This window comes from Neoarius graeffei, chromosome 7 (genome assembly GCF_027579695.1).
Source record: "Neoarius graeffei isolate fNeoGra1 chromosome 7, fNeoGra1.pri, whole genome shotgun sequence".
NCBI lineage: Eukaryota > Metazoa > Chordata > Actinopteri > Siluriformes > Ariidae > Neoarius > Neoarius graeffei.
In genome coordinates, this window is record NC_083575.1 from 10,956,771 (window position 1) to 11,028,859 (window position 72,089).

At 41.3% G+C, this 72,089-nt stretch overlaps 1 protein-coding gene and 2 non-coding genes across 3 annotated transcripts; all 3 read left to right on the forward strand.

Annotated features, from left to right (window-relative positions):
* The first annotated feature begins 1,351 nt into the window (after positions 1–1,351).
* Positions 1,352–1,422, forward strand: trnag-gcc (transfer RNA glycine (anticodon GCC)). The gene has a single exon. It is a non-coding gene; the product is annotated as a tRNA-Gly (tRNA).
* A 2,943-nt stretch (positions 1,423–4,365) lies between these two features.
* Positions 4,366–4,436, forward strand: trnag-gcc (transfer RNA glycine (anticodon GCC)). Its single transcript has one exon. It is a non-coding gene; the product is annotated as a tRNA-Gly (tRNA).
* Positions 4,437–6,269: 1,833 nt separating this feature from the next.
* Positions 6,270–26,376, forward strand: LOC132888552 (hyaluronan-binding protein 2-like). Its single transcript, XM_060924597.1, has 14 exons — positions 6,270–6,332; positions 6,426–6,513; positions 10,998–11,093; positions 11,990–12,097; positions 12,213–12,329; positions 15,832–15,942; positions 16,079–16,250; positions 16,354–16,445; positions 19,905–19,999; positions 20,297–20,856; positions 23,150–23,292; positions 23,479–23,613; positions 23,741–23,886; positions 26,089–26,376. Exons 1-14 carry the CDS (start codon positions 6,270–6,272, stop codon positions 26,254–26,256), a joined length of 2,094 nt encoding a protein of 697 aa, XP_060780580.1. The 3' UTR covers positions 26,257–26,376.
* Positions 26,377–72,089: the final 45,713 nt, after the last annotated feature.

The window sequence follows — 72,089 nt, forward strand, 5'->3', positions numbered from 1 at the left end:
GAAAAAATGCGATTGGTCGGTTGGTTCATTCCATTACATTAACCCATTGGTTCCCAAGAAATATTAGTCCACGTTTATAGCAATGATCCAGAAATTATTACTAGTGTTTCTGTACTCACGGATAATAATGAATGAACCGATCAGCCGATTTCGAATAGTTTCAATACATTTTAAATTGAGCACATTTTTCTTTATTATTGTTATACTGAAAAACTTTGACTTATAGTTTACTTTTTTTTTTTTGAGGGGGAAAAAAAACAAAGAAGAAGAAGCTGTGACGGGCTCCTATCAGGCCAAGTGCTGTCACTCGCCGGCCACTTTCAGGCATCTTTTTCGGATTAGTGAGACCAGACCCTCTGAACATGAATGGGGAGATATCAATACTGGACTCTGTGAAAACTAACGGTCGCGAAGAGCATATGATTGAAATTGCCATGAAAAGTTGATTATACTTGAGTGTTAGGTTGGTTCTCATGACTCAGAAAAAGCTTTAAAATCCACTTTTCTCGTGGATTATTTTGACACTGCGCAGGCGCAGTACTTCTATAACGGCAGGAGAGGGACAGCGGAGCACGAAGCTGCAAGATGATTGGAAAGCTGTTGGTTCAGATCGACATATGATTGGTTGTTGGCAGCGGAACAGGCGGGATATTTGCAGACCCGTACTGCCGTCAGAGACGGTTGATTAGAATGTTTGCTGCCGTTACGAACTGTCCCCATTCATTTCTATGGACGATTTCTTCAGTGACCTGTCTCCTATGAAAAAAAGTCTCTGCTCTGGGTTCCAGCAGGGCGGGCCCACATGAGTCTCAGGGCGGGCACGGCCCCCTAAGGCCCGCCCATGGCGACGGGCCTGATCCCGGGGGGAGGGAGGCGCGTGCCCTACCAGATTTATGCCTGGATTTTGAAATGTTTTCATTTTATTATTATTATTTATAATATGTACTTATGATTATTTTATGTTACGAGTCAAACGTATTCTTCTAATTATGTCATATCATACCTCAAAAAGTCACACACCTCCACACACACCCGTCCCCCTCCCCCTTTCCCAGTGGTATTGGTTTGTTCCAAAAATTGCAGGATGAAATTGCGCGTGCGTCTGGTACGCATGCGCAGAGTTTCCACTGTATTTTGGATCAGTGCAGAAGGAGATCTATGAACGTGTTCCTGAAATAATTAATAGAAAATCAGTCTGTTTTCCAAACGTGTGAAAGTGAAATGCTATTAGTGATACACACTTAATTATCAATCGTTTAATGTTATTTTATTAGAACCACTGCTAAAAAAAAAGAACTAAACACGAGCTTTCGTCCAGATATCAGGAACACTGAAGAAAGCCCTCCTTGTCGCATTGGTGGTTCAGTGGTAGAATTCTCGCCTGCCACGCGGGAGGCCCGGGTTCGATTCCCGGCCAATGCAACATGCTTTTTTTTTTTAATTCGATGAAGTGAAATTTACCATCTTTTGAGAAATTGATATTTGGTTTATTTAAAGTAAATAAATCATGAAAAAACACCCAGATACAGCTAACTGATGTGCTATTGTTCCCTATGACTTTTTAAGCTGTCATGAATAAAAAAAGAAAACATCACTGATAGAAAATAATATTCCACACTAACATGTTAGGGAACCATATTACAGTATAAGCAATTACTGACTGTTTTCCACCACAATTTTTCTCTTCATACTGTAAAATAAAGTGTTTAATGTCAGCGCGTTACACTTCCTGGTCTCCCCCAATCTACAACACAGTGGAGTAATCAGTTTCTATTGCAACATGCAACCAAAGCAGACACACAGAAGTGGATAAGTTTAAATCCCAATATTCCTCGTTCGCCTCCCTGGGCAGCCCGCTCAAGTACAGTCTGTGTGGGGGGGGAAACACTGCACAGTCAGCATGACATCATCTTTGGCTTCACATTAGAAAATATTTTTTGTTTTTTTGATGATTTATTTCATATTTTATTTGGTTTGAATGTTTAGTTTATAACTGCACACAATATATTGGGTCTCCCTTTTGGTTTAACTTTTGCAGTGTTGCTGTTCCACCTTTATTTCATGTTCATAATCGTACAGTTAAAAAGTGCTATTTCCTTGAAATTGGTGCAAATGATCAGAAACACTACTGCTTATCAGTGTGAACGGAAACCAGTAGCGAACCATTACTATTAGAGCTGGGACTTGAGCTCAGCCGAAAACTTAGACAGACACCAAAAAATCAACAGGGCAAAGGATTTTGCAAGGGATTAGTGGCAGGCTGCCAGGTCGCTCTGTTGTGTGCAGTTGCCAATGTTGATTTTAAAAGTAACTAAGAAAATTACACAGGGAAATGAATACTTAAGTCTGAGTGAAATATACTGTGGTGAGCGTGCAGCGTGGAGGAACAGTTTGGAGACAGAAATCTTAGTTATCAGTCGTTAGCCTGTGCTAGAAGGTTACTTCACTGCTGCACTGATGGCGTCAACTCATGATTAAGCTCAGGTTGGCCTTCGAGAAGGCTTAGGGTGATAAATTTGTGGTCCCTTTCACAATAAATCAAAATCTGATTGGTTAGTTCATCTGTCATTTCCTACATACACTGCCATGGCCTTCTGTCCCGGCATGAAGTCCTAACCAATGAATGAGCAGCTCGAAACTCGTCCCAGCCTAGAGACAACAAACAAAACGTCTCATTGGATAACTCTTTTTTTTTTTTAAATCACACACATATACTCAAGCACAGACTTAAGCACACAGTGAAATTCCTCCTCTGCATTTAACCCATCTGAAGCAGCGAACACACACATGCATACACAAATGAGCAATGAGCACACCCAGAGCAATGTGCAGCTATACTACAGCACCCAGGAAGCAGTTGGGGGTTAGATGCCTTGCTCAAGGGCACTTCAGCCCAACCTCAGGCCATGGCTGCCCCATGTTAACCTCTTGTTTTCAGGACAGTAACCCTTTCATTTCTGAAGCAAATTTGATAGAAAATGAGGCCGAATTAGAAGAGAAAAATTCTAATGAAATTATGAAAGAATAAAAGCAATTAAAGAATGAAATAAGTTAAATATAACATTTGAAATGCTGATATGTTTAGGCCTTCTCTGAACGCCTAGAAGGCCCAGACGGTTCCCCTCTCGCTACAATATGTGATACCTGGAAGTACAACTTCTACTCAAAAACTTGGTTTTATTTTGTGTAATATATGTGAATGTTTAAAAGAAAAAAAATTATATATATAAAATAAAAAGAGGCAGCACGGTCGTGTAGTGGTTAGCATTGTTGCCTTACAGCAAGAAGGTCCTGGGTTCGAGCCCCGGGGCCGGCGAGGGCCTTTCTGTGCGGAGTTTGCATGTTCTCCCCGTGTCCGCGTGGGTTTCCTCCGGGTGCTCCGGTTTCCCCCACAGTCCAAAGACATGCAGGTTAGGTTAACTGGTGACTCTAAATTGACCGTAGGTGTGAATGTGAGTGTGAATGGTTGTCTGTGTCTATGTGTCAGCCCTGTGATGACCTGGCGACTTGTCCAGGGTGTACCCCGCCTTTCGCCCGTAGTCAGCTGGGATAGGCTCCAGCTTGCCTGCGACCCTGTAGAAGGATAAAGCGGCTAGAGATAATGTGATGTGTGATGTGATATGTTTAGGCCTTCTCTGAACGCCTAGAAGGCCCAGACGGTTCCCCTCTCGCTACAATATGTGATACCTGGAAGTACAACTTCTACTCAAAAACTTGGTTTTATTTTGTGTAATATATGTGAATGTTTAAAAGAAAAAAAATTATATATATAAAATAAAAAGAGGCAGCACGGTCGTGTAGTGGTTAGCATTGTTGCCTTACAGCAAGAAGGTCCTGGGTTCAAGCCCAATGGCTGACAAGGGCCTTTCTGTGTGGAGTTTGCATGCTGTCTGCGTGGGTTTCCTCCGGGTACTCTGGTTTCCCCAAAGGCATGCAGGTTAGGCTAATTGGTGGCTCTGAAGTGAGTGTGAATGGTTGTCTGTGTGTCAGCCCTGCAATGACCTGGCGACTTGTCCAGGGTGTACCCCGCCTTTTGCCCGTAGTCAGCTGGCATTGGCTCCAGCTTGCCTGCAACCCTGGAGGACAGTATAAGTGGCTACAGATAATAGATGGGTAATAAAACGAACCATGATACTCAGGTATCTACAGGTCCTCCTTAATCCCAGAAAGAAACCAAGTAAACCTGAATTTACATGGTCTTACTGTATGCTCATAAAGTTACAGATACTTTTATCTTGCAGTGTTTGTCAGTCTGATATTTTCTTCTTCTTTATTAGATTTTTTTTTTTAATAATCAGATACAGAAATAAGCAGTTATTTCATTAACTAAGCTCAAGAACCTTACTGACCACTAATCTTTTTATCGCATTGGTGGTTCAGTGGTAGAATTCTCGCCTGCCACGCGGGAGGCCCGGGTTCGATTCCCGGCCAATGCAACATAGCTTTTTTTCCCTCCTCTCTTTTTCCTAATTTGAAATGTGCCATCTTTGTGAGAAATTGATGTATGGTGCATTTATTATAATTAAATAATGTAAAACCACTAGATGCGGGGAACGTCTATGTTTCTGTTCCCCAATTTCTTTAGTTTTCTCATGCTATAACAGTTCTTTATGCGTTGGTGGAAGAAGCAAATTCCCACAGCCAGGGGTTGGATTTAATAATTGAGGTCACTGTATAAAAATAAGTGAATTGAACACTTTGTGACATTTTCACTGAGCACACCAGTGAAATTGCCCTGTATCATATCAGGAAAGTTGGCAGAAAAGATTGAAATGAAAGCTCATGTAAGATTGATTCAGCAATCTGTCTTTTTTTTCTGCTCCAAGGTTATTTGACATGATAATTATGTATTATTATTATCTTTGCTTAAGATATAGATACAATATTGGACACAAAATGGCTCAACGACAACATACACTTGAACGTACAGAAGGAGACAAACCACATTCTGGGTTCAGGTTCATATTTTACCAAATACACCACTACCATCTAGTGGTCATTATAAATAAAGATGGTTGTACAGGATGCTCCCAAGGATTTGTCTCAAAGAGCTCTCAATTGCTAGAGCTCACCCTGTCCTGATCACGCCACATCTTGAAAACTTCCATTTTTGAGAAAAATAAACATATTATAGCATAATAAAGTGCATCATTGTGCTACTGATCAATGTAGTCCAGTAAGTTTTTTGTTTTCTTTTCAGGACAGCTTCAAATGTCTGAGTTCAAGAGTACCGGTATATAATTCTTCATCATCACAATGATACTGTGAATGCATTAGAGAGCAGATGGACTGAGTAGAAGTCTCATCTCATTATCTCTAGCCGCTTTATCCTGTTCTACAGGGTCGCAGGCAAGTTGGAGCCTATCCCAACTGACTACGGGCGAAAGGGGGGGTACACCCTGGACAAGTCGCCAGGTCATCACAGGGCTGACACATAGACACAGACAACCATTCACACCTACGGTTGATTTAGAGTCACCAGTTAACCTAACCTGCATGTCTTTGGACTGTGGGGGAAACTGGAGCACCCGGAGGAAACCCACGCGGACACGGGGAGAACATGCAAACTCCACACAGAAAGGCCCTCGCCGGCCATGGGGCTCAAACCCGGACCTTCTTGCTGTGAGGCGACAGCGCTAACCACTACACCACCGTGCCGCCGCAGTGCCCAAATGACACACTGACATCTGTGCAAAGGCTCAGTTTGGCAGATGTTAATATATATATATATATATATATATATATATATATATATATATATAATGAAACAAGTTGAAGTGACAAAGTCTTTTGTCATGAGGTTTGACCAGGAGAATTCATCGAGTTTACGTTGGCGTAACTGATCCGGCTTTAAGATTTGCATCCAGAGACAAACGTAAATTTACTTTTTTTTTTTTGAAAAATCAACTGAGTTAGGAATAACCCCCGCTCATGATAATTAAGATTAACCCTGGTTGCTCTTCATGATTCACTGTACAACATCTGGATTTCAAAACATTACTAAAATCCTATACGGCAGCTAATACCAATACTGATAGTTTTACATACTGCATATGCATTGTAATTTCTTGCTTTGAGCATACTTTATAATTTGCAAGTGTATTTTAGGTAAACTCAGGGAGCAAAGTGCAGACCAAAACAAACACTTCTCTGTCAGCATGGCCCACTCACAAACACACAGAGGACACTGACCTTGCCCCTTACCTTGATTCAGCTCATGGTCTACAGAGTATCGTGTTGTGGTTTTGGCACTCTGACCAGCAACCACCATGAAGCTCAAGCTGCTACTGCTGCTTCTTATCTTCCTGTGTACCTTCATCATACCTGCACTGGTGAGAGTTCAACCATCTACAGGTCTTGGCTCATTTTATACAGGATACCAAATCTATATTTATGATGACTTCAATAATTTTTTATCAAATCAGTTGTTAAAATCTGGCAAAAGGGGTAACAAGGAGAAACCAGGAGAGAGACGTGGCCATAAACATGGGAAGCGACGGGGAAGAGTAGAGGGTAGGTGGCATTTTTTTTTTTACACAATGTCCCATGATGATAAAAGGTGCATTTGAACTTATGTCCTGAAATTGCATGCAATCTCAAGAAAACACGTATGTGGTATCATGCTAGCAAAATGAACTCACGTGAAAATAAAAGAATCATGTCAAATTCCATATGAAAATGAATACACGTGCATTAAATGTAAAACAACAAATAAGTGAATTGTGTAAAAACAACGTGAAAAAATTATTGTGAACATTTACGATGTAGAAATGGATAAGTTGTGTCAAAACCGTGGGTGAAATTAAACGTGATTTAAAAAAAAAAACTGTAAAAATAAAACCACATGCATCCATTCAAAAAAAGATCCTTCATCCTTCCTTCACTCACACTGAGCAAAAATCACTGATGACATCATTAAGTCGATATATGTAGTGGATATAAAAAGTCTACACACCCCATTAAAATGACAGGCCTTTCTGATGAAAAAAAATTAGACCATGATAAATTATTTCAAAAATTTTCCCACCTTTAATGTGACCTATAACCTGTACAATTCAATTGAAAAACAAACAAATCTGTTAGGGGGAAAAAACATAAAAAATTAAAAAAGTACAATAAGCTGTTTGCATAAGTGTGCACACCCTTAAACTAATACTTTGTTGAAGCACCTTTTGATTTATTTACAGCGTTCAGTCTTTTTGGGTTCACACCCGCCATCAGTTAAAATGACTGATTAATCCCAAATAAAGTTCAGACATTTTCTCAATTGCATCCTCCAGCAAAAGCAGAGAGCTTACAAAGCATCAAAGGGATCTCAGTCAGAGGAAGGGTACAAAAAATTTCCATGGCATTAGATATACCATGGAGCACAGTGAAGACTGTCATCATGAAGTGGAGAAAACATGGGACAACAGTGACCTTACTGAGAACTGGACGTCCCTTCAAAATTGATGAAAAGACAAGACGAAAACTGGTCAGCGAGGCTGCCAAGAGGCCTACAGCAACACTGAAGGAGCTGCAGGAATTTCTGGCAAGTACTGGTTGTGTACTACATGTGACAACAATCTCCCATATTCTCCATATGTCTGGACTATGAGGTAGGGTCAAAGAAAAACATCCAGGCCCGGATAAATTTTGCAAAAAAATCCATCAGCTCTCTCAAAAGCATGTGGGAAAATGTGTTATGGTCTGATGAAACCAAGGTTGAACTTTTTGGCCACAATTCCAAAAGGTATGTTTGGCACAAACACTGTGCATCACCAAAAGAACCCCATACCCACGGTGAAGCATGGTGGTGGCAGCATCATGTTTTGGGGTTGTTTTTCTTTGGCTGGAACAGGGGCTTTAGTCAAGGTGGAGGGAATTATGAACAGTTCCAAATGCCAGTCAATTTTAGCCCAAAACCTTCAGGTGTCTGCTAGAAAGCTGAAGAGGAATTTCATCTTTCAGCACAACAACGACCCCAAAAAAGTTTTGGAACGTCCCAGCCAGAGCCCAGACCTACGGTAAATCTAATTGAAAATCTGTGGGGTGACCTGAAGAGGGCTGTGCACAAGACACGCCCTCGCAATCTGACAGATTTGGAGAACTTTTGCAAGGAAGAGTGAGCCAATATTGTCAAGTCTAGATGTGGCAGGCTGATAAACTCTGCCTGCCACAGAGACTGAATGCTGTAATTAAATAAAAGATGCTTCAACAAAGTATTAGTTTAAGGGTGTGCACACTTATGCAACCAGCTTTTTTTTTTTTTTTAATATTTTTTGTTTTCCCCCCTAACAGATTGGTTTGTTTTAAAATTGAATTGTACAGGTTATAGGCAGTGTTGGGGAGTAACGAATTACATGTAATGACGTTACGTAATTTAATTACAAAAAAAGTGTAACTGTAATTCGTTACAGTTACAACAGGAAAATATGTAATTCAGTTACAGTTACTTATGGAAATATTGAGAATTACAATTTTAGTTACATTTGAAAAACAAAAACCTTTGCGACATGAGCAAGGATATTTTTATTGCTTTGCGCATAATTTTGCCGTTTCCCGCCACGGCTCCTTGTCTGTCCTGGGTTTTCCTATCATGTTTGCCAGCAGCAGCGCCACTCTGTTTTTGTGCTTGAGCACTAGAGCAGCAAGAAGCGCGCGGTTCAGTTCAGCTCAAGCAGCAGTCATGTCAGACGCCTTCAAGCATTGGAAATTTAAGAAGCATTTCATCTACATCACTGAAAATGGCTCAAATTTAACTGTCCAATGCAAGCAGTGTTTGCCGGCCATCAAGAAGTTGTCCACGTCGAAGCAGTCTATGTCAAACCTAAGGAAACATTTAGAGGTAAGTGCAACTCACTGGTTTATTTCCGATCAGAAGGCATTCATTTTGAGGTTGTAAGCACATTAACAGCAAGGTAGGCTATGCTGACGAAATATGTTGAACTACCAGCTCTAGAACAACTGACACCCACCTACATACCATCGTTGTTATTAATCCCAGTGGGCAACATAATATAATGATGTACGATTGATTCAATGTCATATATCACAACAACGGTTAAGCACACATGTCGTTTCCCTAGTTAGCTACGTGCTAGGCTACTACCATGCACTTGAATGTGTTTATTGTTTAGCATGCTAGCTCGATTTACAGGCTAACCAACTTAACTAAAAGTCCTAAACAGCTATTCGTTGAAATCATACACGTCTATAGACAATGACAGGCTGTATCAAATTGATATTTATGACTGTTTAGCGTTTTAAAATGCATGAAAGACGTTTGTCGAGATGTCTATGACATGACCTTACCTACCTAATGACTGTATCATTGGACCTAGCTATCGTTCTATGGAAAGTGACTAGCCTACCTGTTCGAGTTTGTTCCATGCAAATGCAAATGTTCAGTGACTTTACTCTTGACACTACGTTGCAGTGTCCACAGTTGTAATGCTGGTCTAACCCAGTGACTCTCTTGATTTTTTTGAATGATATGGTGCAAACACTCCATTGTATTTTTTTGTAATCAACATTCCATTGACTTTTAAATGTTCAATGACTGACTACCCATCGTCAGTCTTAATTCTTGATGGACTGTATTGTGTCATGTTTCATTTTACAAGTAAAGAGAAAAACAAGAAAAATAAAATATGATGTAAAAGTCTCACTTTGGTTATTTATTACTAGATTAAAGTAGAACACTTCATTGTCATTGCACATGTATGAAGTAATGAAATGCAGTTTGGCATCTAATCAAGTGCAACACGTGCAGACTGCACATAATGCAGTATTTAGAGACAAAATGCCGTTATTTACAGCTAGTGTAAGTAAAGATGGTTATATGTGCAGAGCATGTATGCGCAGAGTATGTACAATGTAGTTATGGCAGTACAATGCACAGGGCAATGAAAAATAGCATGGTATAAATAAATGTGATGAATACAGATGGAATCATTATACAGGTAATCCTATACCACTGTAGATAGGGCTATACAGATGTGAATTGAAGAGGAACACTATATGGATGGTAAGGTGTGGATAGAGGGGAACGAAAGACTGGTCTTTGGGAAGAGTTCAATAAGGTGACCGCTGTGGGAAAGAAGTGGTTTCTGAACCTGCTTGTGTAGTCTGCAAACTGTGAAAACGGTAGAGCCTAGGGGAGGAACAGAAGAGTATGGCCCCTATGACAGGAGTCTGAGAATCACATGCACGGTGCAAGCATCTCTTATGGACCTCCTGTGATTGCTTGTCAGCAATTCCCTCTCAGCTTAGTACTGCTTTAAGGTTCACACTGTCGGTTTTCAAAAATTAAATGGTGAACATGGGTCAATATTCATTAAAACCTTAAAGTAATTAAAAAGTAATCCAAAAGTAACTAGTTACATTACTTTTTAAAAGTAATTGAAAAAGTTACACTACAATTAGGCGGCACGGTGGTGTAGTGGTTAGCGCTGTCGCCTCACAGCAAGAAGGTCCGGGTTCGAGCCCCGTGGCCGACGAGGGCCTTTCTGTGTGGAGTTTGCATGTTCTCCCCGTGTCCGCGTGGGTTTCCTCCGGGTGCTCCGGTTTCCCCCACAGTCCAAAGACATGCAGGTTAGGTTAACTGGTGACTCTAAATTGACCGTAGGTGTGAATGTGAGTGTGAATGGTTGTCTGTGTCTATGTGTCAGCCCTGTGATGACCTGGCGACTTGTCCAGGGTGTACCCCGCCTTTTGCCCGTAGCCAGCTGGGATAGGCTCCAGCTTGCCTGCGACCCTGTAGAACAGGATAAAGCAGCTAGAGATAATGAGATGAGATGAGACACTACAATTACATTTTAAACAAGGTAACTTGTAACTGTAACGAATTACATTTTTAAAGTAACTTACCCAACACTGGTTATAGGTCACATTAAAGGTGGGAAAAGTTTTGAAATTATTTATCGTGGTCTCATTTTTTTACATCAGAAAAACCTGTCATTTTAACGGGGTGTGTAGACTTTTTATATCCACTGTAATTCCCCTCTATGTGACAGACATACTGGCTGTCTACGATGATGAAAGCGATGGTGATGATGATGAAGACGATGATGAAAGGGGCGAATGGCTGTTTGAACTTCAACATCTCAGAGGTGTGAACCAGTTAATACTTATTATTCACTGCTGATTGTTTTCCAGGCAGTTTATTGGACATATTAGGCATAGTACCCTTCGCATATACAGTAGCTCAGCACTTGTAGGGACTGTATATCGTTCCTGACTTTCACTCTAGACTGTGTGTGTGTGTGCCATTGGGGACCATGGGACCGCTGAAGAATCACCACTGATCAGATCTCATTTGTGTGATAATGATGTGATCATAGGATTGGAGTATGTTTGATCTATATGGTGGTCCCTTTTCATTGATTGAGGTCAAGGGGAGCTGGCAAACTGTACATTGTAACTGATTGACTTGGTGAGTTCAAATGGCATGGCAGCAATGTGCAAATCATTGTTTGTGTGTGTTGCAAAATATTGGCACACCCTCAGTAATTTAAAGAGGGTAAAAAGTTGGGTTTTCTGCTTGTTGCTGCAGCATGGAGGGACACCCGACTCCCCTGAGGCATGGACACTGGGCTGATGTGTGTGAGGCTTTTATTCATTTTGTAAAAATTCTACACAGTACATGGTGCAAGGGCTAATCAAAACTGCGACGACCTTTCTAGTCGCTTTCAGAGAATCAGCACCTTCCAAAATCAACTTGAACCTCTGATGAAATCTAATCTTGTAAGGAATTCAGCTTTGGTTATTAGTCTGATATTTAGCACTTCTTCGCTCAAGCCATCGAAGTGGTTAGAGCAGGACAAACGGTGAAGTGGAATTGATCATTGGAATGTTTTCAGATGTTCTTGTTATTTCACCGGCGCGCACACACACACACCAGAAAGTCCATCATTCTTAGTACTTGTACTTAATCCGATCCTGTCCTGTGTTCAGAATTGCACAATATGTCTTTTCACACTGTGTCACTCACCTCTGGTCAACTTAGGGAATTGCAACCCAAATCCATGTCTCAACAATGGAGTGTGTGAGGACAAGAAAGGCACATTCAAGTGCAAGTGTCCCAAATCTTTCAAAGGGAGGACATGTGAGAAAAGTAAGAGCTCATCGGACATCACCACCAACCTGAAAGTTTTAAAAAAATGAATAAGTGAACAAGACAGTCTTAATTTATTTAGAAGAATTAATTTTGTTTGTTCATTTATTTACAGCTAGAAAGGTCTGCAAGAGGAAGACGTGTGGATATGGTCAGTGTGTTCTTACGTCAAGTCCTCCATACTTCGAGTGCAAGTGTATACCACCATTCAAACCCCCCGACTGCAAAAAAAGTAAGATTTTTCTTTGCACAAGACAGCATTGGTTCGAAGCTTATATCTTATGAACGGTCAAATAAAAAGAGTTACACATTAATTCAGAGCACCTTTGTCAACTTTAAATGAAAACATTCTCAATGCTACGTGGAATCTCTGAGAGCCGAAGTTTTTTAGGCGACATCGAAAACCTAATGATTCTTCAAGTAGGTTAGGAATAAAACATGATCTTGTATGTTATAAGAAATTTAATATCATGTTGTAATAGTGACAATAGAGTTGGTTGTTTTGCAGTGGTTTAGTCCTATTATCCAGTACAACAGCAGTATCGTATAGATTTTTTTTTTTTGCTGTTTTTTAATTGACGGTAGACTACCTTTCAAATTTTTCAAGTTTAGGTCATAAAAAGAAGGTGGCACGGTGGTGTAGTGGTTAGCGCTGTTGCCTCACAGCAAGAAGGGCCAGGTTCGAGCCCTGTGGCCAGCAAGGGCCTTTCTGTGTGGAGTTTGCATGTTCTCCCCGTGTCCGTGTGGGTTTCCTTCGGGTGCTCTGGTTTCCCCCAAAGACATGCAGGTTAGGTTAACTGGTGACTCTAAATTGACCGTAGGTGTGAATGGTTGTCTGTGTCTATGTGTCAGCCCTGTGATGTCCTAGTAACTTGTCCAGGGTGTACCCTGCCTTTTGCCCGTAGTCAGCTGGGGTAGGGTCCAGCTTGCCTGCGACCCTGTAGAACAGGATAAAGTGGCTAGAGATAATGAGATGAGAATATTATTAATATTATTGCACAATTGAATGTGAACCATCGAATTGTGTCGTGTGTTTTTCACATCAATAAATCACTGCATTGTTTAATGACCGTGAGACCAATAATGAAATACGCGTTGCAGTCACGAATACGTATTTATTCCTTTCTTTGACACTGCATGCCATGCACCAGAAACAACACCATGACATTTATTATGGTGGGACTCTGCTGGGTGCCTGGTGGACAGCAGTGAACCAACGTTTTCACTTTACATCATTACTATTCCGTTATGATTGAATATCATACTTGATATGTCAAACAGTTGTCTGGTTACATCTGTCACCTCTGTGTGCATTAGCACGTGTGTAGCGCCATTAGAAATAATTACCATGCACCTGTTCCTGATTAAAGTGCAATCGCATATATATAAGGAGACTCAGTAACACACAGATTTTGTGAAGTATATGCTCTGTACCCTGCGTCTGAGGTTACCAAGCCTTGTATTTTGGATCACTCTTCTGTTTTGACCCTGTTTGTGTTTTTGGATTGCAAGTATTGTATTACCTCTGATATCCTGTCTGTGCCTCACTGGACCATTGCCTGTTTATCGACTCTGCCTTTGCCTACATTTTGGATCTGTTTGCTTGCGTGTTTTCAGTAAAACTCTTTCTGCAATTACATCCGTCTATTGCCCTTACATGACCAAAACTGTTAACTGTCCAACAAGCTAGTGGACTAATAACTCTTTTAACTTGTTTTATATGAAAGAGTCATGAATATTTTCCATAAAATGTGTGAGTAAATATATTTTTAAATGGCAAATTAAAATAAACACTGGATAAACCCCATCCATTTAATGTTGATAAAAGATACAAATTTCATTGTCTGGTGGTCAAGTGTTTGAGATACGTTGCCCTTGCACTTATGATTGGGTTCCCTGTGGTGGTACACGTTCATATATATATATATATATATATATATATATATATATATATATATATATGGACGTTGTAGGGTCAAGCCATCAAAAAATGTCCAGTTTAAAGACATTTATCATTTTTGCATTTACCTTTGATGACACACAATTTGACAACTGTTTCACTTTGGATGAAATAACCAGAATGTGTACAGTCAAAGTAAAAAGTATGTGAACCCTTTGGAATTATCTGGTTTTCTACATGAATTGATAATAAAAAGTGATCTGATCTTCATCCAAGTCACAGGTACTGATATACACAATGAGCTTAAGCCAATGACACAAAAAAAATTCTACTTTTTCATGACTTTATTATACAAATGCATTCAACATTCACAGGAGTGGTGGAAAAAGTAAGTGAACCTTTGGATTTAATAACTGGTTGACCCTCCTTTGGCAGCAATGACCTCAACCAGGCGCTTCCTGTAACTGCAGATCAGACCTGCACATTGTGCAGGGGGAATTTTAGCCCATTCTCCCCTGCAGAACTGCCTTAACTCTTCCATATTCTTGGGTTGTCTTCTGTGTATGGCTGTCTTCAAGTCATTCCACAGCATCTCAATAGGATTGAGATCTGGGCTCTGACTAGGCCACTCCAAAAAGTGGATTTTGTTCTTCTGAAACCATTGTGCTGTGGATTTGCTGCAATGTTTGGGGTCATTGTCCTGTTGCATCACCCAGCCTCTTCTGAGCTTCAGTTGACGGACAGACACCTTCACATTATCCTGGAGAATTTGTTGATAAATTTGGGAATTAATTTTCCCCTCAATGATGGCAAGCTGTCCAGGCCCTGATGCAGCAAAGCAGGCCCAAATCATGATGTTCCCTCCACCACACTTTACTGTAGGGATGATGTTTTGATGTTGATATGCAGTGCCCTTTTTATGCCAAATGGAGTTCTGCTTGTTCCTCCCAAATAGTTCAATTTTGGTTTCATCACTCCACGAAACATTTTCCCAGTACCATTGTGGAGTGTCCAAGTGCTCTTTTGAAAAATTCAGGCGTGCAGCAATGTTCATTTTTGACAGCAGTGGCTTCCTTCTTGGTGTCCTGCTATGGACTCCTTTCTTGTTCAATGTTTTGCGTATTGTTGAATCACAAACAGAGATGTTAGCCAGTTCTAATGACATCTTCAAGTCTTTTGCTGTAATTCTCGGGTTCTTCTTTACCTCATTAATGATTTTGCGTTGTGCTCTTGGGATCATCTTGGCGGGGCACCCACTTCTAGGCAGAGTAGCCACAATACCTAATCATCTCCATTTATAGACAACTTGCCTGACAGTAGACTGATGAATACCTAAAATCTTTGAGAAGACTTTGTAACCCTTTCCAGCCTTATGTAAGTTAGCAATTCTTGATCTTAGGTCTTCAGATAGCTCTTTTGTGCAAGGCATGATTCCCATCTGGATATGCTTCTTGTCAAAAGTTCAAACTCAAACTTTTCAGGGGGTTTTATCAATCAACGTAATTCTAGGCCACACCTCTGAACTCATTTCATTAAATGGAACCCAGGTGTGCTAAATTCTGACTGCAATGAGCTTTTTAAAAAGTCATTAGCTTAGGGTTCACTTACTTTTTCCGACCTTCAGTTTCACAGTTTGAATGATTTATTCAATATGGTCACACATTCTTTGAAAATCTGTGTATCTTTAGTTATAGGAGACTGTCTTTGTTCATTATTGTAACTTACATGAAGATATGACTGTTTTATATGGGAATTAGACATAAATATAGAAAATTCCAAGGGGTTCACAAACTTTTTACTTTGACTGTATTTCATCTGTGCTCTTTTATACCAGTTGCCCCATGCGAATGGAACCCATGTGTAAATGGAGGGACCTGTGAGAAAGATGGTCAAGACTTTGACTGCATCTGCAATGCAGGTTTTTCTGGAAAATTCTGTCAGGTCGGTATGTATTTTCATAAAATATCGATTTTTAATTTTGCTTAAATCTTCAGCTTCTGGAAATAACTCTTGGAGGGATGGTTAATACTTCAACAACCAGTCAACTGAATTGGTAACTGTTTTTTTTTTCTTTTCTTGAGGCCCAAATGACTGCTATGAGGAAAATGGTGAGTCCTACAGAGGGCTGGTATCAGAGACCGAGGAGGGAGAAGATTGTCTTTTCTGGAATTCTCACCGCCTTCTGGGTAAAGGAATAAACCCCTTTGATACATTCAACGACCCTCAGGGTCTGGGTCCTCACAACTACTGCAGGTATTGAGCTATAAATGTCTTCGCAGGTCTTTAGTATTTGATCATGATGGGCAGATCAACAAACTGCAGTGTTTGAAGCTTATATGTATTCTTTCAATCACAGAAATCCAGATGGTGAATCAAAGCCATGGTGCTTCATACAATCAGGAAAGAAGATAAGATGGGATCACTGTGATGTGAGAAAATGTCCCACTGGTAATTGTTTCTCCATTCATCTAGTTTCATGCTACTAGATTGTATAATAGTATAGACACTTGTCTAGCAATACTAAATGAAAAATTTGAAGATGCTTCACCACTTACCCAAGGGGTTTAATCAGTTCAGCTAAGTGGGTCAAATTGGGGGGAAAAAATCCAGTTTCTTAATTGATATAGTTTGCCATCAAAGGATTCCTTTGACTTTAGAGTCTTGACCTGATAAGAACCCTTCCTTGTTAGGCCCTGAGGCAGCCACCCTTTCAGACCTTGATGCACACCAATCATATTGTCACAGAACCAAATAAATAAGGATAATATAATAAATAATGTGCTCTAACCAGACCCAGTAAATGATGCCAGTTTTCACACCCATAAATGAGATGCTATGATTGGGCATGGTGGGATATTGGGATGGTGATATATTTGGTATTGATGTCTCACAGCTTCAGGGTCCAGGGTTCTGTCCTGGGTTACTGCCTGGATTGAGTTGATGTTCACACTATGTATGTATGAGTTTCATGCAGATTCTCCTGGGTTAGATCTAACACACACTTAAGCATAATAAAACAGTGACTGAAGATGAATGAATCCATGGTAATTTGATCATGAAAATAGTTCACACTGACATAGCGAGGCTCGCCAGTTAACCCAATATTTCTAGTTTCTTAAGCATTTTGTCCTACCTGCAGGGAATCTGGTCTGATAGAGGCAATGACTGCCAGGGATTTCTTTTACGACCCAGTGTAACTGATAAAGATGAGTAGCAAAATGTTTATACCAAGTCCAGTTGCAATTATTAAAAAAAAAAATCCTCACAACATCTTTGGATTGCTAAAGCTTCTTAGCTTACTAAAAGGGTTACATTCCATTTTGATCCTTCTCTGGGAGGAATCCATTTGTTGTAGGATTTCTCATCTCATCATCTCTAGCCGCTTTATCCTGTTCTACAGGGTTGCAGGCAAGCTGGAGCCTATCCCAGCTGACTACGGGCGAAAGGCGGGGTACACCCTGGACAAGTCGCCAGGTCATCACAGGGCTGACACATAGACACAGACAACCATTCACACTCACACCTACAGTCAATTTAGAGTCACCAGTTAACCTTCCTCTGGTGTTAACTTTCTGTTACTATCTCTTATGTTAACGGGTCGGTTTTGACCCGTGTCTTAAATCAGCCATAAAATATCCTAAAAACAATTATTTATCATCCAATTTGTTTCTTACCTCTTGGTTACCTTGTTAGGATCCCTTATCCATGAAAAGATGGGTTTTAATATTTTTGTTGTGGCCCCCTGGGCCTTTCTTTTAACAGCATACCCCTCGTTTTCAATATAAAAAAGTGGTCAAATGAACCTCAAGAGAATAATGTAAACAAATAAAAGGTTGTTCTGTTACCTGACTATTACTGAGGGGTATTAGATCACATCTCTTAAATGTTAAAAAAAAAGATTTTAATTTTAATATTATCAACTATAGTAACATCTATGGTGTTTCGGGTCAATTTCGACCCATATATATTTATTTCAAGAAAAGGGCAAAAAACAAGTCTTTTTTTTTCTGTTGACTATCAGTGGCCTCATTGCTGGATCTGTACACTCCAGCAAGGAGAAGAACACCAATGTAGGCATCCAGGAATGCCCAGATTTTTATGCCATATTTCCCTGGCTTACTGGGCATGTATTGCCGGAACGGGCATTTTCCACGGAAAGGGAGAAAACGTTCATCTATCATCACCTCTGGCCCTGGGTTGAACATCAGTGGAAGGAGTTGCACCCATCTCTCTCAGACATCCCTGATGGGAGCAAGCTTGCCAGATTTTGCTCTGGTGTCTCTGTTGTCAAATCTGAGGACTCCTGATATGATTCGAAAGGTCTGAAGTGACATTGTCTCATCTCATTATCTCTAGCCACTTTATCCTGTTCTACAGGGTCGCAGGCAAGCTGGAGCCTATCCCAGCTGACTACGGGCGAAAGGCGGGGTACACCCTGGACAAGTCGCCAGGTCATCACAGGGCTGACAGACACAGACAACCATTCACACTCACATTCACACCTACGGTCAATTTAGAGTCACCAGTTAACCTAACCTGCATGTCTTTGGACGGTGGGGGAAACCGGAGCACCTGGAGGAAACCCACGTGGACACGGGGAGAACATGCAAACTCCGCACAGAAAGGCCCTCGCCGGCCACGGGCCTTGAACCTGGACCTTCTTGCTGTGAGGTGACAGCGCTAACCACCACACCACCGTGTCGCCCCAAGTGACATTGTTGCCCGGAAAATATTCCTGCCTGTCGATGCGTCCCAGAGACTTTCAGTGGCCTCATTGCTGGATCTGTACACTCCAGCAAGGAGAAGAACACCAATGTAGGCATCCAGGCATTCCTCATCAATGTCATTCCACATGTTGCCATGGACTTTTTTTCCTTCAAGGTTTGTCATAGCAATTATGACTTTTTTTAGTGACAATGGCATAAACAGATCAAAACATGACTTGATGTCACTTACTCTTGTCACAGCAAACCTTGTGATCTCAGGGGTCATTTTGATGACATTTGCATCAGCTGTCCTGCCATGTACATCAGGAGGTACTGAGCTCCAACAGATGTTGCTTACATTCAGTCCTCTTCTCATTGTTGCATGCTGTAAATTGGAGATGTGTACTCTGCAAGTCACCAACTCTAAACTCAATTGGCCTTACATGCCTGGACATATCTATCTTTGTTTGTTCTGTCAAACAGGCAAAGAGAAAAGCCCCTGACTGAAGCTCAAGTGGTTGGAGGAAGAGCTGGCTGTAGGCTGTTGGCTGATTGTGTGTTTATGATTTCAGTTTTGACATTTATTATTGTTTTATAATCTTATATTTTAACTGGGTAGAAATTGACCCTAACAGCACAAAGGTCACAATTTTCACCAGAGCATTTTATAATTTAGTAAAATTATTTTTTTGGATTTTATTTTGTTTAAATAGAAGTTCCTGACAAAGTCAAAAAGTCTTGATGCAATCAACAAATTTATGTAGTACTTTTATGCATGCTAAACCTAAAAACAGGTCAGTGCCGACCCAAACACTAGAGGAAGGTTAACCTAACCTGCATGTCTTTGGGTTGTGGGGGAAACCAGAGCACCCAGAGGAAAACCACACAGACACGGGGAGAACATGCAAACTCTGCACAGAAAGGCCCTCATCAGCCACGGGGCTCGAACACGGACCTTCTTGCTGTGAGGCAACAGTGGTAACCACTACACCACCGTGCCACCCTGTTGTAGGATTTTACTTGTTTTATTTGTTTGGGGGGGGGGGGGGGGGAATCAAGGCAATTAAGAAAACCTGTACTGATGGATTCCACCAGCGGGATGAACCACAAAATCTGGGATCTGAATCATGTGTCGTACCTGACAGTTCAAATAACTGCATAAACCTTTCTTTTTGTTGCTTTTTCATAATTTACATTTTAGATCCCACTACCACTACCTATCTGGAACCAAAGCCCACTACAGTGCTTGCCATTCTCCCACTTATAAGACCTATCCCACTGGGTCCTTCAGAAAGTTTCATTCCTGTAAGACCTACCCCACTGGGTCCTTCAGAAAGTCTCATTCCTGTAAGACCCACACCAGGAAGTGACGCTGCTGTAAGACCCACACCAGGAGGTGACGCTGCTGGAAGAACCACACCAGGAAGTGCCGCTGCTGGAAGAACCACACCAGGAAGTGCCGCTGCTGGAAGAACCACACCAGGAAGTGCCGCTGCTGGAAGAACCACACCAGGAAGTGCCGTTGCTGGAAGACCCACACCAGGAAGTGCCGCTGCTGGAAGACCCACACCAGGAAGTGCCGCTGCTGGAAGACCCACACCAGGAAGTGCCGCTGCTGGAAGACCCACACCAGGAAGTGCCGCTGCTGGAAGACCCACACCAGGAAGTGCCGCTGCTGGAAGACCCACACCAGGAAGTCCTGCTGCTGGAAGACCCACACCAGGAAGTCCCGCTGCTGGAAGACCCACACCAGGAAGTGACGCTGCTGGAAGACCCACACCAGGAAGTGACACGACTGGAACATCTTTTCCAGGAAGTGAGGATGTTGGAAGCAACACACCAGGAAGTGCCACAGCAGAAGAGCAGAACACAGGAGATGCTATACCAGGAAGCCACACCCCAGGAGTCCTTACCCCATTAATCCAAGTCTTACCCACCATTCTGCCAGCGGACAGGGAGTTTGCAACCTGTGGCGAACCACAACCAAAAAGGCCAATAAATCGTATTTATGGGGGTATAAAGGCACTTCCTGGTGGACAGCCATGGCAGGCTTCTGTTCAGGTCAAACCCAAAGGTACAATCCAGCCCTTCAGACATGTATGTGGAGGCACCCTCATTAAGTCATGCTGGGTGTTGACTGCAGGACATTGTATGTGAGTACTCTTTATTATGTGCTGCATTGACTCTTCATCAAGAGATGTTTAGTGATTGAGGGAAGTCAAAATTTAGGAAGCATTTACCAAAAAAACGCATGTCTTCCTCCTATTATGATGCTTCTTGTACAAATCATGGAAACCCTATATTTAATTGAAAATAGTACAAAGACAACATATCAAATGATGAAACTGAGAAATTGTATTGTTTATATATATATATATATATATGCTCATTTTGAATTTAGTTCCAGCAACACATTTCAGAAGAGTTGGAATGGGGCAACAAAAGACTAAAAAATTTGTGTAATGCTTAAAAAAAATGCAGTTAATAAAATGATTGGCTATAAAAAGAGCATCCCAGAGAGGTGGAGTTTCTCAGAAGTAAAGATGGGGAGGGGTTCACCACTCTGTGAAAGACTGCATGAGCAAACAGTGCAACAATTTAAGAATAACGTTCCTCAATGTCAAACTGCAAAGAATTTGGGGATCGCATCATCTATGGTCCATGAAATCATTAAAAGATTCAGAGAATCTGGAGAAATCTCTGTATGCAAGAGACAAGGCTGAAAACTGGCACTGGATGCCTGTGATCTTCAGGCCCTCAGGTAACACTGCATTAAAAGCAGACAAGGGTCTGTAGTGGAAATCATTGTATGGGCTCAGGAACACTTCAGAAAACCATTGCCTGTGAAAACAGCTCATCACTGCATCCATAAATGCAAGTTAAAACCAGATATAAACAATATCCAGAAACACTGTCACCTTTTCTGGGTCCGAGCTCTTTTACGATGGACTGAGGCGAAGTGGAAAATTGTCCTGAGGTCTGACAAATCAAAAGTAGAAATTCTTTTTAGAAATCATGGATGCCACGTCCTCCAGGCTAAAGAGGAGAGGGACCATCTGGCTTATTATCAATGCACAGTTCAAAAGCCAGCATTTGTGATGGTATGAGGGTGGATTAGTGCACATGACATGGGTAGCTTGTACATCTGGGAAGGCATTCATTAATGCTGAATGACACATTTCAGAGTGATATGCTGCCATACAGACAAAATCTTTTTTCAGGGAAGGCCTTCCTTCTCTCAGCAAGATAATGCCAAACTGCTTTTTGAACATATTAAAACTGCATGGCTTTGTAGTAAAGAGTCCAGGTGCTAAACTGGCCTGCTGCAGTCCAGACCTGTCTCTCATCTATAACATTTGGCACATTATGGAGCACAAAATATGACAAAGGAGACTCCAAACTGTTGAGCAACTAAAATTGTATATCGGGTAAGAATGGGACAACATTTCTCTTTCAAAACTACAGCAACTGATCTCCTCAGTTCTCAAATGTTTACAGTGTTGTTCAAAGTACAGGTGATGCATCCCAGTGGTAAACATGCCCCTGTTCCTAACTTTTCTGAAACATGTTGCTGAAATCAAATTCAAAATGAGCATATATTTTTTCAAAAGACAATAAAAATCTCATTTCAACATTTGATCTGTTCTCTTCGTACTATTTTCAATAAAATATAGGTTTTCTATGATTTGCAGATCATCATATTCTGTTTTTATTTATGTTTTACACAGCATCCCAAATGTATGGAATTGGGGTTGTCTACAAATCCCAAACAGCAAATATAGCGTGATAAGACATGAGACAGAAGGAGTTCCATTTGCAATGACCCTAACACAAACAGGATTCAGCAAATAGTGTGCTATAGCTGCACATTGGCCTCCAGATAGTGTAGTTTGCTCAATTCATGCATGTATGGCCTCAGCGCCCTCAATCCAAACATGTGGGTGGAGAAAGGGATTGATGGAGGACCAAAGGGTAATTTTATAAACTTGGGATTGTTTTAACAAGTTCCTAAGTATTGATTCCTTGAGAAATTGTTGTCTCTCCACATTGGAGCATGTTATAACTTTAGTCAAGCAACATTGTAAGCAGAAATGCAGATGCCATATTAACCAAAGTAGACCTACAATCATAAATAAATGGAACAGAAATAAATAGAAACATTCATACCTTTTTTGTATACTTGGTACTTTTGCACTACTCCTTCACTGCCTTATCTTTTTCTCTTTATATATTTTGCTACTGTAACAATGCAAATTTCCCTTTGTGGGATAATAAAAGGCTATCTTATGTTGTATTGAAGAATGAAGGACAATTCCACCATCTTTACTTTCTCTACTCTGCACTGATATAGCACCAGGCCATTTTAAAATAGTGCAGAAATGTACAGAAAATGTTTTCTGAGAGTGGGTGCACTGTTAAGCTTTCAAAACATGTGTGTTTTCACAGTGAGCAGAAAAATGATTTACGAGTGGTTTTGGGAAGTATTCATTTGGGGAAGAATGAGCCATTTCAGCAAACGCTGGAGGTTGCGGAGGCCATTGTCCATGAGCAGTACAGAGAGACATTCGATTCTGTCCAGAACGACATTGGTGATCACTGTTTATTTTGCACATATTGATTATTGGCTTTGAGCTGATGTTTATATGATCTGTTATATTATTCAGCGATAAACAAAACTAGATATCTGATATTCTACCATCTGTCAGTCAATCAAGCTCTTTTTCATGCTGAAATGATGATCATGTTACCATTGTGTCTTAATTTACCATCTGCAGCTCTGCTTAGGCTGAAAGATAAAAACGGTACGTGTGCAACGGAGAACCAATTTGTAAAGACAGCCTGCTTGCCCACTAAAGATTTTCCTGATGGAACCGTGTGCAGCATATCTGGATGGGGAGCTACTACTGAATGTAAGCGAGAGAATCTTCATGACTCTGAGAAGTACAGTAGGAGGATAAACACTTTTAAGAAAGGACACAAAATTGGACTGACTGTTAAAATAATTAAATCAACTGTCTCTCACTCTCTGCTTTTTAGCACAGCATGGATCTAGTCAGTTACTGGATGCTGAGGTGTTGCTGATTTCCCAGAGAACTTGCACCAGCCATAAAGTGTATGGGAACTCTGTAGATAACAACATGTTCTGTGCTGGTTACCTGGAGGGTGGAGTGGACGCGTGTCAGGTGAGAAATTGTTCCAGTCTTTCACAAGTTAGAGCACCCGTGATCGCCCATAAAGGCTTCCTCTGTGCACTACAGGAAGGTATTGACGTTTGAAAAATCTCTGACAGAAAATATTCAGATAGTGTTGACAGGAAATTATGAATAAAGGCATCCAAATAAAAAAAAAAGATGATAGAATACAGTTCTAGGACTGCTTATCACAGACATCCTCAGCCGAGTACCCATCCTTCAACCAGTGTTTCACCCCTTAGCTCTCTCCAGATGGCGGGGCAGCAGTGGGGATCAGCCATTGCTTGTCTGTGATGACTGCCATGTGAACTCATTGCGTCTTAGCCAGAGCCAACTGGACGTGCTCTCTGCAGCTTTGCTCAGAGCCTGGACAGCGGTCTTTCTAGATCTTCCCTTGATGCCCATGGCTCCAAGCATTCTCCAAAGTGACTGTGCGGGAAAACCCCTACATCCAACTTCAACAGGGAAAACTGTTGTTCTCCATCCTTGTTGGGTACAGGCATCTGCCAAGTCTTTGTACTTCAGCTTTCTTTCAAATGCTTCATCTATTTTCCCTTCCCAAGACAGTCAGTTCCACCAGTACAATCCTTCTGGGAGATTGTGACCAAAAAACTACATCTGGCCAGAGGTTAGTATGCACCACATCAGGGAAGAACAGTTTCCTTCCTAAGTCTACTCACATCTCCCTCTTGCAGTAGACTAGGGTTGCTGACTGTTGTAGCCTTCTTTGTTCCCTACTTCACAAAGGATATATAATGGGGTCCTATGGTGTGTGGGCTTCTATCTTTATGGTGTTCCTTTTCCAAGGTATCTGCCAGCACTCTTAACACCTGATCATGGCACAATTCATAGCGTCCTTGTGAAAGAGCTAACCTGCATGAAGATAGGATATGCTGGCGTGTACCTCTTTCTCCACACAGATGGCATGATGGGTCTTTCGTCAACTACCATCTTTGGAGGTTTGCAGGGGTTGGTAGCAGGTCATATACAGAGCGGAGCAGGAAACTGAGCTGTAGTGGTTCATACCGCCATAACTCTGGCCACATCAGCTTACATTCTGGCACGTTCCACTTGTTCCAATCACCTTGGACTGATCTTGCTGCCCTCACCTCTTCCTTTCTTATCTCCATCTGCACCATGGATCTGTGCGCGTGTCTGTCTGCATGGTCCCATGGTAGCTGCCGTCTCACTCTTAATCCTTCTCTGCCCACATTTATTATCCCAACAATGTCTTGATGTCTCAAAGTGCACTCAGCTTGTTCCACTGCCTGAACAGCAGACCACTTCCTTCCTATTCGGACCTGAATGCCCACCTTGCTGACCTTCTCAGAACTCAAGTCTTTCAAGGTCATAAAGAGACACTTTATATTCCTCCACAAGGGAGCTCACTGGTAACTGCAGTTTGGTTGATCTACCATATAGACCAATGCTTGTGAAGGACTTGGACGGGCCCAGGCATCTTTTCAAATGTTTGCTAATTCCCAGGTCGAGTCTATGAGGCTGATCGGTATCTCGTACACCATCAGTGGTCATACTAGCTGAGGCAGCAGACCATGCTGATACACCCAACACCTTGAACTTCCCTGGGAGTTGTGATTTATCTATCTGACGCAATCCTTCTTGAACCTGCTGGTGCAACTGGTCTTTGCTGTTCTTGTCTTGTCTTATTACTTGAAGAATAAATACATAGATACTGAAAAAGAAATATGATACACCAAAGAAATATGGAGCGATGGATTGATCAATCCTAATAAAATGAGGAAATAAATAAACACAGAAATGAATAATCATATAAATAAAACATTATTCTTTTTTAAATTAATCTGTTCATGAATTTTTTTCTTCTCTTGTCTGTCTTCTTTGTGTTTATAGTTTTAAAAGCCCTTTTCTGGTACTTTAACTTGTTCCTATAGAATGAATTATTATTATTATTATTTTTAATGTACATTTCAATTCATGGCACTCAAATACAAATTACAACCTTTTTTTTTAATAAATACTGCAACATTAATGAATCATAGACATCATAAATTAAAAAAAAATGATGTGGACCCTTAAAGATATTCAGTATGACTCAGTACATCAGTACAACACCGAAAGAAGTTGAAATAAATCAGAATGAAAACCATTTTGTGATTTTGCTCACTATTTGCCTCATCCTTTTCCACTTTGAATGTCTTCTCACTCTGATAGGGTGACTCCGGAGGGCCTTTGACCTGCGTGGAAAATCTGAAACACTATATCTATGGCATCGTCAGCTGGGGAGACAGCTGTGGATTAAAGAACAAGCCCGGGGTATATACTCGGGTCACACAATATGTGGACTGGATCAACAGGATAACAGTTAGGGCGGGTGTGTAAATTCTCTTGGTGTTAAAGTAGTGCTGAAGATGACAAAATGCTGCGGTTTCAAATCCGTAACAATAATTTGGCAAAGGTGCATCATAAATTCAGCATTTATAGGGTTTTTCATTCAAATCGAGAAACTGATTATTCCTACCAGAAATTGTTTCTCAAAGATAACAAAAGTTTCAAATAAATTTGTTCTTGACCCAATATATCTTTGTGAAAGGACTTTTTTTTTCATGGTAGTGTGACGGGATCAGTGCCATGAATTCCAACTGCTGTCCTTAACTAAAGTGACTGCATTTATGTAAGCACTAAAAATAGCTGTAATTGTGAGGGGGGGGGGACTTCAGCATTCACAACAAATACTGCTGTCAGACAGTTCAAAGCTTCCAGCAGATCCTGCACAGGTTTCACCCACTGAGGGTGATGTCTGCATTCTTTTGGGTAATCTGATGTCATTTCACAAGATGGCAGCAGAGTGCAAGTTTGGGTTTTATGTGTACTGATTACAAGAGTTTGCTCCTTTAAAGGAAGATGGCCTTTCAATTTCATAAAATTGGTGAAATTTAGTTCTCATCTCATTATCTCTAGCCGCTTTATCCTGTTCTACAGGGTCGCAGGCAAGCTGACTACAGGCGAAAGGCGGGGTACACCCTGGACAAGTCACCAGGTCATCACAGGACTGACACAGACAACCATTCACACTCACGGTCAATTTAGAGTCACCAGTTAACCTAACCTGCATGTCTTTGGACTGTGGGGGAAACCGGAGCACCCGGAGGAAACCCACGCAGACACAGGGAGAACATGCAAACTCCGCACAGAAAGGCCCTCGCCGGCCACGGGGCTCGAACCCGGACCTTCTTGCTGTGAGGCAACAGTGCTAACCACTACACCACCGTGCTGCCCTGAAATTTAGTTCCCTCTGAAATTTGCTTATTGTGATTATATGTTTATTTCTGTAATATCTCACAAAATATCAGGCCGTTCTATGGCTGGGAAGTTATTTAATTTGAGGGGATTAAAGCAAATAATGTGCATGAAATTGCGCAGTCAAACAGACAGAGGAAGTCCGTGTGTGTGCACATACGCAGGTTTACCTTTGACTGTGCACTGACAGTTCCATCATTCTGTCGCTAAATGAACAGCTGATCACACCAAGGTGCTCGCTGAGCGCTGATATTTATTAGTTTGATATTTCCTGCGTTTCCTTTCCTTCGTATATGACATAACGTCTTTTCTTCTCACTTTCCGTTACTGTAGTCGGCCTTTCACGCGTCATTCGCACACTCACGTCCTCCATTTTTATGCCTCTGCCATGTTAAGGTGCAGGAGGCATTATGTTTTCGGGTTGTCTGTCTGTCCATGCATGCGTCCGTCCCGAAACCTTGTGAACACGATATCTCAAAGGCAAATGAAAGGAATTTCACCAAACTTTCACCATTTGTGCATTTGGGGACAAAGATAAACTGATTAGATTTTGAGATCAAACGGTCTAGGGTCAAGGTCACTGTGATGTCAAATGTCTGTCCGAAAACCTTGTGGACACAATATCTCCAAGGCTAATGCAAGTAATTTCACCAGGTCAAGATTACTGTGAGGTCAAATGTCCATCCCCAAATCACAACCTAACAAGGCCTGTAGTCTACCAGGCGGAGGTATCCTTATCGACGCCGTTGGCGTCGAGTTCTATCTATTTTTCTCCTGTTTCAAATTTGTATCCCACAATGCCTTGCGTGAACGGGGAAAGCCTACCATGTCATGCATGACATAGTATCTTGAATTGGGTCATGGTGAAGCAGGAAAAAATAGTGGAGAATTTAGGGACATGTGGCTCTAAATTCATTAATTGTTCTATTTAAAAAAACTAATAAAATTGGAAGTCTGCAATTCGAATTCAGTAGCTTTCGGTCTACTAAACAAAAAATAATTGGGTGTTGGGGAAAATTGTTTTCATGACCTACACTTGAAAGGCAGCCTAGCTTTAAAACAAGTTAACTAACTCAAATGTTGTACTTATAAAAGGATTTATTCCTTACCATCAGTCTTACTTGGTTGGATATTGACTTTCCTCCCTCCACAATTATTCTCTCAGTTCCACTAACAGTTAAATTAGTGAGCTATACACTCACCAGCCACTTTAATAGGAGCGTGTTCTGTTCTTGGCTGTAGGAGTGGAACCCAGTGTGTTCTTCTGTCTGCTGTTGCATGTTGAGATACTTTTCTGCTCACCACGGTTGTAAAGAGTTGCTATGAGTTACTATATCCTTCCTAGCAGCTTGAACCAATCTGGCCATTTTCCTCTACCCTCTATTATCAACAAGACATTTATTTCCACTCACAGAACTGTCACTCACTCACTCATTGTTTTTCACACTATTCTGTGTAAACTCTAGATACCGTTGTGTGTGAAAAACCCATGAGATCAGCAGTTTCTGATATACTCAAACCAGTCCATCTGGCACCGCACCCATTCCACAGAGATCACAATTTTTAGCCGGATAAGTTTATGCGACCACGCGTCATCCGTCCACAACTTACAAAAATTGCTATTCCTCCTACAGGATTGATCGGATTTCAAATCAAACTCACAATGTTACCCAGGTGGATATACATAAAAATTGTCAAGATGGTGGCGCCACCGGTTATATTGATGATTTTATGGGTGTCTGAAATTTTTGTGACTCGTCACACCAAACATTACTCTTCGTAAACTGCTCTGAAGTCATCTCATTATCTCTAGCCGCTTTATCCTGTTCTACAGGGTCGCAGGCAAGCTGGAGCCTATCCCAGCTGACTACGGGCAAAAGGCGGGGTACACCCTGGACAAGTCGCCAGGTCATCACAGGGCTGACACATAGACACAGACAACCATTCACACTCACATTCACACCTACAGTCAATTTAGAGTCACCAGTTAACCTAACCTGCATATCTTTGGACTGTGGGGGAAACCGGAGCACCCAGAGGAAACCCACGCAGACACGGAGAGAACATGCAAACTCTGCACAAAGAGGCCCTCGTCAGCCATGGGGCTCAAACCTGGACCTTCTTGCTGTGAGGCGACAGCGCTAACCACTACACCACCGTGCTGCCCACTGTTCGGATGTTTTCACTGAAACTCATCCAGAAGACTCTAAAGACATATACCAACAAAAATTTTCACCAGGTGGCGCCACTTACCATGGATGAGGTTACAGAGGGGTTAGGTGCAATTTGACAAAAATCGCTACTCCTTTTACAGCAGTGATCAGATTTTGATCAAACTCATATGAAATATTCCCCAGGTTGGTATGTATAAAAGTTGTCAAAACAGTGGCACCACCTGTCATATTTAACATTTTATGGGTGTTTGAAAATTTTTGGGTGACTCATCACACCAAACACTACTGTTCGTAAACTGCTCAGACGTTTTCATTGAAACTCACTCAGAAGACTCTAAAGATGCATTCCAACGAGAATTGTTCACCAGGTGGCGCCATCTGCCATGGATGTGGCTACACAAGGGTCATATTCAGTTTCACAAAAATCATTACTCCTCACACAGGATTGATCAGATTTCAAACTCACACACAACAACAGTGGGTGGCATGAGCTCCAGCCTCACTGAGGTTATTTTTCCCATTCTGATGTTTGATGTGAACATTAACTGAAGCTCTTGATTTGTATGTGCAAATATGGCTGGTGAGTGTCTGCAATGAAGGCATTCTAAAACATGATTAAAATAAAATCATACTTTTCTCGTTTGCGGTAAGCCCATTCAGTATTTGTATATTTAAGGTCACGCCTTAATGTGCACCATGCTCTATAACTTGTGCGATAATGAGAATAAATGGACCATGCGGTCCTCTCCTGACCTTGTAGTGTCCCTTTGTCCTTGTCTTGCTCCCTGACAAACAATAAACCATGGCTGGCTATAATCAGTACAAGCCCGATTACATTTTTGGATTTCCAGGGAGTTTAGGAAAGACCGCTGATCCATAAACTGCCTTGAAGTACAATTTCCTGTCAAAGAAGCTGCTTAATTCCCCCCAAGTCCATGATCAGGCATCAGGTGCATGACCGTATCATTACCTTTCTGACAACCTCCCAGTGAACTGACTTTAATAAGGGAGTGCTGCTCCAATATTTTCACATTGTTATCCAATATCTTGCTCCATCATCTGCTATCAATGTCCAGTGTTACAGACATGGGGATTGTAAAACTCCAACTTGGTTTTCGTTAGAAATATCTAAGCATTTATTTCCGTGGTAAACTAACCAGAAGTTTTAGATGAGTCACGTCATTTGCAAAATTAACCGTTAACAGTTACCTGAGCATCACATTAGGCGTGACACCTGTCTGTGCCAGGCTAAAAGACTACCACTGCATTAAATATGTATAGATGGTGTGTAATAGTACAGGTCAGGGCTAAATGGGGAATGAACCTTTGGAGGCGTCCCAGAACATGACTGTTAGTGTAATAAGAGAAAAGAAGGGTGTCCCAGGGATGGGTTTTGCTATACACTCCTTCAAGAAAACAGGTTTCATTGTTTTTCTTTAAAAAAAATCTATTTGATAACTGTAATTATTATACATATGGGCCACTTTTCCCATGGAATAAAAACGCATTCTATTCCCTTCTAGCAGGTTTCTTGATGGCATGCAATATTGCTATCATATTGCTTATCCTCCATGTATTATGCCACTCTCCTCAATGGAGAATGAGCATGCAATATTGTTAGAATATTGCATGCTGTCAAGACAACACGACGTCACACATCGGAGCTCATGCAACGATCCAATGACAAAACTTTACTGCTGCTGCGCATGCGCACAATCATTTCTTTGTCGGCTGGGAAAGAAAGAAGACAAGGCTAATTCAGTGCTACTGCTAGGATTAGCTATGCTATCATTAACCACTAAAGAAATAAACTGAAAACTGAAACCGAAGACGTGCTGAACACCCGAAAGGCTACCAAAACTTCATTAGATATTCTCCACGCATATTTACAAGAGAAAAACATACCAATGGACATTGAAAAACTGGAAAAGAGACACGTCGGAGATGTAAAACTTCTGCGCTAGTGAGTGACTGTGACAGTTTGTAAACAAACATGGCCGCCAGGTTTGCTTTGTTAGAAGTGGAAGTTTTTGAGAGAATTTTGGCTGCCAGGTCGCTCCGTTGTGTGTAGCTGTCGATGTTCACTCTAAAAGTAACTAAGTAAATTACACAGGGAAAATAATAATAATAATAATAATAATAATAATAATAATAATAATAGGCTTGACTGCATTAGCATTGGCCTTCGCTAACATGACAGCACCTAGAAGGTAACTGGACTGCCACGCTAACAGCACCAAGTCACAGGTAAGCCTTCGAGAATGCTGATATGAAGAGAATGTGTATGTATTATAATAATAATAATAATAATAATAATAATATTGTCTGGCTTTTTTTTCATGGTCTATCAGATATATTCCATTCAGCTACTCATCTTTGACTCATTCAATATCATGCTAGCTGAATGGAATATATCCGATATACCACTCAACGCGGGCAGCACGGTGGTGTAGTGGTTAGCGCTGTCGCCTGACAGTAAGAAGGTCCGGGTTCGAGCCCTGTGGCCGGCAAGGGCCTTGCTGTGCGGAGTTTGCATGTTCTCCCCGTGTCCGCGTGGGTTTCCTCCAGGTGCTCTGGTTTCCCCCACAGTCCAAAGACATGCAGGTTAGGCTAACTGGCGACTCTAAATTGACCGTAGATGTGAATGGTTGTCTGTGTCTATGTGTCAGCCCTGTGATAACCTGGCGACTTGTCCAGGGTGTACCCCGCCTTTTGCCCGTAGTCAGCTGGGATAGGCTCCAGCTTGCCTGCGACCCTGTAGAACAGGATAAAGCGGCTAGAGATAATGAGATGAGATACCACTCAACGCCAGCCAATATTATTTAAATATTCTGATGCCCATATACATGAAGCCCTAATTATCAGTTAAGTTCCTGGAAAATAAAAATGCCTGGCATCAGGAGAGAGCCAGCCTACATTGCTGAACCACATAATTTGATCAAAAAGGCCAACTAGATTCATAGGGCTTGGGGCAACAATGTCAATATCTTTCATGAGACAATATGGAAAATAATTTACAAGCACTGTTTTTTTTCTCCTTCTGCCCATCCAATTATGACCGAGTTAGCTCAAAACATGCAAAATATAGGACTGACATGTCAACTAACATCCCGAGTTGTTGTCGTCATCATTGGTCCAAACAGTTTCCCAGTTTATAACTGGATAACAACATCACTGGGATAATCTTTGTGCTGCTGATCAAGACAGCACTTTCATCACTTTACACACTGTAATCTGCTATCTTTTGGTTTCCAAGTACTCAAAATGGGGGGCTAAAGATGAACGTCCATTGGGAATGGATCTATAACATGACTTACAGGTTGGTTGTAAACACAAATAATTGTATTTCTCGGTCAATTTCCTCTCATATGTATCATCGACACCAGTGTTGTAGTCAAGTCAAGTCCAAGTCATTAAAGAAAATTTCGAGTTGAGTCCAAGAACAAGACTCCATCCGCACCATTTGATGGTGGCTGTTGCTGCCTTTATGTGAAAGCGTCTCTGCTACTGTGTTGGACTAACGTTACTGTTCGACTGCCCCATTTTAGTTAACAGGCTACAGATAAAAAGCTCATTCATTGCTCAGCAAGCCCCGCCCACTATCAACAGGGCAAATAACATGAGAGAGGGTTAACACTAGCTAGTTCATCGCTCAGCAAGCCCCGCCCACTATCAACAGAGCAATGAACATAGCGTGTCACTTCCTTCTCTGGGTGGAGTCTCGCCAAATGACGATTGAAGTTCGAGGTTGTCCCCGTCGTCTCCTTGATAGTTCTACATATGGAACACACAGCAGTGCATTTTTTCCCACTGCATGAAAAGTCTGTATAAGCAAAGCGGACAATCCTAGGGGCGTTCTCTCCAGGCATTTTAGCACTGTTAATGTTAGTTTGTTCCTGAACATGATGTATGATCAGATGAATGTGCATTCTCTTGCATGAAATTAGCATAAAAATGAATGTAGATATAAATATAAATATCTTATGGCAAATTATTATGGCATGTTAAAAAAATTAAGAAAATATCAGAGTCCTCATGTCCAATTTACGAGTCCAAATACAGTTAAAGGAGAACTGAAGTAATTTTTAAACTTGCTTTATTTCTTAATTAACGTGTTATTCAATTACGTTTTCGGTTTTAGTAACCTTATATTGTGATTCATATTGGCAACTAATTGCAATTAAATATTATACTTATCGGCCTATTCGGTTTTTAGCCATGTTGAATGTACGGGTAGTTCATTTGGTCCACGGCAGGCGTCGCTTATCCATGCGATCTTCACGAGACTTGTGCAAGGCTTCGAAACGTGAAGCGTCAGTGCCACTATTTTGAAAAGTATTGCACAAAAATGAGTTTAAATGATGATTACTGCCTACTTTTTTCAAACTTTCCTGATTGCTATCAAAACAAACAAAACTTCCGGCTTGATTACATCAGCATTTGAAAGAGGGTGCGCACGTCTTTTGACAACCCTTGTGTCTGAAATCGCTCCCTACTCACTATATAGGGCACTATATAGTGAGGACGCCATTTTGTAGTGCTGTCTGAAACCTTAGTGAGGATTATTTACACCCTATATAGTGCACTCAAAGTATCCCACAATGCATCATGAAAACAGTGTACAACGATGGTCACTAACCAAAGCAATATATCCCATCATGCATTGCAGTCACACTGAAAGAAATCAAATTTAAAGTCTCAAATTTGATTTAATAAAAGGCAGCGGCAAAGAAGAAAGAAAGTATTCAGTATTGATTTTAAAAACTGAAAACTGCAGGTACTTTGTATTGATTAATGTGGGAAATGCGCTCAGTATAATATGGATTTATCACAAAAATACATGCATGTGTTTATTATTTTGAAACCCACCAGCCACCTGATCTGGCACGTTTTAATTCTGTGACAGTAATGACATAAATACCAGCGCGACGGACTAGTATCCGAAAGTGGGTTTTTTTTTTTCATTTTACCAATGAGCTCACTATATAGTCCTCTATATAGTAATTCCCTATATAGGGAATAGGGAGTAGTGAACGAGTGAGCGATTTCAGACACATGGAACGTTGGCAGATGTCGGTCGCTTTGATTTCCGCTGTACGTTTTACTTCCGTCCTACGATGTCTCGCACAGGTCTCAACGAATCTCGTTTACGGCCATTGCTTTGACATATGGACTGATATATTACAGAGCATATTTCAAACACTCATAGCTTGCTATAGCAGCGACAAAATAGCGATCGAAAATCTCATCTCATCTCATTATCTCTAGCCGCTTTATCCTTCTACAGGGTCGCAGGCAAGCTGGAGCCTATCCCAGCTGACTACGGGCGAAAGGCGGGGTACACCCTGGACAAGTCGCCAGGTCATCACAGGGCTGACACATAGACACAGACAACCATTCACACTCACATTCACACCTACGGTCAATTTAGAGTCACCAGTCAACCTAACCTGCATGTCTTTGGACTGTGGGGGAAACCGGAGCACCCGGAGGAAACCCACGCGGCCACGGGGAGAACATGCAAACTCCACACAGAAAGGCCCTCGCCGGCCCCGGGGCTCGAACCCAGGACCTTCTTGCTGTGAGGCGACAGCGCTAACCACTACACCACCGTGCCGCCCCGATCGAAAATACATTCCTATATTTCATAAAATGAGATAAATAGAACTTTGATAATAAAAAATTTTGCCTTCAGTTCTCCTTTAATGCACGAGTCCAAGTCAAGTCATGAGTCCTTAAAATTAGGGCACGAGTCGGACTCGAGTACTCCAAGCATTTTTTATTCTAAACATATTTCTATGTTATTCCTACAATGGTACAGAAATGGTACAAATATTGATGAGTGCAGCGATAAATTTTAACATGAGAGAACGTGAGGTGAATGAAGGAGTTAGATGGAAGGAGGATGCATGCACATTTGATGACTATGTTGAAACTACAAGCCTCAACATACTCTGAGAAGAGCACTAACCTCTCAGCGTATGAATATAATATTCAGGCATTGTGTATGAAACAAAACTTCGTGAAGTTATGAGTTGTGAAAGTATGAAATTCTAACATTACTTCATGAGTTACAACGTCTGTCATGACATTTGGCAGAACCAAATATTGTTTACTAAACAATACCGGCCGAGATGCATGAAACAGTAAACGACCAGCAGACAAAACAATGGTCACGGCTAACATGTTGGCTATGCGCATGGCCAGGGAACTCATTTGAGCTGAAATAAACATGACTGTGCTCCTGTTGCTCGCAGTGCTTGAACAAAAGGCAGCAGCCGTCTGGGCCACTCGAATGAAAAAAAAGAGGCAGGAGGCCACTGTACGGCCTGCTCGCATTTCACCCATTCACTTAGGTTACCGTCTTGCATACTGTACTTCCCTCTGGATGGGGAATGCTATCCGCGTATATCTCCGTGCCTAATGGCTGCCGCCTTTTCGGGAGTTTTCAAGCAGAAGGAACCAGCAGACAAGCAGAAATCGCTTAGCTAAACGCTGAGCGCAATCTTGAAATAGAAAACTGGAATGGGGGATTGCCTGGATGAGCTGAAATGTTATTTGGATGACACCCTGTGCATTAAAGCGAGGGAAAGGCTGTGTTGAGTTTCTCATTGAGAAGGCAGCAGCAGGACTCATTGCGATAAGGAAATCAGGCTAATGTTACCTGATCTGGTATAATGTGAACCAATTACCAGTCCATTGCACTTCATTACAGAACTGTAATAGGGAGTGGGGTCAGTGCTGCTACTGGAGCAGGCGAGGGAGAAATTTAGCGGTCATTGATAATATGATAAAAAGTGACAGGGAGGGAAGGCAGTCAAACAAATTATTGAAATTTACAGTGAGTAAGGGGAAACAGAATCGGCCCATTTAGGCAGCAGTGGGCCAGCACTTGTCCAAAGCAGCTCGGTCAAATACAAAGAGGCGTTTATTGGTGGGGAAATCTAAAACGATCAACGAATTGCTTGAGACGCTGAACTTTAGACGCCTGGAACGGACACTGAAATAATTTGGGGAAGCGATGTTCTTTTGTGCAAAACACAAATGATCCGGTGGTACTTTTTAGTTCTTAATGGTGTAACAAAATCCATATTGTACGGCAAATCAGACAAGAGCAGTGTAAAGTGGAACTTTCTCAGATATGTTGTCTACAAATTACTAGACTGGAATGTCTGCAGGAAAAAGTAAAAAAAATAAATAAATAAAAGTTTCTCATGTCGCATGCAGGGCTGGAAAGTACAGAGAATCAATGTACGTCATTGAAATTGAAAAGTAAAGGGGTTGGGATGTGATTCGGGTGATCGCATGACCGTTCACGTCCCACTGATATTACAGTTACAGATTTGTACAGTACAGAAAGAAGAAAAAAAAAGAAAGAAGAAACCTTTATTCGTCACATGCACACTTCAAGCACAGTGAAATCCATCCTCTGCATTTAACCCATCTGAAGCAGTGAACACACACACACACACACACACACAGCAGTGGGCAGCCACACTAGAGCACCCGGGGAGCAGTCAGGGGTTCGGTACCTTGCTCAAGGGCACTTCAGCCGAAGGCCACCCCACGTCAACCTAACTGCATGTCTTTGGACTGTGGGGGAAACCAGAGCACCCGGAGGAAACCCACACAGACACAGGGAGAACCAGAAAGGCTCTCACCGACCGCTGGGTTCGAACCCGGAACCTTCTTGCTGTGAGGCGACCGTGCTAACCACTACACCACCGTGCCACCCACATATAGAGTAAAGTTGAAAGACTTTGTAAACAATGCGTGCTTCACAATAACCTGTGTGTTTCAGATAAATCTCTTAAACGTTAAAGAACATTTTGCGTGTTCCATTTCACGATAACTATAACTACACTTACTTTCAAATATATACAGTATAAAAAAATAATGTGAGTAAATTTAACCTCTCATTCATTGTAGGTTTTGAAAAAAAATTACAATCAACCCTGTTACTCAAACTCACCCCAATAAAATATTTGAAGTATTCCAAAAATCACATGTTCAGCATCATCCAAATTTTCTGACAATCATGGGAAGAAGAAAAGTAACTTCTCAAGTTCTTCTTCTTCTGTTATATATTGATCCTGACTGATGAATTCACACTTGAAGAACAGCTCAAATTATTAAATACAAATTATAAACTGTAAATCCATACTGTCTCTACGACATTATCGCCATCATCATGTCAACCACATCAGAAATAAGGGTACAGTAAGAGTTCATTTCTGTCCCCTAAGGTCCGATCTACAATAATGTACCCTCTAGGGCTCATGATTGGACCTCAAGGCAATTATACCTTTTTTATGGCCAAAAAGGTACGTATACAGTGGTGCTTTAAAGTTTGTGAACCCTTGAGAATTTTCTATATTTCTGCATAAATATGACCTAAAACATCATCAGATTTTCACACAAGTCCTAAAAGTAGATAAAGAGAACCCAGTAAAACAAATGAGACAAAAATATTATACTTGGTCATTTATTTTCTGAGGAAAATGATCCAGTATTACATGTCTGTGAGTGGCAAAAGTATGTGAACCTCTAGGATTTGAAGGTGAAATTAGAGTCAGGTGTTTTCAATCAATGGGATGACAATCAGGTGTGAGTGGGCACCCTGTTTTATTTAAAGAACAGGGATCTATCAAAGTCTGATCTTCACAATACGTTTGTGGAAGTGTATCATGGCACAAACAAAGGAGATTTCTGAGGACCTCAGAAAAAGCATTGTTGATGCTCATCAGGCTGGAAAAGGTTACAAAACCATCTCTAAACAGTTTGGACTCCACCAATCCGCAGTCAGACAGATTGTGTACAAATGGAGGAAATTCAAGACCATTGTTACCCTTCCCAGGAGTGGTTGACCAACAAAGATCACTCCAAGAGCAAAGCGTGTAATAGTCAGCAAGGTCACAAAGGACCCCAGGGTAACTTCTAAGCAACTGAAGGCCTCTCTCACATCGGCTAATGTTCATGAATCCACCATCAGGAGAACACTGAACAACAATGGTGTGCATGGCAGGGTTGCAAGGAGAAAGCCACTGTTCTCTAAAAAGAACATTATGCTCGTCTGCAGTTTGCTAAAGATCACATGGACAAGCCAGAAGGCTATTGGAAAAATGGATGAGACCAAAATAGAACTTTTTGGTTTAAATGAGAAGCGTTATGTCTGGAGAAAGGAAAACACTGCATTCCAGCATAAGAACCTTATCCCATCTGTGAAACATGGTGGGGGTAGTATCATGGTTTGGGCCCGTTTTGCTGCATCTGGGCCAGGATGGCTTGCCAGCATTGATGGAACAATGAATTCTGAATTATACCAGCGAATTCTAAAGGAAAATGTCAGGATATCGGTCCATGAACTGAATCTTAAGAGAAGGTGGGTCATGCAGCAAGACAACGAGCCTAAGCACACGAGTTGTTCTACCAAAGAATGGTTAAAGAAGAATAAAGTTTATGTTTTGGAATGGCCAAGTCAAAGTTCTGACCTTAATCCAATCGAAATGTTGTGGAAGGACCTGAAGCAAGCAGTTCATGTAAGGAAACTCACCAACATCCCAGAGTTGAAGCTGTTCTGTATGGAGGAACGGGCTAAAATTCCTCCAAGCCGGTGTGCAGGACTGATCAACAGTTACTGCAAACGTTTAGTTGCAGTTATTACTGCACAAGGGGGTCACACCAGATACTGAAAGCAAAGGTTCACATACTTTTGCCACTCACCGATATGTAATATTGGATCATTTTCCTCAATAAATAAATGACCAAGTATAATATTTTTGTCTCATTTGTTTAACTGGGTTCTTTTTATCTACTTTTAGGACTTGTGTGAAAATCTGATGATGTTTTAGGTCATATTTATGCAGAAATATAGAAAATTCTAAAGGGTTCACAAGCTTTCAAGCACCACTGTACGGTCGAGGGTACTGATCCAGTGACAAGCCATTGTTCCTCTCAAGGTACAGTAAGGTACTTTATTTTCTGACAGTGTACAGTATTTGACAATTTTATATGTTTAAAAACTGCAGCCCTTGTGAGCAAAGAAACCTGAGATGGGTTTGCTTCAATTCAATACCTTATTTATTTATATATTTATTTATTTGTTTGTTTTTTACTGAAATAAAATTGTACATTATGACATTTCATTTATTCTTAAAAACACATGTATGCAAACTAGCGAGGGCAGCACAGTGGTGTAGTGGTTAGCGCTGTCGCCTCACAGCAAGAAGGTCCGGGTTCAAGCCCCGTGGCCGGCGAGGGCCTTTCTGTGCGGAGTTTGCATGTTCTCCCCGTGTCCGCGTGGGTTTCCTCCGGGTGCTCCGGTTTCCCCCACAGTCCAAAGACATGCAGGTTAGGTTAACTGGTGACTCTAAATTGACCGTAGGTGTGAATGTGAGTGTGAATGGCTGTCTGTGTCTATGTGTCTGCCCTGTGATGACCTGGCGACTGGTCCAGGGTGTACCCCGCCTTTCGCCCGTAGTCAGCTGGGATAGGCTCCAGCTTGCCTGTAGAACAGGATAAAGCGGCTAGAGATAATGAGATGAGATGAGACAAACTAGCGAATTGATGAACCAGATAAATGTGACCATGACGTCAAGACTCTCAGATATCCCTATCCGTGGTCCCTGCTAAGATATAGAAACATGCCCACACTCACAAACAAACACAGGCCTAAAAAATGTGTAATGTCTAACAAAACCACACTTCTGTTCCTCAGTCCTTAAAGAAAAAAAAATCAAACCAATTGCTGTCAGTCCTGCATTTTTCAATTCCTCTAGGTAATCAGATTGTGTTTACCTGGATGTGGACCATCATAAAATGTTATTAAAAACTTAAATGGAGTTTAGGCTGGGAAAAGATGGCACACGTGAAATGACGTGCAAACAGCACAGGGAGATTCCTATCGTTATTTGGACAGGCGCTGGACTGCCTGGTAAACGGAAAATTAGCATTGAGACTGTCTTGTGATGATAAGGAGCCCTGGTGGAGGGGAATGGCAAGAGGTGTGTGTGTGTGGTGTGTGTGTAAGCACTGGTAGATACAAGAGTGCTCAAGTGCTTGGTAAACTGAAGAAATGGGGTACTTACGGGAGTCTAATGTCAGGTTGATACCAAAGGCTTTAGGGGGTTTGTAAAATAAATAAATAAATAAATAAATAAATGGATAAATAAAACACAGTGACATTGTCACAAGAGGAAATATTAGTCGGTGATAGAATACTTCACATTCTCTCCTCTTTTCTTTTCAAATACCTCCATGTGTTCTGATCTTTTATCTCCTTTCTGGCTTTCGGTCATCCATTATAAACATGTCGAGTCCCACCTCTGTCAAACAGATTAATAATTCAGGAAGAAAAAAAACCATTTCCTGTTATAATTTAAACATCTGGTTCCACTAATCAGCGTGATCTAAATAGGCAATACAATGAATGCATGCTTCATTGATCAAACCTGTTACTTATCGACCTTATCGAAAGTCAATCTTAAGCCGCTATTTAAAGATGATTTTGCTTTCATCAGCTGCGTGCATGCTGCTGAAATCGTCGAGATGTGATAAGAGCTGAACGGAGAGATTATGCGCTTATTTATCTGTACGTGGACTGTGTATGGGTTGAGGCAATCGTGCCATACTGAATGGAAAGTTGGTACATTTCCCACTTTTCAGGCCAAATTGATCATCAGAAATAAAGATTTCCAGCTCAGTATGAAAAAAATATTCGGGTAAACGCTCCATGAATGCCACATTCATAACACAGAATAATGTATTCGTATGGCGTCACATTTTATATTGATGCTAATCATGTATTTATGAATTGTTATCATGATGCCTGATTGGTCTTGTGGACATTCCACAACATTAACCATTTATAATTATCTGTAAAGTGTACGTATGTAATGCTTTAAATCATCAAGCACAAAACTGTTGATAACACTATGACCGCTTCCGGATCCCAGAAAAATACAGCCTTACGTCAGGGCTAATCTTGCATGACGTCATGCATGGAACCCCAATTATCTGGGTCATTTGGGTTCATCTGACTCCTTGCTTGTTTATTCGTTGAAAATGGATAATGTTGTCGGAATCTTACAAAAATAACGATAGGAAAGTGCTGCGTTGTGTTTGGATGTTCAAATCCATATACAACAGGATGTTCAGTTTACAAATTTCCGAGAAATGAGTCCAATCTAAAGCAACAGTGGGTGAGGTTTGTGCAAACGAAGCAGGCAGATTTCGTGTCGCCGACTAATAATAAATCTGATTAATCACCACCAGAACGACCACATGGGAATTACTGGAGCAAAAAGAAACCTATTTATTTAATAAATGACATTTGATCTGACATTTGGACAGTTCGTCGATTCCTCCATTATCATCCACTTCATATTTTCTATCAGTAATCAAACTAAATAAGTGCATGTTTTAAAGATTCTATTTCCGCACATATTGAGATACATGTCAATATTTTCCCGATATTTTGCAGCGGCCAGCTTAGAAGAAAAATCCGCAAACCAATCTGTTTCATTTTCTCTCTGGCTGGTGGTGCGCTATCAGCGGTGAGCGGGACTGTTGTGAACTGAATGAACTGGCATCTGTTTCTTGTCTTGGGGGCTCAAAAAGATAACCATTTACTCCTTGATAATCATTTGCCCCTTCAACCGACATATACATTAAAGGGCTGATGACACGAACATGACTCTATGCAATTTCTTAAATAAACTATACAACATGGCAAACATGTTAGATTTCTGTTATAATTATGTGAAAAGAAGCTGTTGTTATGCGAATATCCAACTTTTAATTGCACAGCGCAAGAAAACTGGGTCCGTGGCTCGCGGCCATGCTGTGACGTCAGCAGAAGAACATGCTGCGGTTCACTGGCTGTTCTACTCTGGTTCTACTCAATGGAAATGGCGCATGAAAACGCCGGTGAACTCTCTAGTGCTAGCTCTTCCTCTTCTGGGAGTCTAGAATTGTGTTGATCTCTTCCGAATAGAATCTATGATAGCCTACCCTCTTTACCCTTTGCCTCTCATTGCTAGGCGGCAGTTACATGAAAGCCGCAAGCTTTCACAAGCAAATACATGACTGATATCACGCCAACTTTATGATTACATTTATGATTATCATGTAGAATCTATAGCTCTACGTACCTTTATCTTATGTCGTTTCACAACACATGTTCTGACAGGAGGACTGTCTTTGGATCCGGCATAGCTACTAGTAGACCCCCTCTGGAATACTGGCAGTGTTGCCAGATTGGGAGGTTTCCCGCCCAGTTGGGTGGTTTCAAGTGCATTTTGGTGGGTTTTGAACATATTTTGGGCTGGAAAACTTCAGCAGTATCTGGCAACAGTATCTGGCAACAGATACTGCTGACGTTTTCCAGCCCAAAATATGTTCAAAACCCACCAAAATGCACTTGAAACCGCCCAACTGGGCGGGAAACCTCCCAATCTGGCAACACTGTGTAGGCACTGCTGATGGTAGTAACACATGTTTGTGCTGAACTGAACACCCAAGAGATTCTTTTAAGCTGGGAAGGGTGTCAAACAATCCAAATCGAAGTGTTCAGAGCACAGGATGGATGTTGGTGAGGGCTCCCACTTGTCACGTGTGCGCCTGACTTGCTTCACCCACTTCGCATGCAGCTCGGGATCTCTGGGAAACTTGAATAAACTTACCCCATCCTTGTGGGTTTTGGAGCAAAAGCCGGCAACACAACGCGAAGGCATAATATATATATATATATATATATATATATATATATATATATATATATATAAAATGTATAATAATGTATAATAATGTATAATAATAATACTAATAATGACAAACTGAACACCTGTCGCATCAACAACAAACTGGTAAGTTAGGAGGAAGGTTCTTTCACTGACGTCATATAGCTCCTCCTCCTCATTCGTCTCCTGGGTGCTGCAGCCCCGTTAAATTTGCCCAAATAGCCGCGTTTATCATAACTTGTAAAATAGGCGCCTTCGTGAATTAATATATGGATCATCAGGAATTACGTTTTATGTTATAAAACATCGCCAAAGATGTCAAAAACGTGTCATCAGCACTTTAAGAATCCCAATCACTATCAGAATTCTCTCCAAAACATGGTTCCATATCAAGACTGGTCTAACCACTACTGTGCACATGAACCAAATTGATATCTGGATTGTTACACGTGTGACATCACACACCACCCCTTCGGGATCTTCTGGTTCAGTCTTGTCAGATTCTGTCCATATGGCCTTTTGGACAGCTATGGTTCAAAAACATATTGTCAAATCAACAAATGATTGTTGCTTTGTACAAAGAAAAAAGTGTGGTTTAGAGGCATTACATTCACTTTAAAGGACATGATGTCATCTCATCTCATTATCTCTAGCCGCTTTATCCTTCTACAGGGTCGCAGGCAAGCTGGAGCCTATCCCAGCTGACTACGGGCGAAAGGCGGGGTACACCCTGGACAAGTCGCCAGGTCATCACAGGGCTCACACATAGACACAGACAACCATTCACACTCACAGTCAATTTAGAGTCACCAGTTAACCTAACCTGCATGTCTTTGGGGGAAACTGGAGCACCCGGAGGAAACCCACGCGGACAACATGCAAACTCCGCACAGAAAGGCCCTCGCCGGCCCCGGGGCTCGAACCCAGGACCTTCTTGCTGTGAGGCGACAGCGCTAACCACTACACCACCGTGCCGCCGGACATGATGTGCCTTTCATTAATAAATTACTCAATATACTCAACTTCAACAATGACTTTCACATCAAAGATCATTTTCCTCAAACAGCACATCCCCAAGTGGTTTATCCCTGATTTAACCAATTGTACAAGCAGCAAAGGCCAAAACCAAAAGTCAATTTTGCCTTAAATTTGCAGCCAAGAACATGAACTAGTCACAGCAGAGCTTACGAGAATATAATAATGCATCGACCTGATTGTTGATGGCTTCTGCGATCGTATAATGTCCATCCATGCATGTACCACCACAGGGAACCCGATCATAAGTGCAAGGAAATGTCTGTCAAACACTTGACTACCAGACAGCAAAATTTGTACCTTTATTTCCATAAGATGGATGGGTTTTTATCCAGCGCTTATTTTAATTTTTTTTCCAAAAATAATGAGGGATTATTTACTAACACATTTTACACTCATCAAGAGCTCTGCTTTTAGGCAGTGCCTAAATATCTATATACAGTGGGGCAAAAGAGTATTTAGTCAGCCACCAATTGTGCAAGTTCTCCCACTTAAAAAGATGAGAGAGGCCTGTAATTTTCATCATAGGTACACTTCAACTGTGAGAGACAGAATGGGGGGAAAGAATCCAGGAAATCACATTGTAGGATTTTTAATGAATTAATTGGTAAATTCCTCGGTAAAATAAGTATTTGGTCACCTACAAACAAGCAAGATTTCTGGCTCTCACAGACCTGTAACTTCTTCTTTAAGAGGCTCCTCTGTCCTCCACTCATTACTTATATTAATGGCACCTGTTTGAACTCGTTATCAGTATAAAAGACACCTGTTCACAACCTCAAACAGTCACACTCCAAACTCCACTATGACCAAGACCAAAGAGCTGTCAAAGGACACCAGAAACAAAATTGTAGACCTGCACCAGGCTGGGAAGACTGAATCTGCAATAGGTAAGCAGCTTGGTGTGAAGAAATCAACTGTGGGAGCAATTATTAGAAAATGGAAGACATACAAGACCACTTAATCTCCCTCGATCTGGGGGCTCCACGCAAGATCTCACCCCGTGGGGTCAAAATGATCACAAGAACAGTGAGCAAAAATCCCAGAACCACATGGGGGGATCTAGTGAATGACCTGCAGAGAGCTGGGACCAAAGTAACAAAGGCTACCATCAGTAACACACTACGCCCCCAGGGACTCAAATCCTGCAGTGCCAGACATGTCCCCCTGCTTAAACCAGTACATGTCCAGGCCCATCTGAAGTTTGCTAGAGAGCATTTGGATGATCCAGAAGAGGATTGGGAGAATGTCATATGGACAGATGAAACCAAAATAGAACTTTTGGGTAAAAACTCAACTTGTCGTGTTTGGAGGAGAAAGAATGCTGAGTTGCATCCAAAGAACACCATACCTACTGTGAAGCACGGGGGTGGAAACATCATGCTTTGGGGCTGTTTTTCTGCAAAGGGACCAGGACGACTGATCCGTGTAAAGGAAAGAATGAATGGGGCCATGTATCGTGAGATTTTGAGTGAAAACCTCCTTCCATCAGCAAGGGCATTGAAGATGAAATGTGGCTGGGTCTTTCAGCATGACAATGATCCTAAACACACCGCCCGGGCAATGAAGGAGTGGCTTCGTAAGAAGCATTTCAAGGTCCTGGAGTGACCTAGCCAGTCTCCAGATCTCAACCCCATAGAAAATCTTTGGAGGAAGTTGAAAGTCCATGTTGCCCAGCAACAGCCCCAAAACATCACTGCTCTAGAGGAGATCTGCATGGAGGAATGGCCCAAAATACCAGCAACAGTGTGTGAAAACCTTGTGAAGACTTACAGAAAACGTTTGACCTCTGTCATTGCCAACAAAGGGTATATACCGTAACAAAGTATTGAGATGAACTTTTGTTATTGACCAAATACTTATTTTCCACCATAATTTGCAAATAAATTCTTTAAAAATCAGACAATGTGATTTTCTGAATTGCTGAAAGCCCAAATATTGCCATGACATTCATATCCAAGATGACATTCATGTCACTGTATGTAAACTTCTGATCACAACTGTACTTGTGTTTGACATGTTCTTTCACATTGCTAAATAGCTTTGTTAGCTAGCAAAGATCAGAAAATTACCCCCAACACAGCTAGCTGGCATCTATGTGGAATTTTTTGGTGTTATTAGCTTTTGTTTGAGGAATATGAGAAAAGTACACAAACACAAGAAATAGCTTTGTGTGTGGGATTGAGCTCTATTAGTTTTTCATGTGGAGTTTCACTCACATGAGCTGTATAGTTTTGTTAGCTAGATATTCATAGATGGCATCCCCAAAATGAAAAAAAGAAGTGAGAAAGCCGGGGTCCAGGGGCTGTAGGCCCCGGTCAGGTCCAGGGTGAAGCCCTCATGGAGGGTCCAAGGGGCCGAATCCCCCAGCTGAAAACAATTTTGCCAACTTTAAGAAGGGATTGGCGGCCTTAGGATGAAGATTTAGTTTTCACCTTCTTGTCACTATTAATGAAAATAAATTTAGTAAGCAAATTTAACATTGTGTCTGATGTAGTAAATATAATTTATAAAATACATATTCATTAGAGTTTAGAACGTTAAATAAATTATTATAAAATTAGTGAATTACTCAAAGTAATACCATCACCAAAAATCCCCAAAACATGATAGATTAAGAACTTCCAATTATATAGTTATAGATTTATACATTTATGTGCTTATTTTTTTATTTCCTGATACCAAGACAGACTCGCTCGGCTACTACTGTAACAATAAAAAACACCAAACACAGCATGCACAGTTCCTGTGGAAAAATAATAATAATATATACAGTGGGGCAAAAAAGTATTTAGTCAGTCACCAATTGTGCAAGTTCTCCCACTTAAAAAGATGAGAGAGGCCTGTAATTTTCATCATAGGTACACTTCAACTATGAGAGAAAATGAGAAAAAAAAATCCAGAAAATCACACTGTCTGATTTTTAAAGAATTTATTTGCAAATTATGGTGGAAAATAAGTATTTGGTCAATAGCAAAAGTTCATCTCAATACTTTGTTATATACCCTTTGCTGGCAATGACAGAGGTCAAACGTTTTCTGTAAGTCTTCACAAGGTTTTCACACACTGTTGCTGGTATTTTGGCCCATTCCTCCATGCAGATCTCCTCTAGAGCAGTGATGTTTTGGGGCTGTTGCTGGGCAACACGGACTTTCAACTTCCTCCAAAGATTTTCTGTGGGGTTGAGATCTGGAGACTGGCTAGGCCACTCCAGGACCTTGAAATGCTTCTTACGAAGCCACTCCTTCGTTGCCCGGGCGGTGTGTTTGGGATCATTGTCATGCTGAAAGACCCAGCCACGTTTCATCTTCAATGCCCTTGCTGATGGAAGGAGGTTTTCACTCAAAATCTCACGATACATGGCCCCATTCATTCTTACCTTTACACGGATCAGTCGTCCTGGTCCCTTTGCAGAAAAACAGCCCCAAAGCATGATGTTTCCACCCCCGTGCTTCACAGTAGGTATGGTGTTCTTTGGATGCAACTCAGCATTCTTTCTCCTCCAAACACGACAAGTTGAGTTTTTACCCAAAAGTTCTATTTTGGTTTCATCTGACCATATGACATTCTCCCAATCCTCTTCTGGATCATCCAAATGCTCTCTAGCAAACTACAGACAGGCCTGGACATGTACTGGTTTAAGCAGGGGGACACGTCTGGCACTGCAGGATTTGAGTCCCTGGGGGCGTAGTGTGTTACTGATGGTAGCCTTTGTTACTTTGGTCCCAGCTCTCTGCAGGTCATTCATTAGGTCCCCCCGTGTTGTTCTGGGATTTTTGCTCACTGTTCTTGTGATCATTTTGACCCCACGGGGTGAGATCTTGCGTGGAGCCCCAGATCGAGGGAGATTATCAGTGGTCTTGTATGTCTTCCATTTTCTAATAATTGCTCCCACAGTTGATTTCTTCACACCAAGCTGCTTACCTATTGCAGATTCAGTCTTACCAGCCTGATGCAGGTCTACAATTTTGTTTCTGGTGTCCTTTGACAGCTCTTTGGTCTTGGCCATAGTGGAGTTTGGAGTGTGACTGTTTGAGGTTGTGGACAGGTGTCTTTTATACTGATAACGAGTTCAAACAGGTGTCATTAATACAGGTAACGAGTGGAGGACAGAGGAGCCTCTTAAAGAAGAAGGTACAGGTCTGTGAGAGCCAGAAATCTTGCTTGTTTGTAGGTGACCAAATACTTATTTTATCGAGGAATTTACCAATTAATTCATTAAAAATCTTACAATGTGATTTCCTGGATTCTTTCCCCCCATTCTGTCTCTCACAGTTGAAGTGTACCTATGATGAAAATTACAGGCCTCTCTCATCTTTTTAAGTGGGAGAACTTGCACAATTGGTGGCTGACTAAATACTTTTGTGCCCCACTGTATTTGGCTGTACATTTATGATAACGTGTGTGGTACAGTTCAAAGTAAGCTATTATTTTACTTTAACTTAATAATTTTGCAAATAGATCTAGTTGAGCTTCGATTAACTGAAACAAGGCACGCTTAACTTTTTCCAAACACGATAAAATATAAAAATATACCTTCTCACTGACAGAAGTCTGCGCTGCAAACACGGTCGAGTGTGATCCTGATGACGATCTCACTTTTTCAAGAGCTTTGTGAGACTTTCTTTGCATCGGAAAGGGTGCTTACTTCCTTAATCTGCGATAATCCATGAATAGATTTTGGTCCGGTTGGAATTAAACTTCGTATCATACTCAGCTGCAGCTTGATACTTGGAAGTTCTGTTTTTTAGAACTTGGATGGCCCTCTGATCCAAAATCGCTGTCAATCATTTTCACCACGTGCGTCTTTCCTGCCGGTAACGTGGAAATGATGAAGACAAAGTAAGACACGATTTCATTGGTTAACTTCCTGCAGTCGACCAATCATGAATGTCCTTTCAAAAGCTCTTTCGCTGGGCTTCTGGAAATACGATATCGTGTACATAGCGAACATTGCACGCACTGGTGCATCGATAATGTTTTGTTTTCCGTGAATATATATTGTTTTCTGAAAAATTATGAGAATTTGATAGTGGAAGCGTGAGCACGTGATTCAGTGCAAAACATCGTGAGTCTCACGGCAAAGTCGTGCGAGTTGACAAGTATAAGATATCGTGCCTTAAATTAGCTCCCAAGAGCATTAGCAAATCACGTCATCATACAAGTTTATCATCAAGCAAAGCTAATTCATGAATATGAAATAACAATAAAGAAAATCTTTACACTAGCTAATATACAATCATTTCTCAAGCAAAGATGGTTAGCCTTGTGTGGGAAATTTTGCTAGTATTACCGTAGCTTTAGTTTGGAGTTGATGTTAATGTGAGTACTTTTCTCAAACATGTCTAGCTTCATTCAGGAAGTCCTTTAACATTATCTAAACAGCTTATCCAAACATAACTAACTTTGCGTGGAAATTTTCTCTATTTTGACTTTTATCTGAGAATGTAAGCTAAGTTGTTTTGTTAGCGAGCTAAGAGGTTCTTTAGCATGAGGTAAATTGTTCAATTACAAAACAGATAACCAGCGAAATATTTTTTTAAGCAAGATATTTAATGCTGGCTAAATTGTTTTATTTGCTAGTTCAATAGTTATTTAGCATTAGCCAAACACCTTTACGTGCCGATCACACTGTAAGACGAGCTGGATTGCTAATATTCTTGCAAGCTAATTAAAAGAAAACATAACTAGCGATGTACTTGTGATTAACCGAGAGAAATTAATTGAGTTAAGATGATCTTATTCGCTGTATAACTGATTATACTGTGAACTTTTCATCACATCACAGACTCAGACTTTAAGCAACGTTTCACTTCTGATTAAAAAAAAAAAGGTTTATCATCATTACTGGTATAGCATAACATGAATGATTTAACTATTTCAAAATCCCATATCATCAAATACCAGGACATATTTTGTCCCAGCCCTAATTCAGTAGATAATGTTTTCCCGTAATGAATTACACGGTCTGATTCGTACCCAGTGTTTACAAATGCACTGTGAATGTCTTGAGGCTGTCCTGTTTGTGCAAATAAAATACAATTATTCCATAATGCCAGAAAGAGGAGATTTCCTGAGGTCAGGTGTCATTCAGTATCACTTAATCTCATTCCCCACTTAGACATGCAGTATCTTTATTTTAGGGGGTTTCGTGAGAATTTTATGGTATACACACACACACACACACACACACTGCAAAAGCACACAAATGTGGGCTTGTATTTGTCTACGACACAGCCTGCACACTTTTTTTTTTTACTTTCTTATCATTAGAAGCAAAAGAGGTTCAGGCCTGGAGAGAATTAAGCTACAGAAAGTGTATAACCCTCACTGTAAGTCTGCTATCACATTTTTTTAGCTTAATCATGCTCTCATTTACAATGATAATGAACAGTAATGTGATTATACTGATGTCCAATAAGTAATTACCTCATTCGAGAGTACGGGCAGTAGTAAGATTGAACAGATCCCTTGAAACGCTACCAGCACCAGTGGATTCATATAGCTTTCTTTTTTTCGTGTTCTCCCGTCCTGAGCAGAATCCTCGGTGCCGTACAAATGCTTAAGAGCCCGAACAAACAGCGTCTTTGTATCGGGCCTAACATGACACCCAACGTGGAGGAGGTAAGCTTCCTAAAGTTAAACGCATCGCTTAGCTCATTTTAAAGGGCTTTGAGCAGACGGTCGCTTGCCTGAAATATAGGCGGCCTGCTTCCTCCTGCTTAATCCAGTATTTAATTAGAGCAGGTCAAGGGCTGGGGTCGCGTGCCTGCCTGATCGGAGGCTGTTTGCACAAAGACGGCACTGATATATTGCAGGTATTTTTACAGAGAGAGAGAAAGAGAGAGAGAGAGAGAGAGAGAGAGCATGAGTGGAGAACAGAGTGAACAGTCAGATTCAGCTTGTAGTCAAAGCTTATGCTCTTCAACTTAACCTGCCATATTAGTTCTACCACACACTCCATCATGACTGGGCAAAAGAAAACAACAATAAGAACAGACTGAACTTTTCTTCTCAGCTTCCCTGCATAAAATGACAAAAGCAGCCTGTTCTAAAGGATTAAAAAAAAAGCTTTACATATATACACTGTCGGGGCGGCACGGTGGTGTAGTGGTTAGTGCTGTCGCCTCACAGCAAGAAGGTCCGGGTTCGAGCCCCGTGGCTGGCGAGGGCCTTTCTGTGTGGAGTTTGCATGTTCTCCCCGTGTCCGCGTGGGTTTCCTCCGGGTGCTCCGGTTTCCCCCACAGTCCAAAGACATGCAGGTTAGGTTAACTGGTGACTCTAAATTGACCGTAGGTGTGAATGTGAGTGTGAATGGTTGTCTGTGTCTATGTGTCAGCCCTGTGATGACCTGGCGACTTGTCCAGGGTGTACCCCGCCTTTCGGCCATAGTCAGCTGGGATAGGCTCCAGCTTGCCTGCGACCCTGTAGAACAGGATAAAGCGGCTAGAGATAATGAGATGAGATATACACTGTCTTGCAAAAGTATTCATCCCCCTTGATGTTTGTCCTGTTTTGTTGCATTACAAGCTGGAATTAAAATAGATTTTTGGAGGGTTAGCACCATTTGATTTACCCAACATGCCGACCACTTTAAAGATGGAAATTGTTGTTTTATTGTGACAAACAATAATTAAGCTGAGAAAAACAGAAATCTGGAGTGTGCATAGGTATTCACCCCCTTTCGTATGAAACCCCTAAATAAGAGCCGAGTCCAACCAATTCACATCATAAGTCACATAATTAGTTGATTAAGATCCATCTGTGTGCAATCAAAGTGTCACATGATCTGTCACATGATGTCTGTATAAATCAACCTGTTCTGGAAGGACCCTGACTCTGCAACATGAGAACCAAGGAGCCTCCAAACAGGTCAGAGACGAAGTTGTGGAGAAGTATAGCTCAGGGTTAGGTTATAAAAAATATCCCAAACTTTGAATATCCCACAGAGCACCATTCAATCCATTATAGCAAAATGGAAAGAATATGGCACCACTACAAACCTGACAAGAGAAGGCCCTGCCCACCAAAACTCACAGACCATGGGGCATTAATCAGAGATACAACAAAGACACCAAAGATAACACTGAAGGAGCTGCAAAGATCCACAGCGGAGATGGGAGAATCTGTCCATATGACCACTTTAAGCGATACACTCCACAGAGTGGGGCTTTATGGAAGAGTGACCAGAAAAAAGCCATTGCTTAAGAAATCCACTTTGGAGTTTGCCCAACAGCATGTGGCAGACTCTCCAAACACTTGGAAGATGATTCCCTGGTCAAATGAGACTAAAATTGATCTTTTTGGCCATCATAGGAAACGCCATGTGTGGTGCAAACCCAACACCCTGAGAACACCATTCCTACAGTGAAGCATGGTTGTGACAGCATCATACTGTGGGGATTTTTTTTTTTTATCTGCAGGGACAGGAAAGCTGGTCAGGACTGAAGGAAAGATGGATGGCACTAAGTACAGGGCAATTCTGGAGAAAAACCTGTTTGAGTCAGTCAGAGGTTTGAGACTGGGACAAAGTTTCACATTCCACCAGGACAATGACCCTAAACATACTGCTAAAGCTACACTGGAGTGGTTTAAAGGGAAACATTTAAATGTCTTGGAATGGCCTAATCAAAGCCCAGACCTCAATCCAACTGAGAATCTGTGGCATAACTTGAAGATCGCTGTACACCAACGCAACCCATCTAACTTGAAGGAGTTGGAGCAGTTTTGCCTTGAGGAATGGGCAAAAATCCCAGTGGCTAGATGTGCTAAGCTAATAGAGACATACTCCAAGTGACTTGCAGCTGTAATTGTAGCAAAAAGTGGCTCTATAAAAGTATTGACTTTGGGGGTGTGAATACCTTTGCACACTCCAGATTTCTGTTTTTCTCAGCTTCACTACTGTTTGTCAGAATAAAACGACAATGTGCACCTTTAAGGTGGTATGCATGTTGTGTAAATCAAATGGTGCTAACCCTCCAAAAATCCATTTTAATTCCAGCTTGTAATGCAACAAAACAGGACAAACACCAAGGGGGGGATACTTTTGCAAGACACTGTAATGTTTATCATTTATCACTACAATACATACATTATACCTATATAACATGGAACTAGTCCATATTGCTATGTTTTCGAGGTGGTATATAGTGTAATAAGTCAGAAATAAAACACTCATCAGAAAATAACAAATGACCTAGAGAGAGAGACAGAGACATGATGTGTCCTGATGAGAAAGAGAGTTCCCCCAAAGTTGATTATTTTCCCATAACAGCATGTCCTGAAGTGTTGTTATTCTTCTTTACACCACCACAATTTGCCTCAACAAAATGAATACTGTGTGGAAATCCAATCTTCCCAACCATCTAAAACATACCGGTAGCTTCTTGAGCGCAACCGTTGAATCCATATCAATGTACGGTGCCACAACCTGGACCCTGACAAAATCACTTGAGTCAAAGCTCGATGGGACATACAGTACACGTGCATGTTGTGGGACATGACCACCCTTCCAAAGCGCAGCTATATGGAGATTCACCTCCTATATCAGAGACTCTGAGAGAGCACAGATTGTGATTTGCTGGGCATCGCTTCAGAGTTAAACAAGAACTTGCTAGTGAATTGCTTCTTTGGACACCCCCCCCGACATGGCCATCTTCGTGTGGGTCGTCCCACGACAACATATATTGATCAACTCTGTTCAGACACTGGGTGCCAACCAACCAATCTCCCAGCAATGATGGATGGCGTCAGATGGGTCAAGTTTATCCGAGTTCACTTGACCAATGAAAAAGTGAATGAATTTTCCAACAGTAACAATGCTGATTCATGAAAGAACAACACATTTTTAACAGTTATTCCATGAAATCGAGTTGTATATGAGTTGATAGCTGACGAGGCTCGTAGCGCCGAGTCGGCTATAATCCATGTACGATGAGATTGAGCAGAATAACTGTTTTATCCTATCCACATCCAATGGATTTTGAGAAACAGAACATTTTTCTCATCTCATCTCATTATCTCTAGCCGCTCTATCCATCTACAGGGTCGCAGGCAAGCTGGAGCCTATCCCAGCTGACTACGGGCGAAAGGCGGGGTACACCCTGGACAAGTCGCCAGGTCATCACAGGGCTGACACATAGACACAGACAACCATTCACACTCACATTCACACCTACGGTCAATTTAGAGTCACCAGTTAACCTAACCTGCATGTCTTTGGACTGTGGGGGAAACCAGAGCACCCGGAGGAAACCCACGTGGACACAGGGAGAACATGCAAACTCCACACAGAAAGGCCCTCACCCACCATGGGGCTCGAACCCGGACCTTCTTACTGTGAGGCGACAGCACTAACCACTACACCACCGTGCCGCCTTCATTCCATATTTTGTTGCTTTTTTATTTTTTATTTTTTTTTATTTTTTGGGGTTTTGTTTTCGAGTAGAGTTTTTATTTCATCCTTGGTTGGTTCAGCAACACACTCCGCCATTTTCTTCTTCTTCTTTAGGGTTTTTTGGTGATTGTCAAGCCAAGTTAAAAGGTGCATGAACGCCACCGACTGGGCTGGAGTGTGGAACAGGAGATATTGAGGAGGAAAAAAACCCAAACAACTATATTCTTTGCTATTTCTGTTTCATTTAAATGCTTGATAAAGTGATATATCTGACTTGATGATGCCCTCCGCCATTTTGTTTCGCTCTACTCGCTGTATACGAGCTGATATCCTAGTAGTAGAGTCGCCAATCAGAGCGCACAATTGCTCATATCCAGTGAATGTGGATAGAATCTTACTTTTTATTTGGTTATACAGTACTTACGCTTAATGTTGTGGAATACCTGCAAAACAAGTTCGCTCCTGTTGCATTATAGGAGCGATAAATGCTCCTTCAACAGTCAGCTTTTTTTCCTCTCTCGCTTGAATTTAATAAGGATAAACAAACAAACAAATAAATAAAACAAACCCACAGCATGTTACTGAGCACCTACAAAGTGCAAAGTCCTCAATCCTGAAGACTCTTCCATGTCAGTAAACTTCCATAAATGTGAAATACATGAACATCACCTTCCAAAAAACATCAGCGTGTCAATGATTTGAAAACATTTTGGACCATCTGCCCTGTGTAAGCTGTTCATCTCGGAATGATCACGTATTCCAAAGAGCTTATTAATATAAACCATCAGAGTGGCAAATGGGAGTTAATCAAAACCTCCTGAGCAATCAGATTCAAGAATTTGTGCATCATGTGATCAGCATACACAAGCTGATCATCAGTCATGGTGCTTCAATTGTTCTGACTTTTGTTCACCTTCCAGAAACACTGAAATTAATCAGACTTGGAGAACCCCATCATCAACATCTTGTCCTTTTCCAGCTCTCATCCACTTGCAATTCTGTACAGCGACCACTAAAGGGCAGAACTCGACTACAAACTGTCCACACCGTCCTTCTCATCGATGCAGGTCAGGTTTTAACTATAGCAGCTTATCAGGAGCACCAAAGCCAGGCCAGACTTCCAGAGAAATAAGTTCGCTTTAAAAAGCCATTATAAAATCCCATTAATCTCAATATCTCAATGAATCCAGATGAGTGATCAGACAATACAGCTTAAATTATTTCCAAACAGGCTCGATATTAATAACCCATGATACCAACTGTGATGTGTTTGGCCATTTAATTGATAGATCCCACATCCACGTTCAAGGAGGAAGAATTCCTTGTGCGATTTCCTTTAGTATTAGTGACTGTGTAAGCAGTAGTTTAGGTGCACAAGAAGTGCCAAATTATAGTGGCAAAGAAAACGAAGCTTGTTGTATTGTAATTAAAGAAACAGAAAAACAGCATGGCTTTGATGATTAAGTCTTTAGAGGGTAATTACATTTAAAAAAAATAATGATGCTTTTGGTGTACGTGTTGGGTTTAAGATTATATACAGTATGTATGTACAGTATCTATGTATGTATGAAGTAGCCTTTTGGCATAACAATCGCTCAGCTGAACTCATCCACTCCTATGAACTCCATCCTTCAAATTTTTTGAAGAAGATCATGCGAGGCGGCACGGTGGTGTAGTGGTTAGCGCTGTCGCCTCACAGCAAGAAGGTCCTGGGTTCGAGCCCTGTGGCCGGCGAGGGCCTTTCTGTGCGGAGTTTGCATGTTCTCCCCGTGTCTGCGTGGGTTTCCTCCGGGTGCTCCGGTTTCCCCCACAGTCCAAAGACATGCAGGTTAGGTTAACTGGTGACTCTAAATTGACCGTAGGTGTGAATGTGAGCGTGAATGGTTGTCTGTGTCTATGTGTCAGCCCTGTGATGACCTGGCGACTTGTCCAGGGTGTACCCCGCCTTTCGCCCGTAGTCAGCTGGGATAGGCTCCAGCTTGCCTGCGACCCTGTAGAAGGATAAAGCGGCTAGAGATAATGAGATGAGATGAAGATCATGCGAAGAAGAAAATTCTTTCCTAGTTGCATTACATTTTGTAGACGCTCTTCTCTTTTCCAGAGCGTCTAGGGAGCAGCTGGGGGTTAGATGTCTTGCTCAAGGGTACTTCAGCCATTCCTGCTGGTCTGGGGAATCGAACCAGCAACCTTTTGGTCCCAAAGCTGCTTCTCGAACTATTAGGCCATGTTTCAATTTTTTATTTATTATTTTTTTTAACGATAGTGTGATATAAGTGAGGCCATTTCACTTTGAAAGTCCAACCTTATTTCCCTGATTTATAGATTCAAAGTAAACGATTAGAAAGTAAATCATTAGAAAGTCACACGCCATCATGTTATTTGCATAGATTTTTGTATTTACTAAATCTACACTAAAAACCTCAAGCTTGTTCCTAGATTAAGAGTTTTTTTTTTTTAACTTAGATTCAATGCAAAAAAAAAAAAGATTTTTAAAATTAACTTTCACTGTTAAAAGTGACAAAGGTTAAATCGCACCACAAACATTAGATAGAATCACCTCCATGAAGAAAAATAATCGTACAGGGTGTTTCAAAAAAAAGTGATATTATTTGAGATGTAAATATCCCAGAAACTAGATAGTCGAGGCAAATTCAACTGAACAGGCTTAATGTTGAGCAATATAAGATTAATTCCTTAAAATTTGAACGAGAAATTCAGAAAGTATGTGGATTCCATGAACGATTTCACAAAATTTCAATATTCGTGAACGCACTCGCTCGACCATCTCTTCCGATACTGGTGGTCATCCAGATCTTTTTGCCCTACACACACACACACACACACACACACACACAGCGCCTTCCTCTGTGAACTTTTTGTGCCATGTCCAAATATTGTTTGACTGTGTTCGAGTGTACTCGAACACACACCTTTTCTTTTAAAGCGAATGGCATTTCTATAGCTAAAAAGATTTTTTTTTAATTACAATTTTGACCTGTTTCCACATGTGCTGTTAAAATTTGAGGTCAATTGAACAAGAATTGGCAAAGTTATCAGATTGTGAAATTATATTTTTTCCCCTTTTTTTTTATAAACACACTGTATTTTGGCTGAGTATTCGAAGTCAAGAACAAGCTCTCGAGAACGTTCTTCCTTTGTTTCCAGGAGAAAAAAAAAACACAATCTTTTGGAGAATCATGAGCTTCCTGTGTGGTGTCTCATAATGGAGGAGTAGTGTTTAGAAAGCTAGCAAAGGACAGGCTGAGGATTAGCCAGAGGTGGACAAGTACCCAACTTCATTACTTAAGTCAAAGTAGAGATCTCATCTCATCTCATTATCTGTAGCTGCTTTATCCTGTTCTACAGGGTCGCAGGCAAGCTGGAGCCTATCCCAGCTGACTACGGGCGAAAGGCGGGGTACACCCTGGACAAGTCGCCAGGTCATCACAGGGCTGACACATAGACACAGACAACCATTCACACTCACATTCACACCTACGGTCAATTTAGAGTCACCAGTTAACCTAACCTGCATGTCTTTGGACTGTGGGGTAAACCGGAGTACCCGGAGGAAACCCACGCGGACACGGGGAGAACATGCAAACTCCGCACAGAAAGGCCCTCGCCGGCCCCGGGGCTCGAACCCAGGACCTTCTTGCTGTGAGGCGACAGCGCTAACCACTACACCACCGTGCCGCCCAAAGTACAGATCCCGCTGATTAAACATGACTCCGATACAAATGAAAGTTGTCCAGTCAAATTTTTACTTAAGTTAAAGTACTGAAGTACTTGCTTTTAAAAATACTTACGTACAATTTCTGTCAACACGTTGTTGTATTATTGCCACAACGCTTATACTGTAATACCTCATGCCTCTGAAGCAACCGACTGGATTATTTTGTGAATTCTCAAAATGAACGCATGCTGTGCCATCATGGTGGTTAAGCTAGCTAGTCAGTGAAACTCCACCTGACATGCTAGCAAACTTTTTTCAAACTCAATCATATTGGGTAGCTAACGCTACTAGAAAAGAAAGATTTCTACATTCTGTTTATTTGGCAAGATTATGCTAAAACATATTTCTGAAAGGACTTCAGATAACTTAACGTTATTCATGTTAGCATAACTCCGTGTTTACATGCTAACTAACAGTGTCCAAGTTAACTAGCTATGTGTTAACGTTAGCTGTGGACAAGGTGATGGGAACTTGGTGGGAAAATCCATAGGAAGTCATTTGACTACCAGACTGCATAGCTACGTTTGCAACGTTACCGTTAGCTCTAAAAGCACAGACAACTTCATTACAAGCTTTCTCTTGGAATAAAACGTTTACATAACTCAGGGTCCGTTTACACGAGGACGCTGTCGGGTAAAAACGACTAAATATTTTATCGGAAGTGCCTTTCGTCTACTTGGGGACGGCGTTTCCGAGGCTGAAAAACGGAAAAAATTGAAAACGCCTTCCAGAGTGGATAAGTTAAAAACAGCCCCCGTTGCATATCCGTCTAAACTACCCAATACGCGAAACTTTGCTTGGATCTGCTCACGTCGGGTACGCGTTTACATCATACATATGTCATATACTGTACATGCCAGCCCGGGAAGTAAGAAAGTAAGTAAAAAAGTAAGAGCGTGTCTGATTACATCGATCCAACGGACCTTCAAGCTGCTCTGGCAGCTTTAATAAACGTCCAGGAGTCCTTTGAACATCTATACCGAATCTGCACATATACCGTTAATGAACAGAGGCGGGTATAGTATGCTCTTACTTTTTTACTTACCATAGCCAGAGTAGTCAAAGTTTTCGCGGCGCAGATGTGCAGATCAGACAAGACGGAAGACGTTGCGCATGCGTGCAGACATAGCGGAGGTCTTTCACAGCACCACCTAGCCGCCTGGCATGCACATCCAATTGAATTCCACACATTTATGCGTCACCGTATAGACGCAGATTTCCTCCTTGAAAACGGTCGTGTAGACGCGGAAAAAAGTGAGAACGAAAACGGACTTTTGCATTTTTGTTTCAGACCGTCCCCGTGTAAAGTGGGCCTCAACATGCTTCCACAGGTTGGATGGCAAGTTTTTGTAAGCTGTGATGTGGTTCGTTTTAGGTAAACAAAGCAAACATTTAAAACAAAATGCATCTTTAATCCTTGCAGAAAACTGAAACATGGGGTCATGGTCCAGGAGTGCGTGCGTTCCCCAGAAGAACCGCCTCCTTCCATTCTGCCGTCAACTGATCGTGTTCAAATAATGCTGTGGAGAACTCATTGAGCTTGATTTTATCCAGTCTATGGACGTGACCCTAGTGATTACTGATAGGCTGTCTCAGTGTCACCTGCGAAAAAACCAATCACGTTTTAGAAAAGAAAACAAAAAACATCCACTTTCAAAGCTGCTTCATCGTAATGAGGACCTTGATAGAAATGTAGTGGAATGAAAAATACGATAGTTGTCTTTCAAATGTAGTGAAGTCATAAGTTGTCAATAAAAAAAAAAAACACTCAAGTAAAGTACAGATACTCAAAAAGTGTACTTACAGTAAGTACAGTCTCATCTCATTATCTCTAACCGCTTTATCCTGTCCTACAGGGTCGCAGGCAAGCTGGAGCCTATCCCAGCTGACTACGGGCGAAAGGCGGGGTACACCCTGGACAAGTCGCCAGGTCATCACAGGGCTGACACATAGACACAGACAACCATTCACACTCACATTCACACCTACGCTCAATTTAGAGTCACCAGTTAACCTAACCTGCATGTCTTTGGACTGTGGGGGAAACCAGAGCACCCGGAGGAAACCCACGCGGACACGGGGAGAACATGCAAACTCCACACAGAAAGGCCCTCGCCGGCCACGGGGCTCGAACCCGGACCTTCTTGCTGTGAGGCGACAGCGCTAACCACTACACCACCGTGCCGCCCCTACTTAAGTACAGTATTCAAGTAAATGTACTTTGTTACAGTCCACCTCTGGTATTAGCTCAGAGTCGAATCAGTGCCAGGGCGGGAGTGAGCGTCCATGCTGACAGAAGATTTGAATGAAAATACAGGCGTCGGTTTTGTTCTGAAGTACAATTTTGCTCATAACTACGTACCGCTTTCCAAAACGTAAAGTAAAATACAAAGCTTGCATTCCTATTAAATGGTAAAAGTAGCAACACTCCTAGTGATATTTTATTCCAGGGTTCAGTTACGCGGTTATTTTTTACAGACGGAAATTTATGTTAAGCGGTTTAGATGAAAGCATGTCAGGTTTTTTGTATTTATGTAAAAAAAAAATACTTGTAGAAATGGATTTTGGTTTGTTGTTTAAAAGGGTTGAAAATCACTGGAGGACGTGTTTTTGAATTTCCACACATTGAAATGATGTTTTGTCGTCCAGTTTTTCTCTAGCACTCGAACATAGCTGCCACTATGCTGCGGTTTCATTTGATATTTCGACTTGAAAACATCAACGTGGCTAAAAGACGAGTGAACAAGTGGCTACACAGATGGCACTTTAACAGATGTGTGTTTTGTATGCAGTATTACTCTCAGCAGGACGAGACAGAGAGAGAGAGAGAGAGAGAGAGAGAGAGAGAGAGATTGCTCTCAAAAACTATTCTTTTACCCATTCCAGTGATCATTTTATGTCCTGCTGCCCGAACTCGCAGTGGCCACATGGTCATTCATTTCAAGAAATTATGGATTTACGAATCTGATTGTGCTTGAACGTACGGTCTGTGACTTCATGTTTAAAAAAAAATATATATATATTGAAAAGACAAGAAAATTACAGATGGACAACTTGACCAATTGAACTCACAGGTGATTTCACTTCAACATGGCTGTCCATTTTTTTTTCCCCCAGAGAAGCAGAAAAAAAAATTGGAGACGGGGAATCGTTCCACTGGCAGCTCTTAACAAGCATAGCAATACATCAGTCAAAAGCAATAATTTACAATTAATGGAAATCCAATTTGCCTTCAGAGCATCCCAGCGTTGACATTTTCCACATTGCAATGGCGCTTTGATAAAGTTTATTTTAAATGCAAAAAAAAAAAAAATAAGCGTTCGGCGGTTCGAGAGCAGCCCGGGTGTCACTGTGCCAGGCACGAGGAGCACGGTACTTAATTTATCATCGTCGGCTGCCCCGGGGGCCACGAAAGCCTGAATGTTAACGTTGGCTCCATTTTCATTATCACCGCGTGATTATGGATTTTACTGCGTTTAGGTGATAATACAGCTAGGAGCTCACCTTAAAAAAATAATTTCCGCTGGCAGCTTCCATTCCGCTGGCAAATGAAATTTTTCATTTGACAAACAAGCACAATTAGACCGCGCTTCTCGCGCCTGCTTTTTCTTGATTGAACTTAGGCCAATTTGCCAGCGCTAAATGAGTTTGAATAATTTACATTCCCAATGGCTCGGGGACATTAGCTTGCTGAGTGCTAAGTGGCAGCGTGCTTTTTGAAGTTGCTGATGATGAGATGTCACTCCTCTACGCCCAAAACCCCCACCTCCAACCATCAGCACCACACACACACACACACACACACACCCACACACACTGTCTTACTATCCTTGTGAGGACCTTACATTGACATAGTTATGAATGCAGCTACCGTAATTAATGCTCTGCTTCCACTTCAATCAAACATCAACCTTAATTTCAGGAACCAAAATGAAACATTTTCACTCTTTTCAAGGACCGGACAGATACCCCCCTACAAGAACAAAACCATCAAGACCCTTATGGGGACATGTGGTCCCTGCAAATATAGAAAAACATCCCCACACCTACACAATGCCACCTAGACTTTTTTTTTTACTTCAAAGTTAAGCTGTGAAAGGAGCCGAAATACCTGAAACTACAATGAGAAGTTCAAATTGATTTTCTTTTTTCCTCCTGCCGAGGCCAATTCTGGCAGGCAAAGCGAAAATGACTTTAATACGTGTGTAATGCACTTGGCTGGCTTCAATACGCTTTTTTTTTTATTGAACGACAGCACTTTTCACATTAAACACATTTCATATTTCGTTGAACGGCAGGATTTGTTTCTTTACAATAATAAAATGACTATGAGCATCATTAAGGGGAAAACGTTTACTAATTGGGATTTAATAAATGAAACAGGAGCAAGGTGCACTGTAAGTAGCCGTAATAAAGCTTGAAATTAATGCACACTTTCCCATCACTAATTAAGCTTGTGCCCAGCCAGGGTTGTATTAAGAGGGAACTTTGTGAAATGGCTGTAAAATTGTGATTAATTAAAAAGAAGAGAAAAAAAAAACATCTGGTTGCATGCTGTTACAGGAAATTAATCAACAGCTCAGAAGATAGGTGGTCTGATGCAGAGTGGGTTACTGTTCCCACACCAGGGTTGATTATTTTCCTAATAACACACTCTGAGCTTTATTCCTTTTATACCACAGGAACATGTCACAATAAGTTTAATTAGTTGTCGATATTAATTAAAGGAGAACTGAAGTCATTTTTAAACTTGCTTTATTTCTTAATTAACGTGTTATTCAATTACGTTTTCGGTTTTAGTAACCTTATATCGTGACTCGTATTGGCAACTATATGCAATTAAATATTATACTTATCGGTCTATTCGGTTTTTAGCCGTGTTGAATGTAGTTCGTTTGGTCCACGGCAGGCGTCGCTTATCCGCGCGATCTTCACGAGACTTGTGCGAGACTTCGAAACGTGAAGCGTCAGCCAGGTGTCAGTGCCGCCATTTTAAAAACTGTTTTCCAAACGAAATATTGCACAAAAACGAGTTTAAATGACGATTACTGCCTACTTTTTTCAAACTTTCCTGATTGCTATCAAAGCAAACAAAACTTCCAGCTTGATTACATCAGCGATCGAAAGAGGGCGCGCGCGTCTTTTGACGACCCCTGTGTCCGAAATCGCTCCATAGGGCACTATATAGTGAGGACGCCATTTTGTAGTGCTGTCCAAAACCTTTGTGAGGATTATTTACACCCTATATAGTGCACTCAAAGTATCCCATAATGCATCACGAAAAGTAGTGTACAACCGATGGTCATTAACCAAAGCAATATATCCCATCATGCATTGCGGTCGCGCTGAAAGAAATCAAATTAAAAGTCTCAAATTTGATTTCGTAAAAGGCAGCGGCAAAGAAGAAAGAAAGTATTCAGCCTTGATTTAAAAAACTGAAAGCTGCAGGTACTTTATATTGATTAATGTGGGAAATACGCTCAGTATAATATGGATTTATCACAAAAACACATGCATGTGTTTATTATTTTGAAACCCACCAGCCGACTGATCTGGCATGCTTTAATTGTGCGACAGTAATGACGTAAATACCAGCGTGACAGACTAGTCATTACCAATGAGCTCACTATATAGTCCTCTATATAGTAATTCCCTATATAGGGAATAGGGAATAGAGAGTAGTGAACGAGTGAGCAATTTCAGACACAGGGAATGTTGGCAGATGTTGGTCACTTTGATTTCCGCTGTATGTTTTACTTCCGTCCTACGATGTCTCGCACAGGTCTCAACGAATCTCGTTTACGGCCATCGCTTTGACATATGGACTGATATATTACAGAGCGTACTGTATTTCAAACACTCATAACTTGCTATAGCAGTGACAAAATAGCGATCAAAAATACATTCCTATACTTAATAAAATGAGGTACCGTAAATAGAACTTTGATTAAAAAAAAATTGCCTTCAGTTCCCCTTTAAATATTAAAACAGTCTTGCAAGAAGTCACGATGATGTTTTTCCGTTTATACTTCCATTTCAAAAATCTATGAAAGTGCTTGGCTTCTATTATCATTTACATTATAACAGATAGAAACAGTCCAACCTATCGACTCCTTTCTCCTGAAGGTTTTCCGATGTTGGGAAACAAGTCCCTGGGTAAGCTGTTACTATAGAAACGATGACGTATGAGAACAACATTGTGATTTGCCTTGTGGCCTGAATGACCGTCAGAGCTTCTGACCAATCAGATTTGAGAATTTGACAGGGTTATGTGTTCTGTACGAGGGCTGGACGGTATGATATCGATATCATCATAATTTATTCTATCCACATTCACTGGATAGGAGCAATCGTGAGCTCTGATTGGCTACTCTACTACTAGGATATCAGCTCATATACTGTGAGTAGAGAAAAACAAAATGGCGGAGTGTGTTGCTGAACCAACCGAGGACGAAATAAAAACTACTTGAAAACAAAACCACCAAAAAAAAAAGAAACAAAATATGGAATAAAAGTATTTGATGGTAAGAGTGTATCTTTTATTTTAAATTTTTCAAGAATTATTATGATAGTGTTTTTCACAAATTGCTCCTGTCATCTCACCAGGTTGTTTTTAATTTTAAGCGGAAATTATTTTGGCGGACGTTTTGTAGAAAGTTTTTATCAATCGAATTTGCATAAAATAAAAATGCTCCATTTATCAAAATCCAGTAAATGTGGATAGAATAAAACAGTTATTCCACTCAATCTCGTCGTACATGGCTTGTAGACAACTCGGTGCTACGAGCCTTGTCGGATATCCGCTCATGTACGACTCGATTTCATGGAATCATTGTTAAATATTAGCAACACACACACACACACACAAAGTGTTTAAACTGAATCAGTTATTCAACTCCCGAAATGTGAAGGAGTTGCACAAGTTTGCCCGTTTCATCAGGATAATAATTTCACATTTTTAAAAATCTAAATTTGTAGTTATTCTAGTACTCGTCGATATCTTGTCAGTTAGTGTTCACTTGTTGCATGTTGGCAAAAGTTGTACTTTGAATTTTTTTTTCCTATGTAATATCGTATTAATGAATCTCAAATATGTTGTGTGTCAGAAAATGTCAAATGTAATTAGTAATCTTTTTTTATCTTTTCAGTCCAACTGATTTTCATTTTGTAAAAAAAAAAATATATTCATTGTGTTTTATGAATGTGTGTTTTTTGTAATCTCATACCTCCGGGAGGGGTCGTAGATATCAATAAAATTCATCTTCATTGTCATGATTTATTTTCAGTTTCTACTTTTTGTTTTGTTAGATAATGTATTGATTTTTTTTTTTTGGAAATGTCTCGTAAAAAATGGTACCTTTGTGGCACAACTAATAAACAAAGCAGAATCTCAGGATGCATCTGGCATTTCAGGAAAATGTCTTCGAGTATCATATGGTCACAGAATGGAGTAGGTTTCGAACTCCAAATGATATGTTCTTCCTTCTTTATCTGAATCATTGTGAGGATTTTATAGTCACTCCAGCTATTCTGTCACAGGCCCCAAACATTATTTATAGATAGATAGATAGATAGATAGATAGATAGATAGATAGATAGATAGATAGATTTATCACAGCATACAGCAAAAATGGCATACACACCCACCCACCCACCCACACACACGTTCTGAGGTCCTCTCCTCTCAATGACATCCAGTTGTTGTACGCGTTTGCCAAGTCACTTTACGCTTTCCCTTCCCGAGGATCCAGTTTCTCCTTCTACAAACGTCGCCATTGTGCGGTGCCTCCTGGCCTGAGCAGCCATTCCTACTTTAATATTTGCGAGACAGGATAACCTGCCGATACACACGAGGTCAGTTTGCCTCTCCGCTTGCCTCATTTTCCAGATTATAACTCGTTTCCATGACGGCGGGCAAGCTGAGAGCGGATTTACCGCCGGCCGTGACCAAGTTACAGCATGCACACATGCGCGCACACACACACACACACGGCATCTTTGTGGAACAAAGAGACTACCAGTTGTTCTTTAAGATGAAGTTAAAGTCATGTTTCATCATCCAGAGACTTAGTTTAATTTTCGATTAATTGATCAATGAAGTTATAATTAGTAATCAATCAATCAATCAATCAATCAATGTGATTTTTTTTGGGTCATACTTTTTTTTTCCTTTTATCCTATCTTACAACAGAAAATGTGTTTTCCATCAATGAGGAACTTAGAACTCGGCCTCCGCTCCAAAATAAAGAGAAACTGCTGGAAAGCAGGTCAATACAGCTGGAGTACAGCAGTGCTATTTGTATATTTCTCTCTCTCTCTCTCTCTCTCTCTCTCTCTCTCTCTCTCCACACACTCAGACACACTCGCACTCACAAATGGATTTGGGAGCTGACCTCAAATTTGAGTAACAGCTATTTCGGCGTAATCCATTCACAGTCAGAGAATGCGAACACCGACGCAGAGGGGAGCGAGCGCAAGGAAAAAGGAGGGTGGGAGACGCATGAAAGGCGGTGAGGATTTTTTACAATGTGATTAGGAAAGTAATGGGCTCAAAGTAATGCTTCGGCAGCTCATGTGAAGTGTGTGAAGAAAAGAAAAAAAAAGGGGGAATTTCCACTCTCATCCCTGAAGGTCAGTGGCTCGAGTCGGTCTGTAGATACGAGACTCATTGCACTCGTTGAGGCCTGATTTGGTGCTCAGCACCTTCTGCAACAATGAGAGCTCTGTTTTTTGGCCTGCGATAAGTTACTGTGCACATACACACACTAAGACACACTAACACACACACAGGCTCCATCAGGCCCAGGTGGAAACGCTTCACCCTGTAATGGCTCGGTGGAATGTAGAAGAGTGACCCCTGTTGGTTTTTCCCTCTCGCTGTGCCACCGAGCAATCAGGAGAGCATTACTCCCGACTCGCCCTTAATGAGAGAGGGGTTTAAGTTTACACGGGGTTATTAAAGAAACTTAACGAGGGTTCTCGGAGACCAATTGAAGCCCTGCGTTGCTAATACAGCCCTCCGTTGTCTTGGGAAGAAAAAAAAAAAGAGCTTCCCTCACACACATCAACACCAAGGACAGGAAATGTTCTCGAAAAGGAAAAAAAAACACAATGATGAGAATCTATAAGAATAAATCACTAGGAATATATATTTCACTGCTGAAACTGTGACCGTTTTGACCACAGCCGTATTGAAGTGTCGATTCTGATTGGGGGGCGGCACGGTGGTGTAGTGGTTAGCGCTGTCGCCTCACAGCAAGACGGTCCGGGTTCGAGCCCCGTGGCCGGCGAGGGCCTTTCTGTGTGGAGTTTGCATGTTCTCCCCGTGTCCGTGTGGGTTTCCTCCAGGTGCTCCGGTTTCCCCCACAGTCCAAAGACATGCAGGTTAGGTTAACTGGTGACTCTAAATTGACCGTAGGTGTGAATGTGAGTGTGAATGGTTGTCTGTGTCTATGTGTCAGCCCTGTGATGACCTGGCGACTTGTCCAGGGTGTACCCCGCCTTTCTCCCATAGTCAGCTGGGATAGGCTCCAGCTTGCCTGCGACCCTGTAGAACAGGATAAAGCTGCTAGAGATAATGAGATGAGATGAGATGAGATGAGATGAGATGAGATGAGACATTCTGATTGGTCAGAAGGTGGTTGGGTTTCGACAGCAGCTCTGAGAGTTCAAGAGTTGACATCCAGCTGTTGACAAAAATGACCGGCTGAAAGAAAGACTGTTGATAGCTGCTGTAACGTAAGCGATAAAAGGACAAAACATGAACATAACAATAAATGGATAAAAGTAGATCATGACATTTTTTAATTAAGAAAAGATTACATTTATTGCTGTGGTTTTCGGGTGGTAATATGAACTCTGCTTCATCACACAACTTTGTCATTGATTATTTTGCTTTTACACTCCGCTAAGTTTTGTTATTCCTTACATAATGGGAGTCGAAGTTCATCTTGTCTAAGGGTTAAGGATGAGGAGTTTATTTTTCTTTCAGTTTTTCGGCTTGAGCTACTCCAGTCCAGAAGCAGACTGTTTGACAGATGAGCATGTTTCATTTGAGCTGTCGCTTCGTTCAGATCACGTATCCAGCACACTTATTCTTACTTGGTACACTTATACGACACTTTTATCCAGCACACCTACCCGGGATAAATATCCAGAGTGATGCACGCTTGTATTGTCAGCACGCTTTGTTCTTAATGTACAAAAGGAAAACACCAATCCAATTTTCTCTTTTGGCTTAGAGGTGCCGCTTTCAGTTAATCAGGAAGGGTGGAAAAATAAACTTCATTTCAGGAACTGAGCGATGCGTCTTTCATGTCCAAATCCTTAAGTGGCTTTGGAGTCCAATATGCAGTGCTGTAGGCCTGTTATTCTCAGGCTCATGGTCTTAATTTTTTTTCTTTTTTAAAGATGAGTAAAAATAAGATGCTCATGGGAGGAAGTGAAAAAAAAATCAAACAAGTGCCTTAAGCAGCCAATCGTTTACTCAGTCACCCATGAGAAGACGTCTTTAAGTGCTGCTGCAAGTGTTTGCTTTGTGTTCTTACCTCTGTGCACATTTCAGCAAATTTTATACAGAAACTCAAAACACATCGTTAAACACAACAAACTCGGTTCGTTCTACACGAACAATTAATGCTCTGTCTTAACACTACTGATGTGCAAGATCATCTTTGCATTTTTATGACATTCATTTTATAGATATTAATACATTAGCACTATAGATAGATAGATAGATAGATAGATAGATAGATAGATAGATAGATAGATAGATAGATAGATAGATCAGTCATAGGACAGACAGATAGACAGACCATTCATAGGACAGACAGACAGATAGACAGACATACACACGCATATATATATATATATATATATATATATATATGCAGAGAGTGTGTGTGAGAGAGAGAGAGAGAGAGAGAGAGAGAGATCAGTTGTAGGACAGACAGACAGATTGATCTATCTATCTATCATAGGACAGACAGACACATACACACACACATCTCATCTCATTATCCCTAGCCGCTTTATCCTTCTACAGGGTCGCAGGCAAGCTGGAGCCTATCCTAGCTGACTACGGGCGAAAGGCGGGGTACACCCTGGACAAGTCGCCAGGTCATCACAGGGCACACACACACACACACACATACATATATATAAGATAAAGACAGACAGATAGATCAGTCGTAGGACAGACAGACAGAAAGATATACATACACACTGACATACATACATATATATATCAATACATATATATATATATATATATATATATATATATATATATATAGGGCGGCATGGTGGTGTAGTGGTTAGCGCTGTCACCTCACAGCAAGAAGGTCCGGGTTCGAGCCCCGTGGCCGGCGAGGGCCTTTCTGTGCAGAGTTTGCATGTTCTCCCCGTGTCCACGTGGGTTTCCTCCGGGTGCTCCGGTTTCCCCCACAGTCCAAAGACATGCAGGTTAGGTTAACTGGTGACTCTAAATTGACCGTAGGTGTGAATGTGAGTGTGAATGGTTGTCTGTGTCTATGTGTCAGTCCTGTGATGACCTGGCGACTTGTCCAGGGTGTACCCCGCCTTTCGCCCGTAGTCAGCTGGGATAGGATCCAGCTTGCCTGCGACCCTGTAGAAGGATAAAGCGGCTAGAGATAATGAGATGAGATTTTATATATATATATATATATATATACTAGTATAGATAGATAGAGAGAGAGAGAGAGAGAGAGAGAGAGAGAGAGATAGACGGATCAGTCGTAGGACAGACAGACAGATAGCTCAGTTGTAGGACAGTACACACATAGATAGATAGATAGATAGATAGATAGATAGATAGATAGATAGATAGATAGATAGATAGATAGACGGATCAGTCGTAGGACAGACAGACACACACACACACACACACACACACATATATATATATATATATATATATATATATATATATATATATATATATATATATATATATATACACTGGAGAGAGAGAGAGAGAGAGAGAGAGAGAGAGATCAGTTGTAGGACAGACAGACAGATCAGTTGTAGGACAGTACACACACATAGATAGATAGATAGATAGATAGATAGATAGATAGATAGATAGATAGATAGATAGATAGATAGATAAAGTCATAGGACAGACAGATGGACAGGTCAGTTGAAGGACAGACAGACATATAGATCATGGATTAATATGTACAACGTAACGTGATCAAGTGTATGACTTCCCCATGCACACATTCAGGATTAAAGACCGCAGTAATGTGTGGTGGATAAAATACTCTGAGCTCAACTCATTTCTCTTGAATTTGATCCTCAGTCTTATGTCACTGATGTTGTCACTTAAATCCCACATCACAGTCGTCTCATCTCAGCATTACACTCCTCACGCCTGTCAAACTTGCACCAGACTTTTACTTTGACATCTGAATTTCTGCAGAAATAATATTTCCATCTTCCTCTATCCTCGTCCTTCCTGTTCAGCGATGGAAGCTGCAAAGCTCTGAGTTAGCAAAGTTTGGAAACTCATTAAAGTCTCTCGGTTTTTACATTCTGCTCGCATCGTATCTTGTCAGGAAGATCTGAGGCGCCTAAATCTCTCCCAAACCACCAGGCAAACAAAAGCTAAAGGAATAAATCCTACATCGGATTCTGGTGTCTGCAGCGAGCAGTGTGTGTTCACCATCGTGCCTTGTGATCTGTCTGGATAGAAGAAGAACTAATACACACTCAAAGTGGCTTAATTTTTACTCAGCGATCGTGATTACTGCTGAAGGAAACCCATGTTCGTTCCGGAACATATAGGGAAGGGTTTAATGTGTTATAACTGAAGAAAACGCTTTCAAGGCACAGCATGCAGAGTGAAGACGGTGACCAGGCTTATGGTGTTAATTTTATTGAGTGAAACAGTGTTTTAGGACACAATTAAGACAAGCTGAAATCTAGCTGCCAGAAGTGAATAATGGGTCCAAGCACCAAGGCTGTGGCAACTCTATCACAAGATCAGAAGGCGATATTGGGGAAGATGAACCATGACAAATGCTTTGACAAGACAAACTCAATCTTTAAAGGTTACAAAGGTCAGCCTGAGAGAGAGAAAACAGAGTGAGAAAGCTAGAAAAGGAAGATGTAAGATTGTAATCAAAATGTTAACAGGAAATTAAATTGGTGAAGGTTTTGGAAGCAAGATTAAAGATTTGGCCCTCTTATAACGGACATAATAATAAACTTAAAAAAAGAACACATATTTAATAGTTATTCCACGAAATCGAGTCGTACATGAGCTGATAGCGGAGTTGGCTATAAGCCATGTATGATGAGATTGAGTGGAATAACTTTTGTTCTATCCACATTCAGCGGATTTTGAGAAATGGGGCATTTTTATCTCATCTCATCATCTCTAGCCGCTTTATCCTGTTCTACAGGGTCGCAGGCAAGCTGGACCCTATCCCAGCTGACTACGGGCGAAAGGTGGGGTACACCCTGGACAAGTCACCAGGTCATCACAGGGCTGACACATAGACACAGACAACCATTCACACTCACATTCACACCTACGGTCAATTTAGGCTACATCCACACGACAACGGCAACGAAATGTTATTTAAAAAAATATCGCGTCCACATGGGCAACGGATCAGTAAAATATCAGGTCCATATGGCAACGCAACGCTTGCTGAAAACGATGCAATACACATGCCACACCTCTAGGGGCGCTGTAAGACGGTCCCTTCGGAGACACCAGAACAATAGAAGAAGTAAGGACGCATGCGCATAAACTATTATGCGCGAGACTTCATATTAGCCACAAAGTCAGAAAAATCTGTTCGTAA

Coding starts and splice junctions, on each gene's coding strand:
- LOC132888552 (XM_060924597.1), top strand. CDS start 6,270: ATGAAGCTCAAGCTGCTACTGCTGCTTCTTATCTTCCTGTGTACCTTC. Junction 20,000..20,296: donor CACTGGGTCCTTCAGAAAGT/TTCATTCCTGTA, acceptor GCTGCTGGAAGA/CCCACACCAGGAAGTGCCGC. Junction 23,293..23,478: donor TTCTGTCCAGAACGACATTG/GTGATCACTGTT, acceptor TACCATCTGCAG/CTCTGCTTAGGCTGAAAGAT.